The 72,089-nt window shown below is 34.0% G+C and overlaps 4 protein-coding genes, 1 non-coding gene and 1 pseudogene across 5 annotated transcripts; 1 reads left to right on the top strand and 5 right to left on the bottom strand.

The window, feature by feature from the left end:
• Positions 1 to 27,316: 27,316 nt before the first annotated feature.
• LOC107955671 (receptor-like protein kinase FERONIA) lies at positions 27,317 to 29,703 on the bottom strand (annotated as a pseudogene).
• LOC121203745 (probable receptor-like protein kinase At5g59700) lies at positions 27,401 to 27,895 on the bottom strand. The gene has a single exon (XM_041074197.1). The coding sequence runs from the start codon at positions 27,893 to 27,895 to the stop codon at positions 27,401 to 27,403; it is 495 nt and encodes a 164-aa protein (XP_040930131.1).
• Positions 29,704 to 47,375: 17,672 nt separating the features above from the next.
• LOC121204145 (small nucleolar RNA R71) lies at positions 47,376 to 47,482 on the top strand. Its single transcript, XR_005899073.1, has one exon. It is a non-coding gene; the product is annotated as a small nucleolar RNA R71 (small nucleolar RNA).
• Positions 47,483 to 50,923: 3,441 nt separating this feature from the next.
• Positions 50,924 to 53,612, bottom strand: LOC107956390 (receptor-like protein kinase FERONIA). Its single transcript, XM_041116945.1, has one exon. It carries the CDS (start codon positions 53,445 to 53,447, stop codon positions 51,549 to 51,551), a length of 1,899 nt encoding a protein of 632 aa, XP_040972879.1. The 5' UTR covers positions 53,448 to 53,612; the 3' UTR covers positions 50,924 to 51,548.
• LOC121203744 (receptor-like protein kinase FERONIA) lies at positions 51,012 to 51,509 on the bottom strand. Its single transcript, XM_041074196.1, has one exon. It carries the CDS (start codon positions 51,507 to 51,509, stop codon positions 51,012 to 51,014), a length of 498 nt encoding a protein of 165 aa, XP_040930130.1.
• Positions 53,613 to 55,959: 2,347 nt separating the features above from the next.
• Positions 55,960 to 56,259, bottom strand: LOC107956391 (receptor-like protein kinase FERONIA). The gene has a single exon (XM_041074195.1). The coding sequence runs from the start codon at positions 56,257 to 56,259 to the stop codon at positions 55,960 to 55,962; it is 300 nt and encodes a 99-aa protein (XP_040930129.1).
• Positions 56,260 to 72,089: the final 15,830 nt, after the last annotated feature.

The following is a 72,089-nucleotide window of genomic DNA, read 5'->3' as shown; positions in this document are numbered from 1 at the left end:
CTGTATCCAATAGCCAAATTACCCTCAACCAAATTTCATTTCATTATCAACTTAAGATTGTCATTTTGTAACTCCCGAATTCATTGAAGAAACAAGGGTTTAGTCCTCAAATCTGCTAATACAGAATCATCGTAATTTAAAGCTAAATTAACGTTCAACGCTCGAAGTGCAAACAATGATAGTTTTCAACTAAGTGCATCTACAACCACATTAGCCTTTTCCGAATGATAATCATTAACCAAATCATAATTTTTCAGTAGCTCTAACCAACATCACTGTCTTAGATTTAGTTCCTTCTGCGTCATTAAATACTGTAATTTTTTGTGATCAGTAAACACATGACATTTCTCACTTTATAAATAATGCCTCAATGTCTTCAAAGCGAAAACAATCGCGGCTAATTCAAGATCGTGAGTCGAATAATTTCTTTCATGTGGCTTTAACTATTGAGAAGCATAAACTACTATTTTCCTTGACTGCATGAGCACACAACCCAAACCATTAAAAGACGCATCACTATAAACAACATATTTTATCCTAAATTCAGGCTGAATCAAAACTGGAGCTTCTGTTAACATGCTTTTAAGCTGATCAAAACTATGTTGACACTTATCTGACCAAATTCGACATTTTTCTATAGTAACCTGGTCATAGGTGAAGCAATGATTGAGAAGTTTTTAACAAAACGATGGTAGTAACCTACTAAAACTAGAAAACTTCGCACTTTTAAAACATTTTTTTGATTTTTCCAACTCATTATAGTAGAAACTTTACTCGGATCGACTCAAATCCTATCAACTGATACAATATGACCCAAAAATCCAACCTCGCAAAGCCAAAATTCACATTTATTGGCCTTTACATACAATTGTTTTTCGCGCAAAGTCTGTAACACGATTCTTAGGTGTTGGGCAAGTTCATATTTTGTTTTAGAATAGAACAATATATTATCAATAAAAACAAACACAAATCCATCCAAATAAGGTTGAAAAACCCGATTCATTAAATCCATAAAAGCAGAAGGACCATTTTTTAATCCAAATGGCATTACCAGAAACTCATAGTGGCCGTAACGAGTTCGGAAAGTAGTGTTTGGCACATCATAATCTTTAACTTACAACTGATAATACCTAAATCTGATATCTATATTCAAAAACACTGTGGCACATTTGAATTGATCAAACAAATCGTTGATACATGGAAGGGGATACTTTTTATTTATTGTAACTTTATTCAACTATCTGTAGTCAATAAAAAATCTTAAGGAGTTGTCTTTCTTTTTCACAAACAACACAGGTGCACCCTATGGAGATACACTTGGTTGAATAAACCCTATGTCTAACAATTCTTGCAACTAAGCTTTCAACTTTTTTAACTCAGCTGGTGCCATACGATACAGTGATATCGATATCGGTGCAGTTCCAGGGACCAAACCAATAACAAACTCAACCTCACGGTCAGGTGGCATACCCGATAACTTTTCAAAAAATATATAAATAAACTCATTAACAACTGGTAGTTGATCTAACTTCAATTTTGAATCTCGAGTATCAAGTATATATGCTAGAGATGCCTCACTACCTTTACATATCAATCTCTGTGCAGAAATAGCTGAAATGATTCCAACGATACTATTCGGTCTGTCAGATTCAACTAAAATCATGTCTCTTGTAACACCCCTCACCCATACTCAACACCAAAATAGGGTTACAGAGCATTACCGGACTTACAACACATTTAAACATATACTTCACAAATAAATACATGTATTCACATACACTTCATTCACATTCAATCATTGCATCCCTGATATGAGCCTACGATGCCCTAAACATGCATAGGAAGTAGTTCGGGACTAAACTGATAACTTTAGAAACTTTTTGAATACTTAGAAATTTTTCTCAAAAACAAAAGAGACACACCCGTGTGGCCACACACGGCCAACAGATACGCCCGTGTCACAAGCCGTGTGGACATTCGAAATGGGAAGACATGGCCATGTCCCAACCCGTGTTCGACCCAGTGTAACTCTCCGACTTGGGTCACACGGCCAACACATACGCCCAAGTGATTAGCCCGTGTAGCCTAAAAATGGCCATACACACCCAAGTGCCAGGCCGTGTACTAGGCCATGCTAATCCTTTAGGGTATACTAACTTATGCCACACAGCCAAGTCACACGCCCGTGTGTAAGGCTGTGTGGAGCATACTGACTTGGTTTCTAATTCAACACCAGGGGACACGCGGCCTTGTACCCTGACCGTGTGTTGCACACGACTGAGACACATGCCCGTGTCTCTGCCCGTGTGGACAAAAATAGGCTATTTACCAAGCCATCTTGCGACCCAATCTTTTGCAAACCTACATCAAACCAATTGGCACCAAACGTAGCATATCATAGGCCTTCAAACAACTCCACTCAAGCATATTTCATACCATTTCCAACGTCAACCAATACAACACATTAATACCTGGCTGTGTGTCGCACACGGCTGAGACACACACCCGTGTCTATGCCTATGTGGACAAAAATAGGCTATTTACCAAGCTATCTTCCACCCAATCTTGTGCACACCTACATCAAACCAATTGGAACCAAACATAGCATATCATGGGCCTTCAAACAACTTCACTCAAGCATATTTCTTACCATTTCCAACATCAATCAATACAACATATAAATACCACAATATGTCATCTAAATTCATACCAAATTCAAATGTGCATTAATGCCTAGATTCACTAGCATACCAATATTCATAATTCAACCAATTGCTACCCATACTACTAACTATCCACAAGCATCACATGTCCAATATGCAAATCATCACACAAGCCATATACACATATATGTATACATAATTCAAATATACCAAAATAAGCCAACTTATATAGATATATACAAAACCAAACTTAGAACATTTACAAGCCAATTCAAATGGCTAAAAACATTAACAAAACATATGTCAAAATGACCAAAGTCCCTATACATGCCATATGACCAAAATACAAGCTCAAAAATATCAAATTAATAGTTGGATAGTGTGATGATGTCTCCGACAATCCTCGAACCCAAGCTAGCTTTGAATTCACTAGAAAACATGGAAAATTAAACAAAGTAAGTTATATAGCTTAGTAAGTTCATACGAAATAAACTCAATCTTAACAGAAATATAAAAATCCTCAACTTAAACATATCAACTTATAATACATGTAACCAACAAACCTTTCACATACTCAATCATAAGTTTATATACGAACTTCTCAATTTCTTCGATTTAAAGCTTATACGGTTCATGTACATACTTGTACTGTGACACCCCTAAAGTGACCCTAGTCGGAAAGCGGTTTCGGGACCGCTAAACCGAGTCACCAAATTATTTGAATATGATATTTATTGTCTAAAATATATGAATATGAATGTGTGAAAGTTTTAAGCTTCGATTTAGTCGACTGCATGTGAATTCAGCTAATAGGACTTATGTGTGACACTTTTGAAATGTGATAGGTTAATCTATAGGATCTATTAGTGCATGTAATAAAAGGGTGGACTTGCATGTCAATTTCCCCCTTAATTTAGTAGTGGCCGGCCATGACAAGGAAGGACGACAAAATGTTATGGGCAAAACATGTCATAAACATGTTATGTTAGTGATTTATGTTAGGAAAAAATAAAATAAGGAGTATGGGATACAAAATATATGCCTTTTATATTAATAAATTAAATGTTAAATGAATAAATAATATGAAATATGAACTTATATTAAAAGAAATGGGTGATAAAAACAAAGTTGGTTCATCTTTTTCTTCCTCCATTGCCGTACCTAAAGAAAGAAAAGAAGAAATTGAAGTTAAGGCATTTGGTCACCTTTAAGTGGATTAAGGTATGTTAATGCTCTATCATTGAAAATCTTTGTATATTTGGAGTGGCCATCAAGTATAGAAGCTAGCTCATGGCAAATGTTTTTTGTAAAGTTATGAAGATGACATTCGGTCATGGATGTTTGTATTTCTTTGATGTCGTTTTTGATGCTTTAGGGTATTGAGGGTTGATTATAGATGAGGTGAGTTTCTTGATTAAAATTTGATGGATGTTAAGCTAGTTAGGCAACCAAAGGTTCAATATTTTTTTTTGTTATGTGGTTATATGTGCATTTCGGCCATGGTCTTTGCTTGAATTTGAGATTTGTAATGTGATTTTCCTAAATTGTCTATGAATTTTTGGTTGTTGATTTCATGGTAATGGTATATTGAATCCATGAAAATTTAGTAAGGTTGCATTCGGCAACTTGCTTGGAATTATGAAATGATGTCCAAAATTTGTAATTAATGCTTAAATATTGAAATAGAGCGTACAATTAATAGAACCATGTAATAATTGAGGATTTTATGTGTTAAATTTTGGATGTTGGAGTTTTAGCTTTGAAATAGTTGTTAGATGAGTTATAAAGTACTAAAAAATGGAAAGAGAAAGAGCTTAAGGCATGGTTAGTATTCGGCCATGATGAGAAGTAAGAAAATGAATGTTGTGGTTGAGATGATTGAGGTGGTGATCTCGAAGCTAAATGTTATAAGGAATAAGTGTATTTCTTGCTAACCGAATTATAATATAATCGAATGTGGTTTTACACAATAGTGATGTGATAAGTTTAAATTTGGTTCATTAGCTCAAGAACTCAAGGAAACAAAGTCGGATCGTGGAAAAAGGGAAATTGGTCGAATAGTCGGAATTGACGTACATTAGCGATCGAGGTAAGTTTTAAGTATTAAAGCCTATAATGTGATTGAGTATGATATGTTAAGCACATATTAAAAGAATCATAACTCTATTGTAAATTTTTATGCATATAGACTAATGGCTATTATGAAGTATAGGTAAGTTATTGATATAATATGTTGCCAAATGGATATGATATTATGAAGTGCTAAAAGGATATGTCAGAAGAGTAAAATTGTGATAAACCTGCTTAGGACAGCAGCAGTAACATGAATTTAGAAAATCACCATAAATTGTTGGAGTTGAATTAGAAGCTGAATAAATTATGAAATTAAAGCTTAATGAGTCTAGTTTCTTATAAAAGAAACCGTGTAAGCAAAGGAATTTCCGATAATGAGATACTTAAAGTTGTGTGAGACAGCGCAGAATGACACTGTAATCCTCTGTTCTGTATTTAGAAAATCATTATAAATTGTACAAAAATGGTTATAAGATAAAATTTATATGCTTAGACTCCTTAATGAGTCTAGTTTCAAATGAAATCAAATAAAACACATTTTGAATTCTGTAAAATGAGAAATTTGATTCGTAGTGAAGAGTGGTCAGATTAGTCAAACAGTGAAATAGGGGAAACTTTAAGAAAAATCTGGTATTGATTGGCCAAACCTAAAATTCTGGAAATTTTATGGATGGAAGATATACGAGTCTATATTCAGGAAAAATTAACGGAAAGTGATTTGGAGTTTTTTAGCTCCATTTATAAATAATTTAGTGACTATTGCTCAGGAAAAACAGCTTGTGCTGAATTTGAGATTGTGTTGTAAACCTTGATAAACTTGTTTTAGTTGCTCATAAGCTATTGATTAAACCCATACGTGAATTCTAAATTGTGATATTGGAAAATGATAGATGTAGATTCAGCCAAGACAGTGTGTATACGTGAAAGTATATGTGGTATGTGAAGTATATTTGGATAATTGTGATGTGAATACATGAAAATCTATATTTTGATTTAGGATTCTATGTGATGGATGTGAACATGCATATATGAGATAAGGCCTAATGGCCGATGTGATGAATGTGAAAGTGTATATATGTGATAAGGCCTAATGGCCGATGTGATGAATGTGAAAGTGTATATATGTGATAAGGCCTGATGGCCGATGTGATGAATGTGAAAGTGTATATATGTGATAAGGCCTAATGGCCGATGTGATAAATGTGAAAGTGTATATATGTGATAAGGCCTAATAGCCGATGTGATGAATGTGAAAGTGTATATATGTGATAAGGCCTAATAGCCGATGTGATGAATGTGAAAGTGTATATATGTGATAAGGCCTAATGGCCGATGTGATGAATGTGAAAGTGTATATATGTGATAAGGCCTAATGGCCGATGTGATGAATGTGAAAGTGTATATATGTGACAGGGCCGAGTGGCCAATGTGATGGATGTGAAAGTGTATAAATGTGATAAGTCCCAAAGGGCATTTGTGTCAGTACTATATCCGGGTTAAAACCCCGCAGGCTTTATGCGAGAATATTATCACTGATTAATGTCCGTAAGCTTCGTGCTCGTACTATATCCGAGCTCTAAATACCCGATGACTATGTGTGGGGATTTTGTCCGGGTAAGACCCGATAACTTCGTGTGGAGATTATGTCCGGGTAAGACTTCGTAATAAGAATTGCTTATAAATATATTCAATGCGAAAGGTTAAACAGGTATGTACTCCAAGTTTATATGTGAGCTTGATTTGCACTAAATCATAAGGTAGTTATGTGATGCATACGAGAGCAATCTATGAGACTATTCCTATGATTATGTGACATCGGATCAGTGTGAGAGGTTATGTGAAATCATACGATATATCTATGTCACATGAGCTCACTTTTATGTGAAAGTTTATCTGCCTATTGTATATGATGAGATGTGCATATTCGGTAAAGGGATGGTATGCCCGAAGGAAGAGTGAAATAAAAAAAATACGAACAACTATGTTATAATTTGATTGTTATCTGTTGACACTGCTTAAAACTTACTAAGCATTAAATGCTTACTCCTTTCTTTGAATCTCTGTTTTATAGATTTTGGTTCGTCAGCTATCGGACTCGGAATTTTTGGAAGTCGAAGTCTCCCACACTATCAAAGCCCCCTTTTGGTACAATTTTGGTTGAACTTTGAAATGGCATGTATAGGACTACCCTTTTGTTGTTGGTCATGTACCCTTCGGTTTTGTGTAAATTTGGATAGCCATGCGAAAATGGCTTAAATATACTTTGATCATAGCATTATAATCGTTTTGTATGTTGTCCGTCGAGAGGTATGGAAATGTTGGTAACGGTTAGCCATGGGAAGGGTTATTCTTGATCACTTTTGGAATATGTATGACAAACTCTAGTTGATCCATGGAGGATCATGAAATAGGTAAAGTTTACCTTTAAAAAAAACAGATGCTGGCAGCAGCAGTGATGTGGATGTGAAAAATCACTAAAAATAGTAGGAATGGAATTAAATAGTGAATAAATTATGTAAGCGAACCTTGATGAATCTATTTTCATAGGAAAGTAACAAAACGATCATATGGACAGTATGTTAAGAGATATTCAGGTTCTCGTGAGACAGGGCCAGAACGGTTTCTGGATTCCCTTTTCCGACTTTGGAAATTCATTATAAATTAACCAGAGATAATTAGGAGTCATTCCATATATTTATAGATTCCTCTCTGAGTCTAGTTTCTATAGAAACAAACGGCATCAGTATTGAAACTCTGTGCAGGGAGATATCCAAATCGTAATGCATGAAAGTCAGTGTAGTCGCACCCTGTAACAGGGGAGAATTTAACGAATAAACTGTACTAATTGGCCCAACCAAAAATTCTAGAAAAAAATATTTAGATGGGCATATGAGTCTAGTTTCAGGGGAAAATTACGAAACTGATTTTCGAGTTGTGAAACTCAAGATATGATTTTTAAGGTGACAATGACGCAGTTAGCCAACTGCCTGGAAATTTTTAAAATGGACTGCGATAGTAAGCGAATTTAGTCTGTGAACCCCTCGTGTCCGACTCCGGCAACAGTCTCGGGTACGGGGTGTTACATGTACCATTTCATACCAATATCGTACACATCCTCATCTTTCATTTACCCGTTGAACCATTCAGAATACTATCGATACATGGGAAACTCACACACAAAGTGCCACATATCTAGCCGAAGCTATTGCCATCTCGTATCATATATACTGCTCACACTAGAGCTATCAACGGGCCTGCTCACACAAGCTATGGGTCAAGACGTAACTACACGGTGCTGCTCACACAAGCTGTCAAGTAACCGCAACACATGCCAGTATACTCAGCCATCGGTAGGACATACAAGACCAACACCCGGATCACATAATCACATTAATTCCCTAATGACATGTCACTAGTATCCAAATCTATTCCTAAGGTTCAATGAGGATTTCGAATGACGAATCATCACCGAATCATTATCGAACATATCCATAGTCTTGTAATTACAGTTTATGCAATATCAAAGCATCTAAAGTACATTTATAATGAAATTACATTTACAATAAATTTATCACATACGAACTTACCTTTAGTATAAAAACGACGAAACAGGTCGATTAGTCGATAACTTCATTTCTTTCCTCGATCTAGATCCGAGTTTCGCATTTCTTGATCTATATGTAATCAAAATTAACTTATTTAATCATCTCTCCATTCAATTTAGTCCAAAACACACTTTAAAGCACTTCTACACATTTTCCCTAATATTTCACAACATTTACAATTTAGTCCTTATTTCATAAAAACACAAATTCATGCAATTTAACCACAACCCATGCCAACCGAATTGCTATTACGCCCCTAGTAGCCTATATTTTTCATTTATTTCACATTTTAACCATAAAATTTGCACATTTTACAATTTAATCCCTAATTTGCATTTTCACTAAAATTCACTTTACAAAACTTATTTATCTATCAACAACCATTCATAATCTATCATCAAACATCAAAACACACATGTATTCATCAATGGAAAAACCCTAAACCTTTAACATTTTTGCAAATTAGTCCCTGGGATAGCTAGACCTAGTTGCAACGATCTCAAAAAACATAGAAATCATTTAAAACGGGACAAAAACGGACTTACAATTAACCAAGGAAGCTTGGCCAAATGTAAAGTTTCTCCCATGGCTATTTAGGTTGTGTTTTTTGGTTGTAAAAGATGAATGAAACAAAAATATTAATTTGTTTACTTTAATTTACCTTGAATAATCAATTTACACAATTAACCTTATTAATTAAACATACAAATCACTTAATAATGTCCAATATTGTCCACTTACACTAATCATGGTTTAATTACAACATAAGGACCTCTAGTTTATGATTCCTTACTATTAGATACTTTTAGCTAATAGAACTCCACTTTTACACGATAAAATTGACTCCTTTTTTTTTATCAAATTGACTAGTCAAACGATAAAATTTCTAAACGAAACTTTCACACAATCATTCAATCATGTTGTAAGCGTTAAAATAATAACAAAATAAATATTTTTACCTCAAAATAAATAATAACCACTGTTTCGATTTGACTAAAAACGGGTTGTTATAACTCTCCCCCTTAAGGATTTTCGTCCTGAAAAATCTTACCGAAAAAGAGGTTTGGGTACTATTTTCTCATAGCTTCTTCGGGCTCCCACATAACCTCTTCGACACGGTGTTGTTGCCAAAGTATTTTCACTAAAGCTACTCATTTATTTCTCAACTCTTTAACCTCTCGAGCTAGAATTCTGATAGGTTCTTCGTTGTATGACATATTGGGTTGAATTTCAATCTCTGTCAGAGAAATTACATGTGAAGGATCCGATCTATATCGACGCAAAATCGACACATGAAACACATTATGAATCCTTTCTAATCCTGATGGTAATGCTAGTCAATATGCCACTAGCCCTATTCTTTCAATGATCTCATACGGCCTGATGAAACGTAGACTCAGTTTGCCTTTGCGACCGAATCTAAGTATTTTCTTTCACAAAGATACTTTCAGAAACACTTTATCACTGATCTGAAATTCAATTTCTTTTCTTTTCAAATCTGCATACGATTTTTGTCGATTAGAAGCTGCTTTCAAACTGTCTCAAATTATTTTCACTTCATCTTTAGTCTCTCAGATCAAATCAACCCCGTGAATCTTTTTCTCACTAAGTTCAATCCAGTACAACGGAGTTTTGCATTTGTGACCATACAAAGCTTAATACGGTGCCATTTTTATACTCGATTGAAAGCTATTGTTATATGAAAATTCAACCAACGAAAAATATTCCTCCCAGTTGCCTTCGAACTCTAAAACACTCATCAAAGCATATCTTCGAGAACCTGAATTACTCTCTTAGACTGACCGTTGGTTTGTGGATGAAAAGCTGTACTGAAATTCAACCTCGTACCCAGAGCTTCTTGCAATTTCTTCTAAAATCGCTATGTAAACCTTGGATCTCTATCCGAAATAATTGAAATTGGCACCCCGTGCAATCTAACAATTTCAGAAATGTACAATTCAACCAGTTTATCAAGCAAATAATCAGTACATGCCGGAATGAAATGTGCAGACTTGGTCAGCCGATCAACAACAACCCAAATAACATTTTTCTTCTTCAGATATAAAGGTAATCTTGATACGAAATCCATCATAACTCTATCCCACTTCCACTCTGTTATCATCACAGGCTGTAACAATCTTGAAGGCACTTGATGCTCGACTTTTATTTGTTGACACACCAAACATCTCGACACAAATTCTGAAATGTCTCGTTTCATTCCTGACCACCAATAAAAAATTTTCAGATCATTATACATTTTAGTACTTCCCGGATGAACAGATAACCATCCACTGTGTGCTTCATGCAAAATTTTCTGAATGAGCTCGGAATTCTTTGGCACGCAGATTCTACCTCGTAACATTAAGCAATCATCAGATCCGATTTGATAGTTAGAATTACTAATTGACTCACATTGTTCTCTTTTTGCTTGCAATTCATTATCACACTTCTAAGCTTCACAAATTTGTTGAAGAAAAACTGGTTTAGCTTTCCACTCTACCAATATCGAACCATCCACAGATGAGCTTAGCTGAGGATTCATCGCTCTCAAAGGAAACAGAGAATTTCTGCTCGAAGCATCTACAACTATATTCACTTTCCCTAGATGATAGTCAATTACTAACTCGTAATCTTTCAATAGCTCGAGCCATCTTCGTTGTCGTAAATTCAAATCTTTCTGAGTTATTACATACTTTAAACTTTTGAGATCAGTAAAAATGTGGCATATTTCATCGTACAAATGATGTTGCCAAATTTTCAATACGAAAAAAATAGCAGCCAACTTTAAATCATGCCCTGGATAGTTCTTTTCATGCAGCTTCAACTGTCTCGAGGCATAAGCTATAACTTTTCCTTATTGCATCAAAACGCAACCCAAACCATTGAATGACACGTCACTATAAATCATAAACTCTTTACCCGATTCAGGTTAAACCAACACTGGTTTCTCAGTCAACAACGCTTTCAATCAATCGAAACTCTGTTGATATTTTCTGACTGCTCAAACTTCACATCTTTCTGTAGCAATTTGGTCATTGGTGTAGCAATCATCAAGAATCCTTTAACAAAATGTCAATCATAGCCAGCTAACCCCAGAAAACTTCTAACTTCGGATACATTCATCGGTGGTTTCCAGTCAACAACTGCTAAAATCTTATTCGGATCAACCCTTATACCTTCCACTAAAATAATGTGGCCTAAAAATCCAACTTTTCGGAGCCAAAATTCACATTTACTGAATTTAGCATACATTGCTTATCTCTCAAGGTTTGTAACACAATCCTCAAATGCTCAGCGTGCTCAGATTCATCTCATGAATAGATTAAAATGTCGTTAATGAACACAACAACAAATCTATCTAAATATGGTTTAAAGATCCGATTTATCAAATCCATAAAGACTATAGAGCATTAGTCAATCCAAAAGGCATAACAAGAAATTCATAATGTTCGTACCTCGTTCTCAATGCAGTTTTTGGCACATCTAAATCTTTCACTTGTAGCTGATAATAGCCAGATCTCAAATCAATCTTTGAAAACACTGTTGCCCCTTTCAACTGATCAAACAAATCATCTATTCTCGATAACGGATACTTGTTCTTTATCGTAAATTTATTGAGCTGACGGTAATCAATACACATTCTCATTGACCCGTCTTTCTTCTTTAGAATAATATTGGCGCACCCCAGTGTGAAAAATTAGGTCATGCAAAACCTCTATCTGTTAACTCTTTCAACTGAGATTTCAACTCTTTCAATTCTGTTGGAGCCATTTTGTATGGAGCTATCGATATTAGTGTAGTTTCTGGTACTAATTCAATAGCAAATTCAACCTCGCTGATCAGTGGTAACCCCAGTAATTCTTCTGGAAATACATTCGGATATTTATAAACTACAGGCACTGATTTAATCTTCGATTCAGACATTTTTGCATCTAACAAGTAAGCAAGATAAGCTTTGCACCCTTTTCTCACACATCTTTGAGTTGACAAAGACGAAATCACACAAGGCAATTCACTCAATTCATCTAATTCAATTCAAAGAATTTCACTGTTCTAACATTTCAATTCAATGATCTTTCGTCTACAATTCGCAATGGCATCATGTAGAGTTAACCAAACCATTCCCAGAATTACATCGAACTCATCAAATGGCAATAACATCAAATTAGCCTAAAAGCAGTAACCCCGAGTCATTTAAGGACAGTTTATTCAAACTTTATCAACTAGAACATACTTGCCTAAGGTGTTCGATACTTTAACCACAAACTCAGTAGACTCAATAGGCAAATTCTTACTAAACATTAAATTTATACAGATATACGTATGAATTGATTCAGGATCAATCAAAGCAATCACATTAGTGTCGTAAAGAGAATGTACCGGTAATAACATCGAGTGACGACGCATCTTCGTAAGTGCGACTAGCATAAGCTCTAGCAGGTGCTTCAGCCTCAGATCTTACTATAAAATCTCCCATTGCACCACGATTACCACTCGCATTTCCTGCATTTCTTAGCGGCCTCCCTGAGTAGCTGTGTTACTCGGTCTTGCATTTTGAACATTATCTTTCTCTATTAGTTCTAGGCAATCCCGAATGAAATGATCTTACGAACCACATTTGAAACAAGCACGATTATTCATTCTACATTCACCAAGATGTCATATTTCACATTATTGACACTCGGGTCTATAATTTCTCACACTGCCAACACTAGATACCAATGTAGCTTGAGCTTTAGGACTTGAGAATTGTTTTCCACGATCTCTACCCGAATGCCCGATTGAAACATTTGAATGAGTGAATGAATCTCTAAATTTCTTTGACAAAGATTGATATAGCTTATTCATCAACCTTTTTCTCGAGTCTCTAGCCTCTGGATCTACTTTTCTCTTTTCTTTGCTAAACTCCTCAGCTTTGCAAGCTCTATCAACTAGGACAACAAATTCTTTCAATTCTAGAATTCCGACTAGAAGTTTAATATCTTCATTCAACCCATCAACGAACCGCTTGCACATGATTTCTTCAGTGGAAACATGCTTCCGAGCATACTTGCTCAACCATACAAATTCCCTTTCATACTCAGTCACAGTCATATGACCCTATTTCAATTCTAAAATCTCTTTGTGCTTTTGATCGAGAAATCTCTGACTTATATATTTCTTCTGAAACTCAGTCTAAAAGAATTCTCAGGTAACTCTTTCTCTCAGTACCACAGACACTAAGATATTCCACCACTGATACGCTGTGTCTCTCAATAATGATATGGCACATTTTAAACATTCAGCTAGCGTATACGACAATTTATCAAATACCCGAATAGTTTTTTCAAGCCAAAATTCAACTTTCTCAAGATCATCATCAACAGTAGCTCTTGACTCTTCGGCTCCGTATTTTCTAATCTTATCAACTGGAGACCTATTCAGTCGTAGAAGTTTTACACCTTGAGGGGCTACAGGTTGGGTATTAGGTGGGGGTGGTTGTTGAGCAGCCAAATTTGTCTGAACATATTGTGTGAACCACTCGTTCAACATTTGGAAAAAGCTTCTTTAGCCTCTCCTCCGTGACTGCTCGAAACATTTCTAGATTCAAAAGCTACAGCTCGACTGGGATACATTTACTATACGAAAACATAGTTTAAATTGTCAGGAGTCATCACACTATCACAGGTTATATATGGCATGTATAGCTAGACTCTCACACATGCTACATTAAATCGACTAAACCTGGCTCTAATACCAATAAATGTAACACCCCTCACCCGTATTCAACGCTAGAATAGGGCTATGGAGCATTACTGGACTTACAACACATTTAAACATATACTTCATAATTAAATACATGTATTCATATACAATTCATTCACATTCAATCATTTCGTCCCTAATACGAGCCTACGAGGCCCTAAACATGCATAGGAAGTGGTTCAAGACAAAATCGATAACTTTGGAAACTTTTTGAATACTTGGAAATATATTGTGCGAACCACTCGCTCATCATTTGAAAAAAGGCTTCTTTATCCTCTCCCCCGTGACTACTCGAAACATTTCTAGATTCAGAAGGCGTTGTCCTTTGAGTAGGAGCGGGCGCATTACTCTCTACGTCATCAGCTATGACTCGATTAAGATCCATTTACTATACGAAAACACAATTTAGGTTGTCAGGAGTCATCACACTACCACATGTTATATATGGCATGTATAGCTAAACTCTCACACACGCTATGTTAGTCTGAGAATCGACTAAACCTGGCACTGATATCAATAAATATAACACCCCTCACCCGTATTCAATATCAAAATGGGGTTACAGAGCATTATCAAACTTACAACACATTTAAACATATACTTCACAAATAAATACATGTATTCATATACAATCCATTCACATTCAATCATTTAGTCCCGAATACGAGCCTACGAGGCCCTAAACATGCATAGAAAGTGCTTCGTGACTAAACCGATAACTTTGGAAACTTTTTGAATTCTTAGAAAATTTTCACAAAAACAGGGGACACACACCCGTGTGGCCAGGCTGTGTGTCTCACACAGCCAACAGACACGCCTGTGTCACATGCCGTGTAGACATTCAAAAAGGGAACACATGGCAGTGTCTCAGCCTGTGTCCGACCCTGTGTAACTCTCTAACTTGGGTCACACGGCCAACACACACGCCTGTGTGACTAGCCCGTGTGCCCTAAAAATGGCCGTACACGCCTGTGTGTCAGGCCGTGTACTAGGCCGTGCCAATCCTATAGGGTATACTAACTTATGCCACATGGCCAAGTTACACGCCCGTGTGTGAGGCCATATGGAGTATACTGACTTGGTTTCTAATTCAACACCAAGGGACACATGGCCGTGTAACCTGACCATGTGTCACACATGACTGAGACACACGCCCGTGTTTCTGCCCGTGTAGACAAAAATAGGCTATTTACCAAGCCATCTTGCCACCCAATCTTGTGCACACCTACATCAAACCAATTGGCACCAAACATAGCATATCATAGGCCTTCAAAGAACTTCACTCAAGTATATTTCTTACCATTTCTAACTCAACCAATACAACACATAAATACCATAATATGTCATCTAAATTCATACCAAATTCAAATGTGCATTAATTCCTAGATTCACTAGCGTACTAATATTCATAATTCAACCAATTGCTATCCATACTACTAACTATCCACAAGCATCACATGTCCAACATTCAAATCATCACACAAGCCATATACACATATATGTATACATAATTCAAACATACCAAAATAAGCCAACTTATATAGCAATATACAAAACCAAACTTAGAACATTTACAAGCAAATTCAAATGGCTAAAAACATTAACAAAACATATGTCAAAATGACCAAAGTCCCTATACATGCCATATGACCAAAATACAACTCAAAAGTACCAAATTGATAATTGGATAGTGTGATGATGTTTCCGACAATCCTCGAACCCAAGCTAGCTTTGAATTCACTATAAAACATGGAAAATTAAACAAAGTAAGTTCTATAGCTTAGTAAGCTCGTATGAAATAAACTCAATCTTAACAGAAATATACAAATCCTCAATTTAAACATATCAACTTATAATTCATGTAACCAACAAACCTTTCACATACTCAATCATAAGTTTATATATGAAGTTCTCGATTTCTTTGATTTAAAGCTTATACGGTTCATGTACATACTTGTACCATTTCATACCAATCTCATACACATCCTCATCTTTCATTTACCCATTGAACCATTCGGAATACTATCGGATACATGGGAAACTCGTACACAAAGTGCCACATATCTAGCCGAAGCCATTTCCATCTGGTATCACATATACTGCTCACACTAGAGCTATTAACAGGCCTACTTACACAAGCTGTCAAGTAACTGCAACACATACTGGTATACTCAATAATTGGTGGGACGTATAGGACCAGCACCCGGATCACATAATCACATTAATTCCCTAATGACATGTCACTAGTATCCAAATCTATTCCTAAGGTTCAATCAGGATTTCAAATGTCGAATCATCATCGAACCATTATCGAGCATATCTGTAGCCTTATAATTACATTTTATGCAATATCAAAGCATTTAAAGTACATTTATAATGAAATTTATCACAGGCGAACTTACTTCAGGTATAAAAATGACGAAACAGGTCGATTAGTCGATAACTTCATTTTTTTCCTCGATCTAGATCCGAGTTTCACTTTTCTTGATCTATATGTAATCAAAATTAACTTATTTAATCATCTCTCCATTCAATTTAGTCCAAAACACACTTTAAAGTACTTCTACACATTTTCCCCTAACATGTCACAACATTTACAATTTAGTCTTTATTTCATAAAAACACAAATTCATGCAATTTAACCACAACCCATGCCAGCCGAATTACTATTATGCCCCTAGAAGCCCATATTTTTCATTTATTTCACATTTTAACCACAAAATTTATGCATTTCACAATTTAATCCCTAATTTGCATTTTCAGTAAAAATCACTTTACAAAACTTATTTATCTATCAACAACCATTCATAATCTATCATCAAAAATCAAAAAACACATGTATTCATCAATGGAAAAACCCTAAACCTTTAAAAATTTTGCAAATTAGTCCCTGGGCTAGCTAGACCTAGTTGTAACGATCTCAAAAACATAGAAATCATTAAAAACGGGACAAAAACGGACTTACAATTAACCAAGGAAGCTTGGACAAATCTAAAGCTTCTCCCATGGCTATTTAGGTTGTGTTCTTTGGTTGTAAAAGATGAATGAAACAAAAATATTAATTTGTTTACTTTAATTTACCTTGAATAATCAATTTACACAATTAACCTTATTAATTAAACGTACAAATCACTTAATGCATGTCCAATATTGTCCACTCACACTACTCATGGTTTAATTACAAATAAGGACCTTTAATTTATGATTCCTTAGCTATTAGATACTTTTAGCTAATAGAAATACACTTTTACACTTTACGCGATTTAGTCCTTTTTTATCAAATTGGCTAATCAAACAATAAAATTTCTAAATGAAACTTTCACACAATCATTCAATCATGTTTTAGACATTGAAATAATAATAAAATAAATATTTTGACGTCAAATGTGGTTCCAAAACCACTATTCTGATTTGACTAAAAATGGGTTGTTACATCTCCTGTCTGGGATTTCAAATCAATTCGTTTCTGTTTACAGTTTACCATGGCATCATGTAGTGATAACCAATCCATACCCAGAATAATATCAAATTCCTGAAAGGGTAATAACATAAAATTAGCATGGAATTCACAACTTTAATTTTCAGTGGACATTTACAACAAACTAAGTTAAGTATCACACTCTGACCCAGTGGATTAGTAACTTGAATATCATATTCAGTTGGTTCAACAGGTAGTTTATTTTTGTCTAGTTATCGTTTACCAACATATTTCTTTTTGAACTCAATCTGAAAGAAATCTTAAGAAATTTCATCTTTCGATACCACAACTGTCAACGTAGTCCACCAACTATATACTTCTTCTTTTAACAGTGAAACGACACATCTAAGAAAATTATCAGGTGAGAAAGCCATTTCTCTAAAAATACGTAGAATATTCTGAAGCCAATACTCAGCTTTAACTGGATCATCCTCTGACCTGCCTAGAAATTCTTTATCACCACACTTCCTAAGCTTTTCAATTAGTATACGTTGACTAGATTCAGTCATAGGAGGATATGGAGGTACAACAGGAGGTGACAGTTGTTAAGCCGTAGTATTCATTTGCATAAATTCTTTAAATCATTGGTTCATAAACCCGAAGAACATGTTTTTAAGTTCATTTTCAGATACTTGTGGAATTGGAATATTACTACTCATCCCTTATTCTGTGGCTGATACATTACTATTAATCTCATCAGCATCAACACGATCAGATTCGGTCGACATCTTTACAATCTATAAGAAAAAAAAAGGTTAGATTGGATCAAACACATTACACTATCATAGATTTATATGGCATGTAATTCTAGACTTTACACACACTATGTTCAGTTCGAGAATCGACTAAATCGTAGCTCTGATACCAATAAATATAACACTCCTAACTCGTATATGTCGCTAGAATAGGGTTACGAAAATGTTATAGTAAGTTAACATAAATAAATAGGTAAAATCATGATCATTACAATATAATTTCTCAAATACCATAAAATAATTGAATTATAATAACAGCTTACATTTATGAGGCTTAAATCGAGCTAAAGAAATAATATTAAAACCCTTACGGACTAATTTGAAACAAGTTAGGAAATTTTAAGAAAATATGAAAAAATTTAGAAAAAAGGGAACACACAGCTTTGTGGCCAGGCCGTGTAACATAACCCAAATCATGTAAGATTCGAAGTTGAGACACATGGCTATGTCCTAGTTCGTGTCTTAAACCATGTAACTCTCTTACTTAGGTCACATGGCCATGTCATAGGCCGTGTGTCAAGCCGTGTAACTCACTGACTTGATACACACACCCATGTTGCAGGCAAGGTATAGCACACAGTTGTGTGGTAGTCCATGTCCCAGGCTGTGTGCTCCAAAATGAACTTTAAAACTCAAGTTTACCATTTCAAAATTTCTTAAACATTAAGCAATCCATTTACCAGCCATTGAACCTACCCAAAATGCCATTAAACATGCTCAAATCATGCTAAATCAACCATCTTAAGGGCCTAACCAATGTACCCTCAATGATACCACAAGTACACACATTTATACAACAATATAAATCATCAAAAATTCAACCATTCAAACATACAATCTTATCAATTTTTTTAAGCTAAATACCTAACCTTATAACTTGTCAAGTTAATATCAAACATGTATCATATTTATTCTTACCTAAGCTTACCAAAAACTTAACCACAACTCCATAAAATAAACTATATTCACCACTAACCCTAGCAACCATGTAGTTATCATCACATTACAAGACCACATCGATCAAAAGATGAACTAGTCATATGCTTTATATATATACATATCAAATGAGGTCATTGACATAACAACCTGTTACATGCCATACAATCCAAAATAAATGTTAAAAAACTATCGAAATTGGATGAATAGTATGACTTGAGTGCTGATCCAGTCTTTCGTCCCATAAAAATATATCTATAAGAAAATGCAAATCACACAAGTAAGCTTATTGAATCTTAGTAAGTTCGACAGACAGAAACAATAAATCTTATTAAAGTAAATATAACAATTTATTCAAATATAATTAAACAACTAATGTTTCATGTCATCCAAAATTACAAATCGGTGAATTATATAGTTCAATTCAAAGCTCAAATAATAATTTTTGAAAAATATACATGTCCACAATGGAGTTAATTCAAGATGTCAAGTACATGTCATGCCATTCAAAGTTATTAAGCAAGTTATAATATAACAATTTACGACCTGATGAATGACTTACAGATACGAGTACACAAGTAGTCTAACCAAATATGCCAAACGCTCATAAGAGCTAATCTAACCAATAACATGCCAAACGCTCATCAGAGCTAATCCAATCGATAACACGCCTTGGCACTAAGTGCTTAGCCTGTAAGCTATACATCCACCCCCATAACACGCTAGAACATGATAGTATAACATGAGGGTTTGCAACAAATGCTAAATCTCAATATACTCATGAAAAATATATAAAGCATGCTACATCAATCTCCATTCTAACCCCGTATAACTAGTTATCATTCAATTGAACTCTATCTTGTGTTCATCTAGCCCAAGTCTGAAATTCAATAACATTTTCCAAACAACTTTACATCATCACTAGAACAATTAATATCCACTATTTCATATCATATCATCATATAATTCATATAGATATTAAATTACAAATCGAACGAACTTACTTGGACTAAATTGTAATAGTTGTAGAAGTTCAAAGATTATTCCATAATTTTCCCTTTTCTACATAAATCGATATGGTCTTGATCTACAATGTAAAATTCCCCAATTATTAGCTTACAATTCATATTTCAATTTAGTCTACAATTTATAGCCTTTTATTTTTTTAAATTTACACAATTGCCCCTAACTTTTAAAATTTATGCAATTTAGTCCCTTAACCCGAAAATCATAAAATTAACCATTTCTAAAAACCCATCATACTAGCCAAATGTTCAAGGCTTCTAAATAGTCCACAAAACACCTCTTATTCACCAATTAACCACGTGATTTTAACATTTTAACAATTTAATCCTTTAATTAAAAACTAACTAAAGTCACATTACAAAACAACCAAATACCACAATCAAAGCTTCAAACACATAATTATCATAAAAAAACAACCAAGATTCATCAATGGAAACTTCTAAAATTTTTAACAGATTCAAAAACGAAGGTTTGGGTTTGTTGATCCTAGTTGTAATGATCTCAAAAACATAAAATTCATTAAAAACGAGGCACGAAAACTTAATCATGCAAAGGAGTGAGCTAGCCGAACCTCCAAACTTATTCTTTCAAGGTGTTTTCGGCAAAACCATGGAAAGACGAAGAAGATGGTATTTTCTTTTAATTATGTTTTGTTTAATTTTGACTTAATTACAAAATTACCATCCATTATACTTTAATTAATTAATTTTGTTCCTTTGTCATCCACTAACCTTAATAAGGTTTAATTACTTCATTGGCCCTCCCACATTTACTAGTTAAGCTATTAAATCATTTAAATACAATAATTACTAAGTTTTGTACCTTTTACAATTTAGTCTATTTTCTTTAATTAACTATCTAAACGTTAAAATTTCTTAACCAAATTTTAATACTACTCTAATGACTCTGTAAATATTCTATAAATATTCTATAAATAATATTTACAGGACGACTCAACGAAAATTTATGGACCCGAAACCATTGTTCTATCACCACTAAAAAATGGGCTATTACAACAGTAATCATAAAGCAGAACTCGTTCAACCCTAGTAACGAGTTCAATCCTAGTAGCTGACTCAACCTGCTAATGTCTCTCAACCCTGACCCATTTCATAGATCATTGAGAATAACATTAAGGACCCGAATCCTTCTTATTCTTGTTTTGATTCTTCTCATTCTCCCTTTACTCGTGCTCCACGATCTTAATCTCCTCAGTAATTTTTTCCTTCTCTACCAAAGTTTCGAATACTCACTCCCATTGAGGACCTACTAATACCTTAATATTGTACCTCAACCCTTCCTCAAACTAGATACTCTTATCATAGTCTGTCCCAACTAAATATCGAGAATATCTGCTTAACCTCATAAATTTAGCCTCACACTCGGCCACTAATCTCTTTCCTTGAGTTAACCCCATAAACTTGTGTCTATGGGCCTCAATATAACTTGCCCTACATATTTATTCTGGAAGGTGCTCCGAAAATAGGCCCAAGTTACTCGCTTAGGCTAGGTGTCTTCCACAATAATCAACTACCACTGATAAGCTATATCTAAAGCAAAAATACAGAAACCTTCAGTTTCTGCTCAAGGGTGCAGTCCAAATCATTTATTATTCTTTTTGTGGCCTCCAACCAGTACTTGGACATAGTCGAGGTGATCCCAACGACACCCCTAAACAGTTTTGTTTTCTTAGACTTAAGTCTTTCAGTTACCAGTCCTTGTCTCCCATATCCAATATAGTTCTTAGTGACCCTCTCTAGTACTCTCAACATAGCTTGGGGCAATGCATCATTCCCATCGGTTTGAGACCTAGACTTAGTCTCAGGGGTAGGAGTTCCATTTGTCTCATTTGTGTCCAAATTGGGCATACTGCCCATCGAAAATGGTTTAGGTCGAGCCCCCTAACAATGACCACACCCACAGGCATCACATCCAAGAGATCCACGTGCACTCATTATCTTATCTACAATTTTAGAGTTTTATGAATATATTTAGGTTTTAAAAACCTTAAATCTAAATTTTTATCAAAAGTGCTTATCAGAGTTAGAGAGTGTTTTAATTTTCTGCAGTCTATTGAAGCAAACAGTAGTACTCAAATAGTGAAAAGTATAAAATAATCTAGCTAAAGTTTTGAAAACATTGTCCATTAACTTTTGTGAACCTTAATTGTAAATCAAGAATAAATAAAATTGGTTAATTTATCAATAACATAAGTCTTCAGAAAATCATGTGAAATCACTTTGACGAAAACCTTGTTTTATTGATTTTATTTAAACAAATTTATTCTAGTAACCACTTGCATCGTATAGCATTGTATTTAATTTCAAAACCTTGCAGCGAAAAACACTTGAGAGTTCTTAGCTTATAAAAACATAGTATTTGATCAGTTATGCCATCTTGTTAAAAATATTGGTTATAAATAGTACGATTGCAAAATAACTATCAAACCAAAATTAAAGTCTCAACATAAATCAAAAGTCAAAAAGTAAGTAAAGTCCAAAATTTAAATCTAAAACATACTTAAAATCAAAATGTCTAAACCGAATTCTAGAATTGCTGCCAAATCCTAATTCTGAGGGCCATCTGAAAAGTGTTAAAACAAACGAGTGAACTAGAAGCCCGGTGTGTGACTTGGCCCACATATACAATTTTACTTATAATACACATATTAGAAAAAAATTTCATAATTTCAGAAGCATATATCATATCAGAAAAAATCCTACCCCCATTCGCTACACACCACCTCCGACCAACCAATCACACCAATTAGGACTACATGAGTCCATCCAATCCAATCAAACCAGTAAGTGGTGGTATGCCACTCATAAATATACAGCTGAGCTACTAAACAGATATTACGGTTTAACCACCAAAATTTGCAGTAATATTACCAAAATACACTTCCTTCATCACATATCAAAACCCACACCGGTGCACATGCATAATCAAACTAACATATATTCATTTCACATGTAATGCATTGGATGCATACCTAAACATACAGATCATATTATATCATATTGCTTATTCAAAATTAATCCTACTTATCATGTTTTCTAAGCATACTCGTACGTAACAAACCAAATTTACGCCTTTATAGGCCTATAAAAATACCCATGAATCAAATTTTAGAGTCTTTTAATCGACCGCAAATTGGGCCTTGAAATTGACCAAAAAGGGCCACACATCTGTGTGGCCCACACGGCCTACCTGTTCAGACTGTGTAATCATACACGCCTATGTACTCTACACAGTCTGGCACACGACCGACGACACGCCATATAGTGCACACGACCATGTAACGCAAAGCAGTTTTTGAAAACAACCTCTATTTTTAGGTTTTTTTGAGTTCTAGTCGAGTTCGTGGGTTAGTTTCACACACCTGATGATAATTTTGATCAACCACACAATAACACACTCTAAATCCTACATACGGAATTAAAACAGATCAATTAATGAACACGAATTGACCCAATACCAATCTCGAAGCTTGAATTCAATAACACAACTCAGCAAAATCAATTCCTAAATTGATATACCAACACTTACCCCATAAAAATAGTAGCCAACCACAACTAGAATAATCAATAGAAGTTCTTAACCCCAAAATTACAACCCTTCGCCATAATTTGAGAAAGGAGAACGAACAAAGCCTCTTACTAAAACAAAAGAAACAATAAACTTAGACAAGATCAATGCTATGACAACCGTCTAAACATTTAGCATAGGAAACCAAACCAAAAAATGGAAGAAATGAGTAAAAGCACATCGTTTCCAAAAGAAAATGAAACCAAAATTGTAGGGTAAGCAAAAAGGATGGAACGAAAACTAGAGAGGAAGGAAGATGGAAAATTTTAGACGGTGGAATGGAAAAGAAAGAGAGAGAGAGAGAGAGAGAGGGGGTGGAGGAAGTTGGATGACAAAAGAGGATGGGTGATTTTAGAGATTTTGATAAGTTTCAAAAAAATAATAAAAAAAATTTAAACAAGTCCTAACCCGATTTAATAAAATTTAAATTGAATTCCACCTTCAACAAATAGAAAATAACAAAAATATTTCATAGTTGCACACATTGAGATTTGAACACAAGACTTAAGGGTAAGCTAAAGCCTTACAACTAAGCAAGTTTAGCTAAAGCCTTACTACTAAACAAGTAAACTTATTCTATCATAACCTACATGGATATAAGAATTAAGTCAAATGATTAGGGATAAGGATTGAACCAAAAATTAACAAAATTTCGAAAGAAAGTACTCGAACCCAAAATAATCACAACACTCAACCACTAAACCAAATTAAATTATTTGACATAATTTAACATTCCAATCTTAAGAAAATTTGGGTCGTTACAGCTGAATTCGAGTTTAGTAATATTTGACTCAAATAGCTCACAAGCCTTATCAAGCTTTTCATATTTTTAAATTATTAAAATAAATTATTGACCTTAATATTTTTAACCTTAAGCTTAATTATTGAGTCGAGCTCGAGATCAAGTTCGAGTATAAAAATTGGTAAACAAGCTTAATCAAGCTCAAGTAGCTCGATTATATCTTGAGTCGAGCTCAAGCTTAAAAATATATGTCCGATCGAGCTTGAGCTTAATAGTATTCGTCTCGACTCGGCTCGATTACACCTCTAATTACATCTCTAGTCAATTCCCACCAAATTGCTATCCAATTACTACTCTATTCCATTCCAACGAACCAAATTTACCATTATAGTTACTCGTGCCCTCTTTTAGAACTTTTTTTTAATAACCCAACTCCAAATCTGATCCTCAAATGATTTGTCCAATCACATTTGATGTAATCCAAAAATTTTACCATATATTTTCGGCTTAATACCACTTTTGCCCTTGTACTATAACTAAATTATCACTTTGGTACTTGTACTTTTTTAATTAGTTTGGCCTATGTACTTTATTTTTGTTATCAATTTGGCCCATGTTCTTTCATTTTGTTAATCCCCATTACCTCAACCCAAATTTTTGTTTTTAAAAAATTAAACCAACCAATAACATGTTACCATGTGTTAAGAAAAAGAAAAACAATTCACTTAAAAATGTTTAAAAAATAAAAACGAAAAGAATTATTAAAAATAAAAAAGGGCTTAATACCACTTTTGGCCTCTATACTATAGCTAAATTATCACTTTTGGCACCTGAGCTATTTAACTATTACACGACTTGAATTGAGTTTCTGTGTGTATATTCTTGCTCAATTTATACAGCAACCAAAGAAGGCCCATTGGAAGCTGTATTGTGAGTAGTATGATATTTGAAGGGTAATCCTAAACAAGGAATTCTTTTGTGAGCAAATTCTAATCTCAATCTGTATGCTTATTGTGACTCAGATTAGGCAAGTTGTCCCTTGATGACGCTCCTTGACAGGTTATTTTATTTGTTTGGGCAAATCTCCTATTTTATGGAAAACCAAGAAACCTCAGATAGTTTCTCGCTCTTCTACTGAAGCAGAATATCAGTTAATGATTACTGGAACTTGTGAACTTAAATGGTTGAAGGGATTGTTGCTATTTCTTGGTGTCGGTCATTTTGGTTCCATGTGTTTGTATTGTGGCAGTCAATCCGCTTTACAAGTTACAACAAATCTTTTAAATCATAAGCGTACAAAACACATCGAAGTTGATTGCCATTTTATTCGTGAGGAGATACAAAACGAGAATAGAAACAACTCATGTGTGTTCTTCTCTCCAACTTGCTGATATTTTCACTAAAGCTTTGGGCATTGATCAATTTTAGTTTCTTTTTGGCAAGTTGGGCATTTCAAATCTTCATGCTCCAACTTGAGGGGGTGTTGAGGAAATATCGGACAACATAATCAGTGCAACAATTAAATGAACAATATTCTAGGATCTTTAGCTATATTAGTGCATGTGTTTTTGGTAATTTACTTTGTATAAGAAATATTAATTTGTACAAATATAGAAATTTATTTCTAGTAGAAGTCTTGGATTTGTATTTATATGTTTGAAGTCAATAAGAGTGGGGCTATCATTTTTATCATAATATCTCTGGTTTTTTTCATGTATCATGATAAGAGGCTATCACATATCATGTAATTGGTTGCCAATGCCACGTTAGGATAACTAATAATGTTAGTGTGAAAATACCAATATGTGTGACGAAATACAAATTCAAATAACAATTAGATCCATAAAAAATTAGGTACCAACTAGTTACTTTTAAACAAATTTAGTATGAAATGATTATATTGTTGAGCCCGCGACCAAGAGTGTCATTATAAAAGAGAAATTACACTCCACAAATTTTCTCTACAAGACTTGTCTCCAAATGTCAGACCATGAAAACTAATGGATGTTGGAAGTATAAATGATATAAATTCTCTTTTAATGAACATTAGAATCCTAAATTACATCAAACTTGTTACCTAATGTATATCTATCTTATAATAATAATAATAATAATAATATTATTATTATTATAACATTACTAAGATTATCTAATTTAATATTTTTAAAAATATAATTGTTTAAAATTTCTCGCCATCAAGAATTTTCTCTGCAAGACTTGCCTATGGATGTTGACTATGAAGACTAATCCGCATTAAAAGTGTAAATGATATAAAATTTTATTCTTAATAAATATTAGAGTTTTAAAATATATTAAAATTTTATTTTAATAGATATCTATTTTATAATAATTAAATATTTATAATATTCACAATATTATCTAATTTAATATTTTCAAAATAAATAAAGTTGTCTAATATTAAAAATAAACTTTTGGTAAGAAATAATTATATTGTTGAGCATGGTCAAGAGTGTTGTCGAAACCAATTCCACAAACACCACGAATTTTTTATGCAAGACTTGGAAAAGTCTTATACCAAAAACAACTCAACTTTTCTTCCTTTTTTCCTTTTAAAATAATAATTATATAATCCTATGAAATATATTAAGTTCACAAGTCAAGGTATTAACTCTAATCCTTGGAAGAAAGTTATGAAGCTCTATAAAAATAAGTTTAAATAAAGTTAAAAAAACAAAAAACTCAAGTGATAATTAAGTTAATATATCTTGATGCATAAATTGGTACTAAATTGATAATTAAGATTACAATGGGCCAAAAGAAAATCTATTCTAGCGGCCAACATTCATTGATTCACCGCTAGTAAACAACACATGATAATCAATGGTGGATGAGTCATTTGCATGATTCTCATCGTTTCCATTCATTTCACTTCCCTGCAGCTTCAATGCAAGCTCAAGTCCATACACCACTTCGCTCATTGTTGGCCTTTTAATCCCTTCTGAAGCCAAACAACTTATAGCCACTTCACCAAATTTTAACAGACTTGCAAGCTTGATCTTACCTTGTAGACGAGTATCAATTACCTGATCCAGAGTTCCGTTGTTGTAGCAATGTTGTGCCCACTCCGCTAAACTTATTTGCATATGATCCTCGGCAGCTCGATCTATTGGCGCTCTTGCACATAGTACTTCACACAACACCACACCGAAAGAGTAGACATCGGATTTCTCAGTTATTTTCTGAAGACGGTAGTATTCAGGATCCAAGTACCCGATGCTGCCCTTGACGGCGGTGCTAATATAAGTATTGGATAAGTCATTCATTTTAGACAATCCAAAATCAGATACTTTGGCTATCCATTTCTCATTTATCAAAATATTTGTGGTCTTCACATCTCGGTGAATGATGGTGTGATTAGGACCCCTGTGAAGATAATGCAGCCCTTGTGCAGCACCAATTCACATCTTGAGCCTTTGCTCCCATTGTAAAGGGAGGTTATTAGTGTTGTAGAGGTGATCTCTCAAGGTCCCATGAACCATGTAGTCATACACAAGGATCATTTCCTCCTTGTCTTCACAATATCCGATCAGAGAAACTAAATTTTGGTGTCTAAGTTTGGAAAGCATCTCGATTTCAGTCCTAAACTCAAGCACCCCTTGTTGTGAGCTTGGATTCAAACGTTTGATCGCAACTGGGGTTGAGCTGGCATTAGTAAATCCTTTGTAGACGTTGCCAAATCCTTCTCTTCCGATGATGAAACTTTTATTGAAGTTGTTGGTAGCTGTTTTGATCTCCCTTAGTGAGAAGCGGGGACAAATATCTGAAGGTGGAGTAGGGCTTCTGCTGTTGGCAAATTTATTGGAATGTATCCGGTAAATTAGAAAAAGTAAAAGAGAGACGGTAATAAAGCCTGAGATAGGAGCAACAACAGCAACAATTATTGTTCTCTTCTTTGTTATTTGCACAACCGGCGACTTCCTATTATGGATGTTACGTCCAGATGTAAGATCAAAGCTAGGTCCGGAGAGAGAAAAACCGTTGCTCAATTTGAAGATTTCAAGCCCATTCCAGATGGCATCAGAATAAAGAGTTCTCCAAGCTGGCGAAGGATGCAAAGCAATAGAGAGATTTCGCTGCTTTTGATTTCCTTGCTTTCCTATTGACACCACATAATCACGATATACTGGAATCTCATTAGCACCACTCCAGGATATAACATCTGCTTGAGTTTCTGCAGTTTTATTAGCCAAGAGGATCTCAAACACTCTATCACCTTGTGTTGTTATCTCTATTTGGAACTCACAAAAATGTAATCTTACGAAGTAATTGAACCCAGAATCAACAGGAAACTCCCATGTCAGCTGGTAGTTCTCATTCTGGGCCATGTTCATCCCCATGGTCCTGGCAGTTATATAAACCTCCCTTGGAGCAGAGTACGATGGTATACTGCTGAAAGTGAGATTAATACTTTCATTAACAGGAAGAGCACTTGGTTTGGCTATTGTCAAATATTCGTAATCACTTAACTAGCCCCGGAACACCCCATTGTCCTCTCCTGGTGAGATTTCGCTCCCCCCAACGTTGATTCGATACATCTTCTCAAGGGCAGTGTTGTTTCCTAGGGTGTACAAGCTTCCCTGGGCCTGGCCAACAAAAGGTACGCCGTCATCATTAATCTCTGGTGTATAATATAGATTGATCGGCATGGGAACAACTTCGATGCCATTGACGAAAGCATAAGAATCAGTGATATCAGGAGTAGGAACGAAGGTTAAGTTTAACCTTTGACCTTCATCAACATTTACACAAAATTCTTTGACAACTGTAACTTCACCTCGAGCATGAAGCAAAGCACTGAAATTGCTGAGCAGGGTAACAAGACCAGCTTTAACAGAGAAGAAAGCATTAATAGAAGGGCGTTCAAAGTCTGGATATGACATTGGATAGAAGTACAAGCTTTGAACGCCTATGGAGTAGGGGACAGTTTCAACTGATGAGGGCAGTGGACACCTATTTTTGACCAGCAGTGAGGGGAATAGAATAGGTGAACTGTGATTTAGAAAGACGAGCTGTGGAGTAGGGAACAGTTTCAACTGATGAGGGCAGTGGAGATACAGCTACAGTCGTTGATGATTTGTTCTTGTTGTTTTGTGGCTCTATGAGGCTGAATTTTCCATTGCCATCTCCAAGCCAAGAACGGCTATCGAGAGACGACGCCTTGGTGGAAGGAGAACCGCAGTCAATTGCGATATTTTCTATGGGGTAGTAAGGGGTAACAACGAAATCTGCTGTAACAGGAGCCACAAGGTATTGACTGAAGAAGAAGAAGAAGAAGAAGAAGAAGAAGAAGAAGAGACAGGGGAACGAGTTTTGAAGGGACAAAGTTGGTGTTTTGGTTGGAATCTCCATTACGAGGGAAAACAGAGAGGAAGAGAGAGAAGATGCATATGGAGAAAGGGATAAGAGATGAAGAAAGGTAGGAAATGAAGAGTGAAGAGAAGAAGGGGTGCAGGAAAGAGACAGTTACAGTAGATTTGAATTTTCAAATTCCCATTTTCGTAAATTGATTAGAGAAGTTAGTAGAGTTTAACATTTGTTTCTTATGTGTATTCAATAGAATGTCACTAAAAACCATTTGTTATTACATCACGCTCCTCTACTGCATATGGGTAACAGAGGACTTAGTCAAACAACAATTGACAGCACCTTTTTGGTGCTATTTTTCAGCTATCCAAATATTAAGATGCACTGATTTTTTTTTCTTTAGCATTAAATTTCTATTTGTTTTTGTTTTTGTTCTGAAATAAAGTGGGAAAAAAACAGAAGTGGAATTGAATTGGTTGAATAACCAAATAGAGGGGACTATTCTTACCAATTTTGGATTGCATGTTCTAATAATTTGGGTACGCATTAATGCCTTTACCTAAAATATAGTAAACTATAGTGTTTGTTTCGATTGAGCCCCTACAAATATGAAAAATAAAATGGATAGAAATATTTGAAATATATATTATTTTCATAAGATGTTTTGTATAAAATATTAAAAATTGGAAATATATATTTTTACTATTTAGTAGTGTTAATATTTCACCTTTCCTCTTTACAATTGAATATTAAAATTTGTCATTATACTTTATTTTAATTTATATTTACAATTATATCTTAAAAATATAGGTAAATTTACAACTCAACTTTTATGTGAATCCACTTTATCATTGAGTTTTAAATTTTATTAAATTTACCATCAACTTTTATTTTTTTTAATTAAAATTTACAATTTAATTTTGATGATTTTTAAAAAACAATTTTCAAATATTTTATTCTAGTAGTTAAAAATAAATTAATGGGTTAAGATCCACTCCATTATTTTTAATTCATTAATATTCAACAAAATGATTATTACCGGTCAAATAGTACCCATGTGAGATCCATCTATTAAATGTAAAAATTAACTTATGAACAGTGATTTAAAAATGACAAGGGAAAATTACTTTCTTTTTTTATAAATAGAATTTTTCTTATTAATACTTAACATTATATTAATTAATTCATTATTTTAATTATTAAAATAAAATATTAAAAATATTTTATTAATTTTTCTTCAAGTTATTTAAAATTAAAATTAAATAGTAAAATTTAATAAAAAGAATCTAAAATTAAATCAAGTAAAAGTGAACTGGTAAAATTCAACATAGAGCTAAAGTTGAGTGGTAAGTTTATCTTTACTTCAAAAGTACAATGACAAATATCAATAAAACTAAAATATGATCGACAAATTTCATTTTTATATAAAGTATAATGGAAAATTTACACATTAACCCAAAGAAAATAAAAATTATATTTCATTATGATACAGTCATAAATCAACTAAAAATCTGACTAAGACAAATGCACCTATCAATTAATAGTATAGTTATAGTGAGCAAAGATATTGTTCCTACGATGATTAAAAGTACTAGTAATTACCTGTCTTTCTATTATTTAACTGAAAAATTTAGTTGGTTGATTAAAATTAAAATTAACTAAATTAATTGCTCACGAACACAACAAAGAACAAATCATGAAAATAATCAAGTAAACAACCAAGAAGCGAAACAATACTCAGGAAAGAATCTATCAAGATTTCATCTGTCATTATAAATCTAAATTACGCAATTTCTTCACTTAGTATCTTGATATGTAGAAATCCCTAAATTATGCTAATATCTCTCTTCAAGACTAAGAGCAACTGACTATAAATTGATTAATTGAAATTTCTTTCTAATTAAAACCCCTATTATCGCATTAACTCGATCTATGGATCCCCTATTAGATTTGACTGTAATCTGGTAGATTTATGTCGTCCTATTTCTAAGATTGAATGCAATTCCACTCAATTACGCTAGATCTACTCTTAAACAAGGCTTATTCATTCTTTGATTTAAGCACATCAAACATGGATTAAGAGTCTAGAAATATTAAACCAAGAATTAAGCACACCTAATTGAGAACAAGATCCAAGTATTTATTGCGTAAAAATAGAAATCAAATAACAGAACCTATCTTAGAGTTCATCTCCCTATGTATTTGGAAAATTAGTTCATGATAGCAAATAAAAGTATCCTAAAGACAGAATAACCACAAGAAACAAAGAAACTCACAATAAACTTCAAAGAAACCAAAAGAGATCTTCAATCTTAATGGAAATTGATGGTCGTGAAACTAATTATAAATTCGACTAAGGCAAGCACACCTATCGAATAGTAGTATAGTTCCGGTGAGACCGGAAATATCGTATCCACAGGACTAAAAGTACTAGTAATTACTATCTTTTTATTATCTAGCCTAAGAATTAAAGTGTGTTTTTAAACTAAAACTAATTATCTAATTAACTAAGATTATGACGAAGATGAAAGTTTGGAAAATACTTTAGGAAAACCCGATGGAGAAAACAATACCCAAGGAAGAATCCACCTAGACTTCACTTATTACTTCTGAGTTAGACAATTTATTCACTTAACTTAATCTGTAGAAATCACTAATTTATGTTAATATCTCTCTCGAGACTAAGAACAACTGACTCTAGGTTGATTAATTGAAATCTCTTTCTAATTAAAACCCCTATTGTCGCATTAACTCGATCTATGGATTCCCTTATTAGATTTGACTCTAATCCGGCATATTTATGTCGTCCTATCTCTAGGATTGCATTCAACTCCGCTTAATTATGAATGATCTACTTTTAAACAGGGACTTTTGCTCCACTAAATAAGCACATCAAAACCTGAATTAATACCCTGGAATATTAAGACAAGAATTTAAAACTTACAATTAAGAATAAGAATAAGTCTTTATCATATAATTCAAATAGTAATAAGATTCGTCATAGGTTTCATCTCCCTTAGGTATTTAGGGAGTTTAGTTCATACTAATGGAAAACATCTCAAAGTATGGAAAACAACAAATCATAAAGAAAACCCCAAAGAACTTCTAGGAATTTGGATGGAAATCTTCAGTCTTGATGTAGATCTTGCTTCAAAGATGATTCTGATGGTTGTCCTTAGGTATTTTCTATTTCCAGCTCTGTGTGCCCTTTAATCCTCTTCTAGGGTGTTTATGTAGACTTTTGAATGCCCAAAATTAGCCTTTTCCGAGTAGAACTAGACTTGGGTTCGACAGAAACATGGCCGTGTGCCATGCCCGTGTGAAGTGCTCAGGCCGTGTGCAATTCTGACTTGGATTAATTTCGACACAGCCATGACACACGGGTGTGTGGTCTACCCGTGTGTCACACACAGACGTGTGGATCACCCGTGTGGAAGTGCCTAGGCCGTGTGAAACATTGATTTAGGCCCAATTTGTTTATTTTTGGGCTAATTCTCGCACTTTTAGCCTTCCTATGCTTGCCTAAGTATAAAACATGAATTTAAAGGATTAGGAGCATCGAGTTCGATAAAACCAAGGAAAAATCATCCATGAATATGCCAAGCATGGGGTAAAAATATGTATATATTACGGTTTATTATAAATCTACTTTAAAATTAGCTTAATGATGTTTTTCGAGTTGTTTTCTTAAGTATTCTATGATGGCTCTCTACTATCTTCTTATTTTTGTCACATATAGGTCTCAAAATGCCTGAAAAACCTACAAAAAATGTGTTTTTCCGCTAGCTTGGGGTGCGATTCATGATTTCCACATGGTCTAGCATGTGAACGTGTGTCTGATCCGTTTAGAATAGCCCAGCCCGTGTGGCTCTTGAAACTTACTTTGATTTTCGCTCTTTTTTCGCTCATTTTACTTCCAAGTGCTCCCCTAAGTATAGAAACATGAATTTAAAGGGTTAGGAACATAAAATTCACCATTTTAAATCGAATAATCATCCAAAATGAATTAAGAATGAGGCTAAAACATGTTACTTTTTGTTTTTATCAAATATCCCCACACTTAAGCGCTTACTTGTCCTTAAGCAAAATCCTCAATCCACAATCATATTAACCTCCCTCAATTTTTTGTTTTCACCAATCATGTTTTAGGACAACCCATAGATAATCATGCATCAGAAATTCAAACTAAAATGACACTAAAGAACACAAACAATCCAAGCAGAGATTCTTAACGCATAAAAACATTAGGCATCTCCCCTATCTCAATAATCACCAAAAATTCTAACTCAACAAGAATTGACATCCCACTAAAGATCACTCAAAGCACTCAAAGCGTTTAAGGTTCAAGTAATATGCACTCAATAGTTGAATGAGAAATGTTATTACCATATGTTTACTTGAAAATCAAATCTCCACCACTATAAAATGAGATGACACGTCAACCAATAGGTCTTTACACGGTTGTAATTGAGCTTAGGTTAAGGGTATAGAAGAAGTCAAAAAAGTTGGTTATAATCGGGATCGAGTTGATAAGTTACCAAACTAGAAAAACAATCAGTTGTTGAATTAAAAGAAACCACATAAACAAAAATACTTACAAATGGAAACGAGTTTTTCAACAGAATATGAAACTAAATATACAAACTCAATCAATTTTTTTCCATTTTTTTATGTTTCCTTTCCTTTTCTTTTATTTTTTTCGATTCTTTTTCTTTTTCTTTTTCAGCAATTCAAAAAAAAATGAAACATAGTTAGGTAATTAACCAAATTAAATCTCAACAAAAAGGGAGTCAATAAAAAGGATAATTTTACAACATACATATGGGTTAATAAAAATTGGTTAGAAAAAAACAAAGTGTTAAGATCAATGGGGTTCTCTAAGGGTTAATGCAATAGGTAAGCATTTTACAGGTTAAATGGGTTAAATCCTAAGTGCCTCTATCATCTCAGTTTATCAAATCAATAATGTGGTATCAACATGCATATCGAAGCAAGTTTTAGAATAACAAATCAGGTTGACATACTCACAACCAAAAATAAAATGAGCACGAAATAGAATATATGTTCTGTAGGCTTAAAAGCTCACAAAAAAATTATGGTTTTGATGTCAAACTTGCAAATTTAAAATTTCAACATAATTCTTCAGTTCAGAGAAACAACCTGAAATATTTATTTATGAAAAATAACTTATTATGCTTGATTCTCTCATGTCTTAAAGTATAAAACAATCAATGCACAAATATTCACAAATAAATCCCAAAATAGAATCAATAACAACTCTAAATTAAAAGAAATTACTTCAATGGTAGTTGTGAGAAAATTACTTTAAAACAAACAATAATTCAAGGATTTTATTGCATAAACATATAAACAACCTCACCACACTTAAGATGTTGTCCTTAATGTACAAATAGATATAAGCACAGAATAAGCACAATATCAAAAGAAAGGGAAAGAACTGAAACTGCCTTAAATTTGGATGAAATTGCCAGAATAGTGAAAATTAGAATCATGGGCAAATCTAAATGAAGTACAAGTTTCTGAGCAAACTAATAAGAGAACAGAAAAAAAGAAGAAGAAGAAGAAGAAGATAAATAGACTACAAACTTGAAAAAAAAAACAACCATCAAAATAATAAAAATAAAAGCAAGGTTCAAAATAAAAATAAGAAGTCTCACAAATAACATAAAAACAACTAAAAATAAAAAGAAAAGTACAAATGAAAGTAAAAATAAATAAATAAATAAGAAAATGAAATCAGGTCAGTGATCGGTGTCGTGAGAAGTGTTAGGATCATGAAGTGCATAATCAGGATGAGAAATATGGAGGTGAGGGCAGATCTAATGCAAATACTCCTCAATGCTATCGAACAGATCAAAGCATCGCTGCTCAAAGTGATCAAACTACTCGAAGAGATCCTCAAGTAAAACAACGGGAGCAACAGTAGGGTGACTTGGAGGTGGAGGGGAATGAGGTGGGTCCGCATGGCGAGGAGGATCATCATCTGGAAGCTCCTCATGCTCATTTTGAGGATCAGAATGAGACAATATATATCGACGAGGACCCACTATGCTGGCACTCGACCATCCTCATATGACTCATAATAGATAATCCCTATGGGATCATCTATCCAACCAGTGTAAAAGAGGATGTCTGCTCCAAAGTATCAAGAAGGCCAAAATACCTCGTTAGGCGAGTCACGTAAGTGTCCAAACAAATAGGACTCTTCCTACTACGATTAGACTGGTGGCAAAAAGATAGGGCGATGAAGTATGCAAGATCGATGAGGCATCGCATTGTTATGCTCCAAAGAAAATAAGTATCATATGTACCCACAACCCCGGTGCTCTCCCTCATCAAAAAAAATCTTACCTTCTCTTAAGAGAACCATACACGTGTCACAATCCTTTTTAATCTGCCCTGTAAATGGTTTACAAGTTTAAGGAAATGTATGCGAGAATCCATCTTTTTATTATATATTTAATTAATCACTTCATTCATTCTTGACCATTTTGTTAGAATTCAACTAGCTCAGTAACTAGGTAAACTTGGTGTACTATTCCTTTGGTAAAACCCCCCCATTCAAAAGCTCTCCATACTCTACCAACTTTCTTCTTTGTATCTCCATTCATCCAGATAAATATCCTTACCTGATGCTCAATATTGACTATGTGCTCGATGTACTCACCAATAGTATCTTGTGGGCGAATAGGATCGTGCCAATCAAAGTTCTTTTCGATTTACCCGCCAAACATAGGACTTGCCAGGCTGGGTATTACTTTAAACATGGTAAAAATAGTAAGGAAGTCTTGTACGAATAGCATTTTGACTTTCTATTCAAAAATAGATAAATTAACCTTTTATATATTTCGAAATGTGTAAATTAGTTCATTCATTAAATTTTATCTATTAAATGATGGCGTAGACATGTTAAAATTATTTTTTTATGATAAACTATAAAGATGGTCACTCAATTATACTTTTTGTTATATTTTGGTTACCTAACTATTTTTTTTTATCTAGTCATTAAACTTTTCAAAATTAAATATTTTTATCACTCTGAGCTGATGTGGGCTTTTTTATTGGTCTAGTAAAAAAATTAGCCCTCTAATGTTTATAAATTCTATCAATTTGATCTTAAATATAAAAAAACAACAAATTTTGTCCTCAATATTTGTAAAATTTGTCATTTTAGTTCTAATTCTAAAAAAAATCAATAAATTGGGCATCAATATTTATAAAATCTATCAATTTAGTCCTAACTCTAAAATTAAAAATATATATATATATTAAAAAATTTATTTTTAACCATTTATAATCCATCAACTAACCTATGTGCGATATTAAAATAAGAAAAAGAGTACTCTCTTTTAAGTCATTTGCAACAATTTCTTTTACTATAATTTAGGTTTCACACTGGACCAAACCAATTGATTTGGAACCTATTTGGAATAATTGTTTGCATTACTACTCGAACAAATAACATTATTAATCCCTTTATTTTCTTTTGGATCTTAAATTTTTTTTTGTTTTATTCCAACTTTTTAGAGCTCTTTTGCAAGTGACTTGAAAGAGTGTACTTTTTTTCTTATTTTAATATCTCGCATAGGTTAATCGTTGGGTTATACAGGGCTAAAAATAATTTTTTTAATTTTTAGTTAGGACTAAATTGACATATTTTGTAAACACTGAGGCTAAATTTTTTGAATTTTAAGAATTATAACTAAAATGAAAAAAATTGTAAATATCGAGGGCTAAATTTGTTAAATTTTTTATATTTAAGATCAAATTGATAGAATTGTAAACATTAAAGGGATAAATTTGTTTTTAGACCAATAAAAAAACCTACGTCAGCTCGGAGTGACTAAGATATTTAATTTCAAAAAATTAGTGACTAAAAAAAGTTAATAGTTCTATAACACCCCAAAAACCGGCTTAGAAGTTTAGATCGAATTTCGGAGATTACATTGGCCACTAAAAGTGGCGGAAACAAAAAAATTAATTCAAACCGGGAAAAGCTTTTTGTTTGCTTCATCTTTAGGAAAACAAATAATACTTAGCTATGTTTTGAGAAAATGTTTGATTGGCGTAAAAAGCATTAAAAAATAAACCAAATTTCTAAAGATCAGTCCAAATAACACTTTACAAAAGTCCAAAATAAAATTTATACCACAATTCATATAAAATATTTACAGTCCAAAACAATTCAATAATTTAAGAATTGATGACAAACTTTACTAGATTAATTCTCTTATCAATCTGAGACCTCCGCTATACCAAGTCCAACTTCAAACCATGGGATTTACTTGGAAGTAAGAAACTAAAGGGATGAGCTATGCGAGCTCAGTGTGAGTTCGAAACGTAAACAAATGGCAAAAGATAAAGTATCACAACAATATTCCCGAACAGGATATGTACACAAGTCATAAAGGGAAAACTCAACCAGTAATCCAATCAACAAGGTGCTTCTAAAGCATACCAACACATGTATTAACTAAAACACATCATTTTAAAGTTACCATATCACCAACATCTCAATGCCCATATAATCAGACATTTATTCAAATATATATTCAAATGCATAGAGAATGTAACGAGTCAAAAATCCCACCCAACCAACCAAAACACCTCTCCGACCACCCTGTACACCGCATAAGGGCTATAGTAGGTCCGTCCACCCTGCAGACAACATAAAACCATAATAGGTTCATCCACCCTACACACCACAACGTGGAACTAAGCCACTCGAGTAAATGTATACAACTAAGCTAGTATATGTATAGTATAATAAGTATTGTAGTTAAAACTGCCAAATCGGTCTTCCTTCTCTTCATAACCAAATCCCCAAAATTTTCATGCTAATGTAGTAATCCACACAGTACGCAGACAAACATACAGAAACAGGCATTCATGTTTCCAGTTGAACAGATCTAGATTTTATTACACTTGCATTTCAATACTCAGTTATGATAGTAATAATAAACTCGAATTTATTCATCACACAACGAACAATTAACTTAAAGCCCATAAATGCACCTATATACACGAATCCAAACCAAATCGAGTCTCAAACACATTTATCGAGGCCTAACCGAGGATCGGATTACACAGAAACATAAAATAGACAATTTATAACTCAAAATAAAAATTTTATGAAACAGGGTCACACGACCGTGTGGAAAGGTCTAGGCCGTGTGGAGGTCTACACGCCCGTGTGGAGGAGACACATACCCATGTGACCGAGTTACATGGCTGTGTGAGTAGCCCATATAACTCACTATCCAAAAGTGCCAACAATAAGGAGCAGAGAAGAAATGGCCTTGTGGAGATCTCACACGCCTGTGTGGTTAAGGTACACAGCCATGTAAAAATCGACAAAATCCCCAAACAGTAGCCACACGGCTGTGTGGCACTGAAAAATGTCCAAGATCTCTAATTCCTAAATTCACACGGCCATGTGGACCGCCCGTGTGTGGCACACGCCCATGTAGCCACCCGTGTGATCTCGAAACCACACCAAAACTGCCTGAAAATTGTGCTTTTGACACCGGAACTATCCCCAACCTTTGGTAATTCAAAAATATACCAAAATTTGCAAGTTAACGTGCTAATAATCAACGATTCAATACCTAAAATCTATAGTTTCAGAAACACACAAGATATTGTCAAATTTCATAGAATCCAACAGCAATTCGATATTGAAGTTAAACCGTTTCAGAAAACACACCTGATTTCGCGATCTAAAGCAAAAATCAACTACTACCCCTCAACAAAATCGTTTCACTTCAACATCCAATTAAACAAGCAAAGCAAGCACAAACACCCTTGACCACCGGATAGTAACAAAAAAGAAAAAGATGCAGAAACAGAAGAGGCAAAGAAAAATAACAAAAAAAAACTAAAATTGGGAAAAAATAGAGGAAGAATGTGAGATAACTCCCTTTTTCCAGTTAAAAAATATAAACAAAAGTAAAACTAATTAAGTATTTAAACTTAAAAAAATCCAAAATAAAATTAACGCCTCTAAACACATATGAGGACTTGAACCCAGGACCCAAAGGTAAACTAACACACACTACCACCAAACTAGCAGGCTCATTCTAACACTAAAACACGACAATAAACTCAATTGCTCGACCTGCTCACCGACCCTAACTACAAACCTCAAAATTCTAGCCTCAAATTCCAGGGTGTTACAAGTTGGGTGACCAAAATAAAATGAGAGGCATAATTAGGTGATGATGTCCACGACACTAACTAACCTATCAACTAATAGTATATCTACGGTGATCAAAGATATCATTCTCACGCGGACTAAAAGTACTAATTACTGTTTTTCTATTATTTAACTGAATAATTCGAGTGATTGATTAAAAACTAAAATTAACAAAATTAATTAACTAATGATCACGACAAAGAACAAAACAGGAAAACAATCGATTAACAACCAAGAAGCAAAACAATACCCAGGAAAGAATTCACCTAGATTTCATCTGTCATTATCAATCCAAATTTCGCAATTTATTTACTTAGTATCTTGATCCGTATAATCCCTAAATTATGATAATATCTCTTTCGAGAGTAAGAGAAACTGCCTTTAGGTTGATTAATTGAAATTTATTTCTAATTAAAACTCCTATTGTCGCATTAACTCGATTTATGGATTCCCCTATTAGATTTTACTCTAATTCGGTAGATTTATGTCGTCCTATTTCTAGGGTTGCATGCAACTCTACTAAATTACACAATATCTACTTTTATATAGGGTCTATTCCTCCTCTAATTTAAGCACATCAAATATGGATTAATAATTTAGAAATATTAAACCAAGAATTAAACACACATAATTGATAACAAGATCTAAATATTTATTACGTAAAATAAAAATCAAACGAAAAAAATCCATCACACGGTTCATCTTCTTTAGGTATTTAGAAAATTAGTTCATGCTTGAAAATAATAATATCTAAGATACAGTATAACCACAAGAAACAAATAAACTCATGATGGTTTCCTAAGAAATCAACTGGAAGTCTTCAATTTTAACGGAAATTTACTTCAGAATCAACTTTAATGGTGTTTTTCGAGTTGTTTTCTTGAGTATTCTATGAATGTTCCCTCCTATCTTATATATGTCTTAGAATGCCCGAAAAACCTAAAAAAAATGATTTTCTGCAGGTTAGAGTGTCAATTCGTGAAATCAACACAGCCTACCACAAGGCCGTGTGGCTCCTATACCTTACTCCTATTTTTTGGTTTTCGCTCGTTTTTTGGTCCTTTTGCTCTCAAATATTCTCCTAAGTATAAAAGCATGAATTTAAGGGATTGGGAGCATAAAATTCACCATTAACATCGAATAATCACCTAAAATAACATTAAGAATGAGAAACATGTTATTTGTAGCACTTATCAGGTGACCAGTTTTATAGTTTACCCATAAAAAATTATTTTCAACAAGTTCACATCATCATTTAACAAATAAAATTTAATGGATGAGCTAGTTTGCACATTCATAATGTATAAAAACTAATTTACCCCTTTTTTTTTAATAGCTGAACTGAAGTACAATCCACACCTAAATACAAGGATTTTCCCAATATTTTTAGCAACCATACATCGCATTAGTTCTTGAGGTGTTCAAATATAACTATATTACAATAAAACTCGGGTACAAGGCCCAAGTCCAGGCAAAAAAGAGCCTAAAGATAACCAAGGGTTCCCTCGGCATAAAAAGATAACAAAAATGGAAGCAAAGGTGGAAGAAAACAACTGGATAAGTCCTTGTAAGAGTCTCGCTCGGGTCACAAAGTTTCTCGTAGGATTTATCCCAGTTACTGGAATAAGAATTTTTTTTTTTTTTACAAAAGAAAGTGGAGTGATAATTTTTAACTAAATATATATTAATTTAACTATTATTTTTTATAGATATATATTCATACACTTTTCTCACAACTAATAAGTTTTGAATTTTAGGATTTAAGTTTCAGTTCTACTAATCATTTATATTGTCAATTTATCCATCAAAATATGTTAACTTAATAAAAAAATACTTTGAATTATTAGACACAATTGATTTTGAATTATTTATTTAGGTTCATTTTTAAATTGAATTTTTTCGTTAATTTATATATTTTTAAAGATTTTATAAAAAAATTATTTATACTTGTCACGTATCATAATTAGAGATTATCACATATCATCATATAATTGGTTGTCAATGCTACATTAGTATGGATTAACAGTGTTAATATAAATATACAAAAGTGTGTAATGGACAAATTTAGATAACAACTAAATCTAAAAAAAAATACCTATTAATTATTTTTGAACAAATTTAGATACCAAATGAATATATTGTTGAGCCTACAACTAGAGTGTCATTATAAAATTAATTTCCAATCCACAAATTTGCTCTATAAGACTTGTTTGTCTCCAAACCTCAACCATGAAAATTAATGGACATTAGAAGTATAAAGAATATAAATTTCTATTTCTAATGCACATTAAAATTTTAAAGTACATTAAATTTGTATCTAATGTATATCTAATTTATAAAATAAAAAATTTATAACATTACTAATATAATCTAATTTAATATTTTAAAAATTATAAATCTATAAAATTTCCGGCCATCAGGATTTTTCTCTACAGGACTTGTTTATGAGTGTTGACTACTATGAGGACTGATGGACATTAAAAGTGTAATTGATGTATAGTTTTATTTTTAATAAATATTAAAATTCTAAAACATATTAAAATATCTATTCTATAATATTCATAAAATTATTTAATATTATTTTTTTACACAATACTTAAAACTATTCATAACATTCAACTTATAAATAATAAAAAAATACATTTCAACACACTTAAAGTCACATTATCCTATATTAAAACTAACTTTTGGTAAGAAATGATGAGCACACAAGGAAAGAGTTTCATTGTCCAAAAACAATTCCTCCACGAATTTTCTCTGCAACATTTGTCTACGGATTGACCATGAAGACTTGGAAAAGTCTTAAACAAAAAACAACTCAAAGAAAAACTTTTTTTTAGAATGGCAAAAATAACTTGTTGCATGTTGAAATTCCACAACGGATATTTGGGAAACATATTTTTTTCTTTTACTTGGAGCTCTTACCTCTAAATCTCTATTGTTGGACTTGAAAAAATAAAGTTATAATAGCAATTCTACAAAATCACTTAAACAATGAACCAAACAAATTAATTATTGCAACGTGTAAAATGGTAACCGAATGAAATGGTGATTTCGTTGAACCAAACATCAGGACTTTAAATTTCGTTATTATGGGAATCACCATGTTGCAATTCCATGGTTTTGAATTCATTAGTCATACACAAGTCTTAGCATTGGAGTGTTGGAAGTGGTTGATGATCGTAAAGATGTTGGAGAAAATGATGAAGGACGAGAGAGACGAGTTAATTCAATTAGGTGAACCTAGTTCTATTAATATAGTTGTTTTCATGTCCATGGGAATTTTCTAAATGAAGTTTTGTACTGTTGTAAACTAACTTCTAGTAGCAAAAGAGTTATGGTATTGTCATTTTTAAATAAAAAATAAAAAAAATTTGTACACCTCACGAATTTTCTCTACAAAACTCATTTATAGATCTAACGCTCTAAAATTTGAGTTTTTGTTATTAAGTTGTGTCGATGTGTTTGCTTCTATGGTTGTGTGTTTTGTTTGCTCACTTGAGATTTAAGTTGCATAAATTTTGGAATTTGTTAATTCTTTATTTGAACCCTTAACTTAGGATTCCTTGTTTAAGTTTAATCTTATGCCTTTGTGTATTAAGAATGAGCATGTTGGTTCATTGGGTAAGCATTTGTTTATTTTTTAGTCTTGTGTTCGTATCTTAAAGTTTAAACCATCAATGTACAAGTATCTATAAATTTAATCTAAAATATATCAATGAAAATCAAAAGTTAATAAGAGTTCATTCTAAAAGTAATATGAGCAAATTACTTAAACACAACGCATAAGTCAGCGATTTTCAAATAATCATATAAATAACCTCCCCACATTTAAGATGTACATTGTCCTCAATGTGCAAACAAATATAAATCATAATAGAGACAAAATATCATAACACAGGGAGATGATTGAAACTGCCCTGAATGGTGGATGAATTTCCCATACTAGTGAAAAGCGGAATTGTCGATAAATGTAGGGGTAGTGCAAAATCCTGAGCAACTGATAAGAAAATAAACACAATGCTGAAGAAGATTAAAGGGTTACTCGTAAAGAGACAACTATAATCATTAAAATAAAGTTTAAAATATAAAGACAAAATGATATAAAAAGAAAAATAAAAATAAAATAAAATATAAAAATAAAAATAAAAATAACTTGCCTCAATGGTCCTCATCATCAGACTGATCAGTCGGTAGCACTGGAGGAGTGATATGAAGATACTGACAGATTTTCTGTAAAGTCACATCAATACTGTCAAACCTTTGAGTACAGTATTGACGAAAACTAGCAAACTCCTCGGAGGATACTCCTAGAGAGCTAACAGCAGAGGGAGCATGTCGGTGACTCGATGGTGGAGGCTGTAGTGGGTCCTCGTGATAGGGAGGAACATAAAGGAGGGGGGAATGGCGCTGGGGGTGGAGTGGTTTGAGGGTCGTGGGCTCAAGGTAGGGCAAGAGGGAGAGGAAAGGAAAAGAAAAGATTGGAGAGGGAAAAGTGTGGTAAGTGTGGCCTTGGGAAGGAAAAGAGAGGGATAAAAGATGGGGTCGATGGCTGGAGGAGGAGTGAGTGACTGCTGGTTGGGGAAAATTGGAGAAGATAAAAAATAAAATTTTAAGGTTTGGGGACTTTTATGGGTGACACGGTCGTGTAACAGTCCGTGTTAGGCCACACGGTCATGTCACACGCCCGTGTGGCTCAAATTCCAGCCCATGTTCATCGAGGAAAATAATAACCCATTCGTCACATGGCCTTGGACGCCCGTGTGTCCAGGCCTTTTGCTTCATTGTTCGCTTCTCCTACGCCCGTGTGGTATCCCACACGCTTGTGTGTCTGAACACACGGCCATGTGCCTTACCCGTGAAGCTCTCTGACTTATTAAAATTTTTAAAATTTAGCTCCAGTTTTCACACGGCCTATGACATGCCGTGTCGCACACCCGTATGGCCTCTTTTAGCACATATCTATCGATTTTGGGTGATTTAAGCCCTGTTTCCACATGGCTTAGGACACGCTCGTGTGTCCAAGCCGTGTGGGTCACACGGCCATGTCACCAGGCCATGTAACTCACTGTTTAACCTCTGTTAAAGCACACGGCCTGGGACACGCCTGTGTGTCCAGGCCGTGTGGGTCAAAGACCTGTATTTAAACATGAAAAATAGATAAAAAAATAAATTAGTTAGTGGTGTTAGTGCTCAGGTTGACTCCCGATAAGTGCTTATTTAGAGTCTAAGCTCGACTTAGCTCTTATTCACATGGTCACGGTGGATCACGGAGTCAAAACTCCTCTTTCTCATTGTCAATTCCTTTATTTAAATAAGGTTTTATTCGAGTATTGTTTACCTTAAAAGTGCCGAATTGTGAATAGGTTACCTCGATTGTACTGTATGGAAAGACTTTAAGTACTGTAAAAAGAGTTGCTCCATTTGCATTGAGCTCTGTAGTGATAATTCGAGAGTTGGTTTCATCTAATAACACTTGGTCACCTACTTTGAATTGGTTCGTCTCGTTAAACTTGACATGGTGTTGCTTCTGCTCCTCCTTGCCATAAGTCCACCATTCATCTAGTTTATCTATCTGTAGCATTTGTCGTTCATGGATGGTTCCATTGTTCGTGCATGAACTAGATTGTGGCTCATTTATGTTTCTCAAAAGTTTTTCCTTCAAAGAGGGTTGAACCACCTGATTAGTCTTATTAACCGGATTTATAAGGTTATCTTCATTACTTGATATTTCAATCGAATCACAAGCCTGAAGAGTAACCGATTCATCACCTAGGCGAAACGTTAATTCACCTGTACCAACATTTATGATAGTTCTGATAGTTGCTAAAAAGGGTCGCCCTAAGATTAAAAGAACGTCACCATCATTTTCCATGTCTAAAACAACAAAGTCCACTAGGACTATGAATTTATCAATCTTAACGAGTACGTCTCCTAGGAAACCTAATAGTTTTATCTGCCAATTGTATACTTATCCTAGTTTGTTTGGGCTTCCCAAGACCTAGTTGCTTAAACATTTTATAGGGCATGACGTTAATACTTTCCCTTAAGTCGGCCAAAGCATTATTAACAGCTAAACTACCAATTAAAAAGGAATAGTAAAACTCTCTGGATCCTTTAATTTACTGGGTAGTTTATTCTGTAAAATTACCGAGCAAACTACATTTAATTCCACATGCGATGAATCATCTAACTTCTATTTGTTTGCTAGAAGCTCCTTTAAAAATTTCACTGAATTAGACATCTACGAAAGAGCTTCAATAAATGGTAAGTTAATATGTAACTTTTTTAATATGTTAATAAATTTACCGAATTGTTCATCTACGCGGTCTTTCTTTATCACTTTAGGGTATAGCACGCGAGGTGTGTATTCTCTGCTTACTGGTTTTTGTTTAATCTAGCTTTCATCCACCTTATCTTGGCTTATCATAGTTTCTTACCTTGGTTCTGGTTTGGACTCAACTAACCCTTCTTCATATTGAACCATAATCACATGGAGCTGCTCTCTTGGGTTAGTTTTGGTGTTGCTAGGCAAGCTACCTTATGGTCTTTCTAAGATCAGCTTAGCAAGTTGACCTATTTGAGTCTCGAGACCTTGACTTGACGCTTGCTAATTTTTAAGCGCTATTTTGGTGTTTTGGAAACGTGTTTCTGACACTGAGATGAATTTCGTTAGCATCTTCTCAAGGTTCGGTTTCTTTTCCTGCTGGTAAGGTAGTTGAAAGCCTGGAGGGGGTTGTGGTCTTTAATTGCCTTGACCACCCCAATAGAAGTTGGGATGGTTCCTCCAACCTGCATTCTAAGTATTACTATAGGGGCTATTCTGAGGTCTAGAATTATTACCCATATAGTTGGCTTATTCATTCGTAGTGCTAAGGTCGTAGGCCAGGCATTCTATATTATTCAATCCTCCTCCACTTGCGTTACACTGCATCACTGGATGTACCTGTGTAGAGACACATAAACTATCAATCTTTTTATTTTAAAGCTCTACCTGGTTTGATAACATAGTGACCGTGTCGAGGTTGAAAACACCGACTGCTTTATTAGGCTTTGTCCTCATGACTTGCGAGTGATAGTTATTCAGTGGCATCTCTTCAATAAATTCATAAGCCTCTTCGGGTGTTTTGTTATTTAGGGTTCCACCGGTGGCTGTATCGATCAGTTGTCTAGTTGAAGGGTTTAGACCATTGTAGAAAGTCTAAACCTATAACCATAAAGGTAACCCATGGTGAGGGCACCTTCTCAATAAGTCTTTATACCACTCTCACGCATCGTAAAGAGTTTCTAAATCCATTTGCACAAAAGAAGAGATATCATTCCTCAACTTTTCCTTTTTAACCGGCAGAAAATACTTTAATAAAAACTTTTCGATCATTTGTTCCCAAGTAGTGATGGAACCTCGTGGTAATGAGTTCAACCACTGTTTAGCTTTATTTCTTAATGAAAAGGGAAATAACTGAAGGTGAATGGCGTCGTTAGAAACGCCATTTATCTTGAAAGTATCACAGAACTCTAAGAAGTTGGCCAAATGAGTATTTGGGTCTTCATCCTGCAAACCATAAAACTAAACAAACTGTTGAATCATTTGTATAGTGTTAGGTTTCAGTTCAAAATTATTTGCAACAATTACAGGTCTAACAATACTCGATTCAGTCCCCGCTAAATTAGGCTTAGCATAGTCGTACATAGTACGAGGAGCAGGATTCTAATTTACGAGATTCGCTGCAACCACAGGAGGTAGCGGATTATTATGATTTTCAGCCATCTCCTCGGTAGTGCTAGTATCATCCTCGTGCTCTTCCTCTATATACTGTAGACTTTGCCTTATTTCTCTACTATTTCTACGAGCCGTGCTTTCAATTTCATTAAAATAGAGGTCCTGATGGGTTTCTTCTAGTCATAAACTATAAAAACCAGCCATAAGCAAATAAGAGAAAAATTAGTAAAATTAAAAGTAAAAAATAAATTGCAATAAAAAATAAAAAATGACTAAAGTAATAAAAATTAAGCGTTTCTAATATTCTAGTCCCCAGCAACGGCGCCAAAAACTTGATGATCTTTTTATGAACCACTAAACTAGACTACGATAATGACTAAGGCAAGTGCACCTATCGAATGGTAGTAAAGTCACGGTGAGTCCAGAGTATCGTATCCACAAGGACTAAAAGTACTAGTATTAACTTTCTTTCTATTATTTAACCTAAATTATAAGTGATTTGTTTTAATCTAAAATTAACTAACTAATTAACTAAAGAACGCGACAGAGAGTGAAGAAAATAATCGAATAAACCAATAATAAAGACAATACCCAAGGGACAATCCACCTAGACTTCACTTATTATTCCGATTCTAAATCTAACGATTTATTCACTTGTCTTGATCCGTAGAAATCCCTAAATTATGTTAATATCTCTTTCGAGACTAAAAACAACTGACTCTAGGTTGATTAATTGAAATCTCTTTCTAATTAAAACCTCTATTGTCGCATTAACTCGATCTATGGATTCCCTTATTAGATTTGCTCTAATCCAGCAGATTTATGTCGCCCTATTTCTAGGGTTGCATGCAACTCCACTTAATTATGTGAGATCTACTCTTAAACAGGGACTTTTGCTCCACTGAATAAGCACATCATCTTGAATTAATATTTTGAAAATATTAAAACAAGAATTAAGAAAACATAATTAAGAACAAGAATAAGTATTTATCATTAAATTCAGATTATTAAACAATAAGATCCATCTCAGGTTTCATCCTCCATAGGTATTTAGGGAGTTTAGTTCATATCGTAGTAGAAAAACATCTCAAAAATAGGAAAATAACAAAACATAAAGAAACCCAAAAACTTTGAGAGAAATTGAAGGGAGATCTTCTGTCTTGAAGGAGATCTTGCTTCCAAGCTGAATCTGTTGGTGTTCTTCGAGTAATTCTTGTGTTCTACTCTGCGTGTCCCCTTTAGGTCTTCCTCTGGTATGTATTTATAGACTTTAGACAGCCCAGAAACATTAAAAATTGGCTTTTTTCGTGTATTTGGGAAACCTGGAGCGATATCGACACGGGCTGCCACATGGGCGTGTGGCCAGCCCGTGTGGCTCACACGGGCGTGTGCTCCACCCGTGTGGAATCTGTCTTAGCCGTGTGGGTCCTTCAATCAGCCCGTTTTCTACTCCTTTTGTTCTCCTATGCTCTCCTGAGTATAAAACATGAAATTAAAAGATTAAGAGCATCTAATTCATTCAATTATATGATAAATCATCCAAAAGTGTGCTAAGTATGGGATTAGAAAGTGTTACTTTTATGGTTTATTAGTGGACTGTGTAACTCTCTGACTTTGGATTTGTGGTCACATGGGCAAACCATACAGGCGTGTGCGAGACCGTGTGTAAAAAATGAGGTGCAAGGGTCACACGAGTGAGACACACAGGCATGTGTCCAGGCTGTGTAACTCACTAACTTTGGAATTGAGTCACACGGGCATGTGTCTAGGCTGTGTAACTCACTAACTTTATATTTAAGATACACGGACGTGTGTCAGGCCGTGTGGAGCCACATGGGTGTGTGAGCCGAGAAACTGAATTCTGTTAGAGTTGTAATTGATGTGCGAGGCGAAAATAAGTTATTCGCAGGATAAGTATGAATTGAACTAAATTATATGAGCTAGTTATCATGAATACTAGTTAATTCTGGATATCGGTATGGGCTAGACATTAATGATATCGACACCCTGTTATATTAGAATTGCATGATTGTATCTAAAACTGAATTATATATACATGTCTGTTATATGTTTTACAAGTGCATGGGGCAGAAGTTATGGATTGAAGGAAGTGTTTATATTGATTTGATGGTCAAAATCACCCATAATTATGTCTAATCTGGCAGTGAGATTGTAAACACTGCAACGTGTCATACCGACACTATGAGGTGTGTAGGGATGGGTGGGTATTATATATCTATTGGTGTGTAGGGTGGATGCAGATGGTGTGTAGCGGTTGGAATAGGGAATTGCATCTTTATTTGTGCATGTATGACATTTGTATCTGCTATCGTATTTGTGTTATACGTACGTCTGTGACTGATCTGCTACGTATTAGGACTGTTTTGTGTCCAAATATGTTTTCGGTTATTAAATTGACTGATGAGTCTGAATTGTTATCTGAACACTCAATAACATCTGAGCTCTTACACATAGGCTAGTATGTTTATGTTAGATTCTACGCTACAACACACTAACTATTTGAATGAATTTCAGGGAACATCACAGGATTAAGCGGCTGATAGGCGTAGGACATGGTCATCTATCAGACTTATTATATATGTATATGCTTGTGTGAATTTATGTCTTTAATTTTTATTTAAGCTTTGAAGACTTAACTATGTTTTCAGAAAACAAATTATTTTATGGCTTAATTATGGATTGAAAAATTCGTGTTAAGTATGACTATGTTCTGGTAAGTTAATGTGACATTCTAGACTTGGCCTTCCCGTCTAAACTGGGTTTAGGGTGTTACAACAGGACCATGAAAATTTGGAAAAGTCTTACACCAAAAACAACTTGATTTTTCCACTTTCTTTTTCCATTAAAAAAGATTAATTATAAAATCTTGTGAAATATATTATTTATGTTGCAACACAAGATTTTAACTTTTATGTCCAAACCTTGAAAGAAATTTATGAAGTTTTTTATAATAAATTCTTGAAATAAAGTCTTTCACAAAAGTGGTAATTTTAACTAAAAAGATTTTACATGCATGATACAACTTGTAGCTAATTTAACACATTGAATATGAAACCGTTGTTCATGAAGAGCTGGAATTAATATTACAATTAATGAGCAAATAATTAAAGCATCTAATCTAGCGACCAACTCTCATTGATCCACTACCACTAGTAAACAATACATGATAATCTATGGAAGATGAGTCATTTGCATGATTCTCATCGTTTCCATTTATTTCAATTCCCTGCAGCTTCAATGCAAGTTCAAGTCCATACACCACTTCACTCATTGTGGGCCTCTTCATCCCTTCCGAAGATAAACAACTTATAGCTACTTCTCGAAATTTTAACAGACTTGGAAGCTTGATCTTACCTTGTAAAAAGGGATCAATTATCTGATCAAAGCTTCCATTGTTGTAGCAATGTTGTGCCCACTCTGCTAAACTTATTTGCATATGATCCTCAGCAGTTCGATCTATTGGTGCTCTTGCACATAGCACCTCAAACAACACCACACCAAAAGAGTACACATCAGATTTCTCGGTTAGTTTCTGAAGACGATAGTATTGAGGATCCAAGTACCCGAAACTGCCTTTGACAGCAGTGCTAATATGAGTGTTGGTTACGTCATTCATTTTAGACAATCCGAAATCAGATACTTTGGCCACCCATTTCTAACTTACCAAAATATTTGTTGTCTTCACATCTCGGTGGATGATGGTGTGGTTGGGACCTCGGTGGAGATAATGCAGCCCATGTGCAGCACCAATACACATCTTGAGCCTCTGCTCCCATTGTAAAGGGGGACTACTAGTGTTGTAGAGGTGATCTCTCAAGGTCCCATGAGCCATGTAGTCATATACAAGGATCATTTCCTTATTATCTTGGCAATATCCGATTAAAGAAACTAAATTTTGGTGCCTAAGTTTCGAAAGCATCTCAATTTCAGTCCTAAACTCAAGCACCCCTTGTTGTGAACCTGGATTCAAGCGTTTGATTGCAACAGGGGTGGAGCCAGCATTAGCGAATCCTTTGTAGACTTCACCGAATCCGCCTCTTCCAATGATGAGATTCTTATCGAAGTTGTTAGTAGCAGTTTTGATCTCCCTCAGTGAGAAGTGGCGACAAATATCAGATGGTAGAGAAGGGCAGCTGTTGTTGGCAAATTTATTGGAACGTATTCGGAAAATCACGAAAAGTAAAAGAGAGATAGTAACAAAGCCGGTAACTGGAGCAGCAACAACGACAACAACATTTATCGTCCTCTTCTTTCCTAAGTGCAAAACGAGCGTTGGATCGGGGTTAGGTCCGCTAAGATCACCGCTCCTGCTCAATTTGAAAATTTCAACTCCATTCAGGATTGCATCTGAATACATAGTTCTCCATGCCGGGTCAGGATGTAGCTGAATTGCAAGATTTTGTTTCTTTTGATTTCCTTTATTCCTTATTGCCACTGCGTAATCTCTATATATTGGAACTCCATTTCCACCACTCCAGGCTATAACGTCTGCTTGAGTTTCTGCTGTGTTGTTGGCTATGAAGATCTCAAAAACTCTGTCACCTTCTTTCGTTACCTCTATTTGGAACTCACAAAAATGCAATCTCACAAAGTAATTAAAGTCAGAATCAACAGGGAACTCCCAAGTGAGATTATAATTCTTATTCATAGTCTTGTTAGTTCCCATTGTTCTAGCAACTTTATAGATGGATCCCGGAGCAGAGAACGATGGCACGGCGCTGAAGCTGAGATTAACACTCGTGTTAACTAGAAGAGCACTAGGTCCCGCAACTGTCAAGTAATCGTCGTCCCCTGACCAGGCTCGATACATGCCAGTGTCTTCTGCAGGTGGGATTTGTTTTCCACCAACAGTGATCCGATGCATCATCTCAAGGGCAGTGTTGTTTCCCCAGCTATACAACCTACCCGTAGGGTGGCCAAGGAGGGGAACACCTTCATCACTGGCAGGTCTGTAGTATAGGTTGGTGGGCATAGACACAATTTCAATCCCGTTTACAAAAGCATACGCATCTGAGATAGCCGAACTCGGAGAGAATGTTATATTTAGGGTCTCTCCATCTTCAACGTTAGCGCAGAATTCTTTAACCAGAGTTTCCTTGCCTTGAGCATGAAGTAAAGCACTGAAGTTTCTGAGAAGTGTAAACCGACCTGCTTTAACAGTGAAGAAAGCCTTAGACAGATTAAAGCCTGGGTATGAATGTAGATGAAAGTGCAAGCGAATGAACTTCGGGCCAGCAGTAAGGGGGATCATGTAGGTGAACTCCGAGTAGGAAAGGCGGCTTGTGATGTAGGGTTCATACCCAGTAGAGGCACTTAAAAACAGAGATTGATTGTTTCGTGAATGTAGGACGGGGAATCTAGAATTGTTTTCTGCACTCCAAAGGCGGCCATCTGAAGCTAAGGAGTGAGAGAAAGAGCCACAATTAATGGTGATGTTTTCAATGGGGATATAAGAAGGGACTACTTCCCCTACTGTAACTGCAATCAAGACTCTAAGATTTAAAAGTGTGATAAGTAATCTTTGCAAACTAAGTGTTTCATTGTTTGTCTTCATCTTCACGATAAAGAGAAAGACGAAAAGATTATGGAAAGAACCAACCAGGACGTTTTGTAGGCAAAAAAAAAAACCAGAAATATGAGAATATGGAACTCCAAATTAGTGAGAATAAGGAAAATGTTTGAATCAATCAGAGACTTTAAAAAGAGAGAGACAAGTTAATTCAAGTAGGTGAACTTAGTTGTAGTATATCATACTATAATTTATTGTTGTTTTCATATTGGTGGGAATTTTCTAAATAAAATTTTGTATTATTATAAATTAACTTCAAATGAAAAAAAAATCTATGGTGTAGTCATTTTTAAATAAAAAAATAAAAACTTTCCATACACCCCACGAATTTTCTCTGCAAGACTCATCAATGGACATCGACCATTTGAAAGACTTGGGAAAGTCTTAGAAAGTTTAATTGTAAAATGCTGTGGAATATATTATTTAAGTAACTATGCCTATGACGATTATAACAAGAGACTGTCACATGTTATTATGTAATTAGTTGTCAATATTATATTAGTATAAAGTAATAGTGTTAGTGTGAAAGTATTAAGGTGTGTGATGAAAAATAAGTTCAAGTAACAATTAAGTCCAACAAAATTTAGGTACCAACTAGTTACTTTTAAATAAATTAAGTACAAATTATTATATTATTGAACTCACAACCAAAGTGCCATTATAAAAAAAATTTCCGACTTGTCTTCAACCATAGATCATGAAAACTAATGGGCATTAGAAATATAAATAATATAGAATTCCATTTTTGAAGTACACTAAAATCCTAAAATTCATTAAACTTGTTATTTAATATATATCTACTCTATAAAATAAAAAATTTGTAACATTACTAATATTATCTAATTTAATATTTTAAAAAATATAATCACATAAAATTTCCAACCATGAAGATTTTTCTCTACAAGACTTGTCTATGGGCGTTGGATATGAAGACTAATTAACATTAAATATATAAATGATATAAAATTTTATTCTTAATAAATATTAGAGTTATAAAATATATTGATTTTTTATTTTAATGAAATATATATTTTCTAATAAAAAATATTTATAATATTAAAAAATAAGTGATAAAAAATATTATATTGTCGAGCACACAACCAAGAATTTCATTATCCAAAAACAATTCCACAAACTCCATGGATTTTCTCTCCATGAAGACTTGTCTACCGACGTCGACCATGAAGACTTGGTGAAGTCTTATAAAAAAACCTATTAAATAATTGTTCATAGAAAGTTGGAATTAAAATTACAATTGGTAAAATAAAAATAAAAATTCTAGCGTCCAACTTTCATTGATTCACCACTAGTAAACAATACATGATAATCAATGGTGGATGATGTTGGACAAAACACGTTAGTAAACAAATATTTATATAAATTAAATTAAATTAAATAATTTATATTTAAAATATCATATACGAAAAATCAATAAATAAGATTATGAAAACTAGAAATCGAATAAAAGAATCGAGTTTTACTAAATGTTGATGCCTGTTTTATACAGTTTCTTCAAGATAGATTTTGTCGTTCCTATGGTACTTGGAGAAACGTTGGTCGACTGTTTCCCAGAATACAACAACAAGATGATCGAAGCAGTAACACTTCTGCAGTGATCAACGAACAAACCTTACCTTCTTCTATCACTGAAACGTTGGAAAATATGGAGAGGAAAAAGAGAAGAATTTTCTAGAGCAAAATAAATTCGTTGTGAGTGTCTCCTAAAAAAATATTTAAGCTTTTATAAGGCATGGGATTTTGGAAGGCATTTCGAATTGTCCACGTTATACGTGTGCACCCTAACCTCTATAGGTTTGGATCTACACCACCTCCTGCATGCAAGGCAAGATTTTAAACTTAGTCATTTAATAATCCTTTAAGTGGGTTCTCATATATATACATATCTCACACTTGGTATTTAACCAATGTGGGATCTAAGTTTTTCTTTTCCTCCACAAATATTCACAAATAGCTTACTTTGAGTATTAATTTCTCATTCATCATTCAACTATTTTAAGCATATGATATATCGTTATAAAAGTCTCATGGAGCAAAATATAAAACCATAATTTTATGATTTAACTCTTCACCTTTACCAATCGAGAATATACCTTAAAGTTTCCAAAAATTATAATTTTTCCAACAGATAAGTTATTTGCATGATTCTCAGCGTTTTTATTTATTTCACTTCCTTGCAGCTTCAATGCAAGCTCAAGTCCATACACCACTTCACTCATTGTCAGCCTTTTCATCTCTTCTGAAGCCAAACAACTTATATCAAGTTCACCAAATTTTAACAAACTTGCAAGCTTGATCTTAACATGTAGATGAGTATCAATTACCTGATCAAAAGTTCCATTGTTGTAGCAATGTTGTGCCCACTCTGCTAAACTTATTGCATATGATTCTCGACAATTCGATCTATCGATGCTCTTGCACATAGTACTTCGCACAATACCACACCGAGAGAATAGACATCGAATTGTTTAGTTATTTTCTAAAGACGGCAATATTTAAGATCCAAAAACCAGATGTTGCCCTTGACGGCGATACTAATCTGAGTGTTGGGTAAGTCATTCAGTTTAGACAATCCAAAATCAGATACTCTGGCTATCCATTTAGCATTTATCAAAATATTTGTGGTCTTCACATCTCGGTGAATGATGGTGTGATTAGGACCCCTATGGAGATAATGCAACCTTTGTGCAGCACCAATACACATCTTGAGCCATTGCTCCCATTGTAAAAGGGGGTTTCTAGTGTTGAAGAGGTGATCTCTCAAAGTCCCATGAACCATGTAGTCATACACAAAGATCATTTTCTTCTTGTATTCACAATATCCGATCAGAGAAACTAAATTTTGGTGTCCTAAACTCAAACACCCCTTGTTTTGAGCTTGGATTCAAAAGTTTGATCGCAATTGGGGTAGAGCTGGCATTAGCGAATCCTTTGTAGATGTCGTCGAATCCTCCTCTTCTGATGATAAAATTTTTATCAAAGTTCTTGGTAGCTATTTTAATCTCCCTTAGTGAGAAGTGGGGACAAATATCTGAAGGTGAAGCCGGGCTATTGCTGTTGGAAAATTTATTGGAATGTATCTGGTAAATTAGAAGAAGTAAAAGAGAGACGGTAATAAAGCCCGAGATAGGAGAAACAACAACAACAATTATTATTGTTCTCTTCTTTGTTATTTGTACAACCGATGACTTCTTAGGATGGATGTTAGGTCTAGATCTAAGATCAAAGCTAGGTCCAAAGAGAGGAAAATCGTTGCTCAATTTGAAGATTTCATGCCCATTCAAAATTGCATCAGAATAAAGAGTTCTCTAAGGCGGCAAAAGATGCAAAGCAATAGAGAGATTTTGCTGCTTTTGATTTCCTTTCATTCCTATTGACACTACATAATCCCGATATATAGGAATCCTATTACCACCACCCTAGGATATAACTTCTGCTGTAGTTTATGCAGTTGAATTATCCAATAAGATCTCAAACACTCTATCACCTTCTTTGGTTATCTCTATTTGGAACTTACAAAAATGTAACTTACAAAGTAATTAAACCTAGAATCAACAGAAAACTCCCATGTCAGCTAGTAGTTCTCATTCTGGGTCTTGTTCGTCCCCATGGTCCTGATAGTTACATAAAACTCCCTTGGAGCAGAGTCCGAGGGTATGTCACTGTTGAACCTGAGTTTCACTTTGGTATCAACAAGAAGAGCACTTGGTTGGCTATTGTCAAATAGGCGTCATCTGTTAACCAGCTCCAGAACATCTCAATGTCGTCTCCTGGTAAGATTTCCCTCACACCAACATTGATTTGATACATCTTGTTGAACTTTGGCCTTCAATGCAATAGGAAATCAGTAGTAGACCAGCATCAAAGCAGAACCAGTGAAGCAGCAACATTTTGTTTATTTTGTTCATTTGTAACTTCCTCAGTTGCTTTGTAATTTGACTTTAAAGTTAGTAGAATTTGTTGATGATTTCAATTTGATGTAATGGCTAATATGTCAGCCTCTTTTGTGTGTAATTTAAGTTAAGTTTTAGTCATGTATTAGTGGAAGTAGTTACATATTAGGTAACTGCCTTGTAATTTATATTTTTCAATCAATAAAATTTGACGCAAGTTTAGAATTTTAGTTTTCTTCTTGTTCAAACTTTTTTTGCATTCATTTTTCTTTGTTTTTCTTCTTGGCTTTCTATTAATAACACCAAAAAAGGGTAATCAGAGCCTGTCATCTTTGAGGGCCTCTATTGTTAGTAGCTTTTGTGAAGAAAACCTGAAAAGAGAAAAACTGAAGCTATCGATTTTTGCTGCTACAATATGAGCTTCACACCACCACCACCACTTGTGTTTGCTGATGAGAACTACCACATTTGGGTAGTGAAGATGAAAACTTACCTACAAGCACATGACCTATGAAATGTGGTAGAGAATGACACTGAACCAACTTCATTGAGGGCCAATCTCACCATTGCCCAAATCAGACAGCACAGTGAAGAGTGTGCCAAGAAGTACAAAGCAATGGCATGCTTGCAAAATGGTGTATCTGATGTGATTTTCACTCAGATAATGGCTCGTGACACACCAAAACAAGCATGGAAGAAGCTAAAGGAAGAGTTTATGGGGTCAGACAAGACAAGGCAGTAGTAACTGATCAACCTGATGAGAGTCTTTGAGAATTTGAAGATGAAAGAGTCAGAGACCATCAAGTAGTACTCTGGTAGGATAATGGCCACAGTCAACAACATTAGGCTCCTTGAAGATGATTTCAGTGAGAGTAGAGTTGTTGAAAAGATCATCACCACTCTCCTAAAAAGTTTGAGTCAAAGATTTTCTTATTGGAGGACTCGAGGGACTTATCAACCATCTTATTGTCTGATTTGGTAAATTATCTATATGTACACGAGCAAAAGAGGGGCAACAGGCTAGAGGAGCATCCAGAATGAGCTTTCCAAGTAAGATCCAAAGAAAGCTCAAGTTCGAGCTACAAAAAAAAAAGAAACCATGGCTTGACAAAAGGCAGAAACCAAATAGGGATGCAGGAAAGAAGAAATTTCCACCATGCATTCACTACAAAAGGTCCACACACTTAGAGAAGTACTGCTGGTACAGGCCAGTTATCTAGTGCAGAAGCTGCAAAAGTTTGGTCATATTGAGAAGGTGTGCAAGATCAAAGGAAAGGCACAAACTTAGTAACAAAATCAAGCTCAGGCTGCTGAGGATGCTCAGGCTGCTGAGGATGCTCAGGCTTAAGAGGAGCATGTTTTCACTGTAACCTGTTATGCAACTTCAGCCAAAGTGAGAAGGAATTGGTTAGTAGATAGTGGCTGCACTCACCATATGACATCTAATGAAGGGTTGTTCAAGAATCTTGATAGAAGTTTCTCTTCCAAAGTCAGGATTGGAAATAGAAACCTTATTGATGCCAGAGGCAGAGGAGATGTAGTGATCAGCACACACTTAGGTAACAAAGTAATCTCAGATGTTCTTTTTGTGCCTGACATAGACCAAAACTTGCTTAATGTTGGCCAGCTGATTGAGAAGGGTTATTCACTTGTTTTTAAGAATAAATCTTGTGTTATTGAGGATTCATTTGGTCAAGAATTAGTTACTGTGGCTATGACTGATACATGTTTCATGTTGGATGTAAATTAGTTAGAAAAGAAAGCCTACACTAGTCTTGCTGATAAAGCTAGTTTATGCCATAAAAGATTAGGCCATGCTAACTGCAGATCACTTGATTTATTGCACAAATTAAACTTGGTTGAAAACATGTCCAAAGTTGAATTCAGTGACAATGTTTGTGAAATTTTCCAGCTTAGGAAGCAAGCAAGATTGCCTTTTCCAGTTAATAAGGTATGGAGAGCTTGAGACAAGCTCGAATTAGTCCACACTAACATATGTGGACCAATGAATACTTCTTCTTTAAATAACAGTAAATATTTTATGCTGTTCATAGATGATTTTTCTAGATTTTGTTGGATCTACTTTTTGAAGCAAAAGTCTGAAGTATTTGAGGCATTCAACAAATTCAAAGCCTTAGCTGAGAATCAGTCAGGTTGCAAGATTAAGGCCTTAAGACCAGATAATGAGACTGAGTACTTATCAAAAAAGTTTCAGAAGTTGTGTGAGCAAGCTGGAATTAACCATCAGCTAACAACCATTTACACTCCTCAGCAGAATGGAGTGTGTGAAAGAAAGAATAGAACAGTACTCGACATGGCTAGATGCTTACTGTTTGAAAGCAAATTGCCAAGCAAATTTTAGGCTGAGGCAGTAAACACTTCAGTGTATCTACTCAATAGGCTGTCTACTACTGTTGTCAAAGATAAAACTTCTTTTAAAGCTTGGTATGAACTCAAGCCAACAATTTCACACCTAAAGGTGTTAGGTTGTGTCTACTATGTTCTCATTCCAACTGAAAAGAGAACCAAACTTGAAAGAACATCTATGTCAGGGATCTTTGTTGGTTACAGTAGCACTAAGAAAGGCTATAGGGTGTTTGATCCTTCAAAAAAAAAGATCACTGTGAGCAGGGATGTAAAATTTGATGAAGGAAGAGTATGGAATTGGATTGAAATAGATGCAAGTCTAAGTGAATAAGATCAGCAAGACATCAGTCTGGAACTAGATGAGGAAGGGTCAATTGGTGATGATTTTGATGATGAACCTGTGAGAGGCACAAGAACCATTGTTGACATTTATCAAATGTGTGATATTGAAATAGTTGAGCCTTCAAATTTTGATGAAGCTGTCAGAGAAAAGTATTGGAAAAGGCCCATAAAAGTAGAAATGTAGATGATTCACAAAAATGACACTTGGGATTGGTTGACAGACCAGACCAGAAGAGGGTTATTGATGTGAAATGGATGTTTAGAGTCAAGTACAATACCGATGGCTCTTTAAACAAACACAAGGCAAGACTTGTAGTGAAGGGACACAGCCAGCAGTATGGCATTGATTTCATGGAAACATTTGCTCCAGTTGCAAGGCTAGGCACAATAAAGTTTCTATTTGCCTTGGCTGCTCAGAAGCAATAGAGAGACACCAGCTGGATGTCAAGTCAGCCTTTCTAAATGGCTTCCTCAAAGAAGAAATTTTCATTGAACAACCAGATGGGTTCAAAGTTCCTAATGAAGAGAACAAGGTCTACAAGCTAAAAAAGGCGTTGTATGGTCTAAAGTAGGCATCAAGGGACTGGTATGACAGGGTTGATGCATACCTGTCTAGGCTCGGGTTCGAGAAAACTGTGAGTGAACCTACACTTTATGTAAAGAAATCAGAGAATGAAACTTTACTGATTGTGTCACTCTATGTGGATGACCTGTTGGTAATTGGAAGCAAAGGGAAGATGATCGATGAGTTCAAAATGCAAATGCAGAATGTTTTTTAGATGACTGACTTGGGGGAAATGACATATTTTCTTAGCAGGAAGTAATTCAAACTGACCAAGCTATCTTCATAAGTCAACAGGATTTTGCACTGAAAATCTTAAACAAGTTTTGTATGTCCAATTGCAAAACTGTCAGCACACCAATGGCTCAAGGTGAAAAACAATAGCAGTTATGAAAGGGTTGATAAGAAGGAGTATCGGAGCCTGGTAAGTTGTTTGCTATGATATTATGTTTGGTGTTAGCCTCCTGTCCAGATTCATGCATTGCTATGATATTGTCCATTTTAAAACAGCTAAAAGAGTCCTCAGATATGTAAAAGGGATTCTGAATTATGGAATGAAGTTTGAGAAGGCAAAAGAGCTCAAATTGATTGGTTATTCTGACAGTGATTGGGCAGGTTCTATTGATGATATGAAGAGCACTTCTGGCTACTTCTTTACTCTTAGCTCAGGGGTCTTTTGTTGGATTTCAAAGAAGCAACAAACTGTTGCTCAATCAATAGCAGAAGCAGAGTACATTGCAACTACTATAGCTGTTAATCAAGCCATTTGGCTTAGGAAGTTGCTATGTGATTTGAATGAAGAACAGATTGAAGCTACTGAAATCAGAACTGATAATCAGTCTATAGTTGCCATAGCCAAAAATCATGTTTTTCATGGCAAAACTAAACATTTTAAGATTAATTTCATTTTGTTCGAGAGGCTGAACAATTAAGGGAAGTGAACCTAATTCATTATAGCTCAGAGAATCAGTTTGCTGATATCTTAACCAAGTCTCTTTGTGCTACAAGATTTAATGTCTTAAGGAGAAAGATTGGTGTTTGTTGCATACAGTCCAAGGAAAAGTGTTGAACTTTAGCCTGCAATACAATAGGAAATCAGTAGCAGACTAGCATTGAAGCTGAACCAGTGGAGCAGCAGCATTGTAATACCCCTAACCTGAATTCGTCGCCAGAATAGGGTTACGGAGTATTATTGAAGTTTTTAGAATAATTATAGATATTTCATATTAATTACTATTCATTTCCCGATATTAATCACAACGTCCCTAGAATGGATCCTCGAGGCCCAAAATAAATGTTAGGATCGAGTCGGGACTAAATTGGGAATGTTGGATATTTTTCGTGAAATTTAAAAAATTTTCTTATGTACAGGGGTCACACGCCTGTGTAAGTAGGTCATGTGGCTCACACGGCCAAGTACATAGGTCACACGGCTATGTGGCTCACACGGCCAAGTGACACAGCCAAGACACACGCTCGTGTTCTAGGCCATGTGGCACACACGGCTGAGACACACGCCCATGTCTCTACTCGTGTGCTAAATCTGAGCATTCTATTTTTAAAATTTAAGATGCAGGGGATACACGGCTAGACCACATACCCATGTGCTAGACCATACACACGCCCGTGTGTCTACCCATATGGATGAAAATAGGCCATTCTAAGGCCACTTTTCTCGCCCTTTACACAATTCAACCTGCATGCAATACTTTCATATACAATAATACTTCAATCAAGCAACCAATACAAATTATAACTCAATTTTTGGACTTATGTATTATCACACAACTCATTTGCACCAATTTACCACACATTAAATTTTTATAAAATGCTACTAATTACTTGCTTTTAAATATACACATGTAAATATTTGTATATACTACTCATAGTCCCATTACAAATATATTTTCTTTCAATTCGATCCTATACATGCCATATAAACCATAGGATATTTAACAAAATCTATAGGATTTATCTAGATAGTGTGGCTTGATATGTTGATCTGATCCTCCGAACTCTCGTCAATCTACACATAACATTAAACACACACACAAAAAAAGCTTAAGAAAGCTTAGTAAGTTCATCGGCTTTAAAATAAATCTTACCCAAAACATTAAACAGAGCATTTCATTAGTATTTCCTGCCAATCACAATCTCAAATGATGAATTTACTTAATTAAGCTCAATATCACAACTAATTGAATTCTATCACTTTAATTCATATAACACTTACCATTTCTTATCAAATTAGAGAACGTCTTACGGATTTGAGTACATCATTTGCTTAATGCTATAGTCCAACTATGGTCTTACATATATATTACCATGGCCTTGCCATAGTCTTGCACATATCACAATGCCATAGCCCCGCTATGGTCTTTCACTTTATTACGAAGCCATAGCCCAACTATGGTTTTACATGTACACACATATACTACCATGGTCCAACCATGGTCTTTCGTTCACAATGCCATAACCCAATTATGGTCTTTTTACTGAAATGTCATAGCGCTATGGTCTTACATTCCACACTTTGTCATGGTCTTATTCTTTCAATTCATCACTAATCACAAAACGATTGTACTCAATCCTGCGTTCTACTAAATTTGAACTTTTGTTTTGATTTTCCTTTTATCACAATAATCATGATTCCATAAAAAAATGATATGAAATAATACATTATATAATCTCTAAATTTAACAATCAATCATAAAATTCAACCATATGAACTTATCGGGGCTAATTTGTAGAATTTGTAAAGATTCAGGGACTAGTCGGATAATTTTTCTTTTCCTCGATTTTCTTTATACTCTTGATTTGTAACAAGAATATGAAAAACCAGTTTAGGAAGACTCTTTAATGATGTTTTTAGCTGAAGAAAAATGAAAAAATGTCTAGAGATTCAATTTAGTCCACCTTTATCTATTTAATTTTATTTCTTTTCCAATTTTGCCCCTTGTTCACACTAGTTTTGTTGTTTTCCTCTTCACACATGCCATCCAACTATTCCATGGGTGTCTAATTACCCTTTTGATCCTCCCTTACTTACCATTTAAGCTATTTAATCCCTATTTCTTTAATTGACAAATTTTCACCTTTTTCAATTCAGTCCTTTTTAATTAATTAACTATCAAAACGTTAAAATTTCCTAACGAAACTTTAATACTAACTCAATGACACTCCATAAATATTTCTAAAAAATATTTATGGCTCGATTTATGAATTCGAAGTCTCGATACCTCTTTTTCGACCCAATTTATCTAATAAATTCTTTTAATTCAAAAAATTCACTAATTCAAAATTATTTCTAAATTCACATTTGACTCATAAATATTAATTTACTAAATTTTTAAAATTTACCCATCGGATTTAGTGATCTCAAATCACTTTTTTCGACACCACTGAAAATTAGGTTGTTACAAGCATTTTGTTTATTTTGTTCATTTGTAACTTCCTTAGTTGCTTTGTAATTTGACTTTAAAGTTAGTAGGATTTGTTGATGATTTGAATTTGATGTAATGGTTGATATGTCAGCCTCTTTTGTATGTAATTTAAGCTAAGTTTAGTCATGTATTAGTGGGAGCAGTTACATATTAGGTAACTGTCTTGTAATTTATATTTTTCAATCAATGAAATTTGATACAAGTTTAGAATTTTAGTTTTCTTCTTGTTCAAACTTTCTTTGTATTCATTTTTCTTTGTTTTTCTTCTTAGCTTTATGCTAATAACGCCAACACATCTTCTCAAGGGCAGCATTGTTTCCTGGGGTGTACAATCTTCACTAGGCCTGGCCTAAAAAAGGTACCCCTTCATCACTCTCTGGTGTATAATGTAGATTGGTTGGCATGGAAACAACTTTGATACCATTCATGAAAGCATAAGAATTAGTGATTTCAGGAGTAGGAGTGAAGGTTAAGTAGAATCTTTGACCTTGATCAACGTTTACACAAAATTCTTTGACAACTGTAACTTCACCTCGAGCATGAAACAAAGCACTGGAATTCTGGAGAAGGATAAAAGTACCAGCTTGAACAGAGAAGATAGCTTTCTTAGAAGGGTCGTCAAAGCCTGTATATGAAATTGGATAGAAGTGCAAGCAAATGAATTTTGGACCAGGAGAGAGGGGAGTAGAATAGGTGAACTTCTTTAGATATAGTGTTAACCACTGATGATTTGTTTTGTTGCTCTATGAAGCTGAATTTTCCATTGCCATCTCCTATCCAATAACAACTATTGAAAGACTCTCTATTCCCGGAAGAACCACAACCAATTGCATAGTTTTCTGTGGAGTTGTAAGGCTTAACCAGGGATTTAAATAGTGGTCCGATATCAGAATAGCGGCCGTTATATAGCGGTAGCGGCGCCGTCCGAAACCGCTATTGTTGAAAATAGCGATGTGAAGCGGAGTCACACTGATAGTGGTGGATCGCGGCCGCAATTTAATGGGTAACGGCCAATTGCGGCAATAACGGGCCGCTATTCCCGTTATTTTCCGTTACATTAAATAAATAAAGAAATTCATCTCCTCTAAACAAAAATCAACAGAAACAGAATAAAACAAAAGGGAATATATTCCCCTACATGCAAAATGAAAGAGTTTTCAATCAAAAAAAGTAAAAAGAAGTCCAAATAAACAGAAAAAAGCAATCAAAACTCAAAAGCAATAGAAAATATGAAATTCTATTTCTCATTTTTCAGTTTAGAGTTTAGACCGTAAACTCCAAAGTCCAAAGACCAAATGGCAAACAAAATACAACACCGGATCGGAGGAATTTATCAAACAAAATCCAAGTAAGTACCTAAAAACTGAAATTGTGTCTTGATTCTTGCTTGCATGTCTTGAATTTGCATTCTGCAGTGCAAATGCCAAATATGTTCTTTAAAGTTTAGACTTTAGGGATTTAAGAACAGAGGGGTTTCGCTATTTAAATCCTTGGTTGGGGTTTAAAGCATGTAAGCGAGTGAAAGCACGTTTAAAGCGTGGCCACTCACCTTAGCCCAAAGAGCCATCTCCACAACATCTATACCAACAACTTTGAGGAGACGAGTCGACGACTAAATGCTTCTTTACAGACGTTTAAAATGCATAATAAAATGCGGTTCCGACAAAAATATTGAAGAAAGAACATAGAAAAATCAATAACTATAACATCCCGTTGCAAAAAGAAATTTAAGAAAAGAATATAAGAATTGGGTTTTTTTAAAACCAAAAGAAAAGGACCATAAAAGGGGAAAAAGAGCTACCCATGAGTGTTTGAATAAGAAATAGGGTTTGACGGTTTGTTTACAAGGGAAAGATCTCAACTATTTTGAGTTTTGACTATATCTTTATTTATAATTTCAAGTTTCTTCAAACTCTATTATTTGATTAATATATTGGTTGATGTCATGAATTTTTTTAAAAATAAAATTAATGAGACTTTACATTATATTTTTGTTTCAAAGTTTTTATCTTCAGCCATAACCTTATCCATTCAGTTCAGTTCAACTATGTTATTTTTTAAAATTTATTTTATTTTTCATTGAAATTGAGTTTAATTATCCATGAATTGCAATGTTAATTTGTTATATATATATAGGATTTTTTTATTTTTTTTGAAGAATATATTTAGGATTTTAATGATCAGAAAATTTACCATTATACTTTAATTAGGAATCTAGGGATACTTTTAATTAATTAGGTGTATCAATTAATACATAGAGGGTTCGGCTAATCGAGGTGTAGTTAACTTAATTCGAGAAGAAGAGAAAAAGAACGTGATAATCTATATATTCTGATTAATTTAATAATAATTTCTTTAATACATGTATGTTCCATATACGTATACTTAAATCATATCCAACGTGGCAAAGGTACATTTCAAATTAGATGAGAAGGAATACGAACAGCTTTTTTGAATAATTCTTTTTTATCATATTGATTGTTAAGAGAATATTTAGAACTATCTATAGTTCTTCTCGACTTTTAAATACAAGAATAATGCATTTCAGCACATTTAAACTTATATATTTCTGCACTGACAATAATATTCATACCAATTAAGCTTAGACTCAATCGACTTTATATGTTATTTTTTAATTAATATTGTAATTATAATTTATAATGATAATTTTTATTATTTATTATTATTATTTTAAAATTTCATAACTTTCATTACTCAGGGTTTGTTTAGGGTTACACACAAAATTAACGAAAAATTATAACCTCTGTTGCTTGGGGTTTGCTTAAGGTTATTACACAAAAAATTAATGAAAAATTTATAGCCTCCATCACTTATGGCTTGTATTATAGAAGGTAAAAAATCAAGAAAAATTAATTCATTGTGTTTTTTTTTTATCAAATCCGATAAATGACTTCAATTCAACATTAGATAAATCTCTATTGATTTTAGTTTGCATAATATGAAAAACTTGAATTTTTAAATTTGATCCAATTTGAATTTAAATTTTATTAAGATGGAACAAAACAAACTGTTTATAACAAAAACTTTGGAACCAAGTAACAATGGGTTATGGTGTATTGTTGTTTTCAAAATAAATAAATAAATTATGTATGGATTATGCAATAAATTTAAATTTTCCATGTTAATGATGTTTACTTTTTTTTTGTATTATATTGTTGATAATATAAGTAATGAGTTGCTTATATTTCTAAATATAATTTTATGTTTCTTATACAAAAATAAAAATAAAACATGCCACCACGTGAAGGGTTCCCGACTAAAGGATTGGAGGGTGCACCAAGTAATGATATAGATTGGCACTTTGGAACTCCAATGCCAAATGCGAAAGGAAATATCATATGTAAACTTTGTGGTAAAGTTGTGAAAGGAGGAATAACAAGATTTAAAGAGCACATTGCTCATAAAATCGTCAATGTTGCACCATGCCCTAATGTTAGTGGTATGTGATACTTTACTATTATTTTTAAATGTTATTGTAAATTTATCAATAAAGATTATATATAATTGATAATAATATAAAGTGTGAATTATTTTTATTTTATTGACAGGTGTCATTAGAGAAAGTATGATGAATATACTGAAAAAAAGCAACACAAAGAAAATTGTAATGACCCAAAATTCACGTGCATCAGAAAAGTACATTAACGGGCCTCCGTCTTAGTAAATCGAGTTCGAAATAATTACTAGAAATATTTATGAGTTTAACGATGTGTTTAATTAGGTTTAAATTAGGTGAATTTAGCTTAATTTAGAGTAATTAGTAAAAATGACTAAATTGAATAAGGAGTAAAAGTTTAATTATAAATTAGTAGGAAATAATAAGGACCAAATAGGGAATTAAGCCTATTTGGGAAGATGAGGCGGCAAAAGGAGTAAAAATCTAAGATTTCTACTTGGTTATATAGTATAATTTTGACAAATGGATGGTAAAAAAAATAAATAAATAAATTATTATTATTATATATTATTAATAACTAAAGTGAATAAAAGAAACAGAATAAAGAAAAGAAACAAAAAGAATAGAGAAAAGAGAACAGAAAGTATTCGAGCAGGGGAAGGAAAGAAGAAAAAAAAGAGAGAAAAGGGGAAATAGGGTTTTTGAAGCTTAGAGTTTAATTAGTAAGTTCAATCATGTCCTTTTCTCTTAATTTTGATGTTCTAAAAGTATTAAAACAAGGTTTTGATAGAATTAAGTTAGTAGTTTAGAAGTTTTTAAGTTTTTAAACAAAGTTCATGATGAACAAAATGATGAAATAGGGGTTTAATTGAATGAAATTAAGTTAGAATAGAGATTGAAATGTAAAGTAAACGATAAGTTATGTGTTTTAGGGACTAAATTGAGAAAAATTTGAAATTAGGAAAATATGTTGAAAATTTAATAGCTAAACTTGAGTTTAAATGAAATTTGAATAGAAATAAAGTGTGAATTGGTGTTGTAAATTTGGTTATTAAAATTTTTCACAAAACAGTCTTAGGCAGTGGTAGTGTTCTGATTTTGAAAATTCACAAAAAAAATTGTATAAATAGAACTAGAGAATTAGAAAAAATATGTAATTAAATCTTATTGAGTCTAGTTTCTTATAGAAGAAACGGTTTAAGCAACGGAATTATAGATCATGATATATTATAAGTTTGGTGAGACAAGATCAGAATGAACTCGGGTTCTCCTGTTTTAACTTTGAAAACTTATTAAAAATTGTACAAAACTAATTATTGGTTGGAATTTATATGTTTAAAATCCTTATTGAATCTATTTTCAATATAATTAAACAGTAACATCGTTCGAATCTTGTACAAGGAGATAATTAATTTTTAGTGAAGAATGGTCGGAATTGTTTGACAGCAGAACAGGGGAAACTTTAAAGAATAAACTGTACTTATTGACTAAACCAAAAATTCTAAAAATTTTATGGTAAGAATATATGTGAGTCTAGTTTCAGGGAAAATTAGTGGATCTTAATTTGGAGTTTCCGAACTCAAGATATAAATGATTTAGTAACAATGACTCAAGTAGACAGCTTTGAATGAACATATAAGTAAATAGTGGAATTATATGTATAAAAATGGTTAAATTTGCATGTTTAGGCTCATGGATTAAATTGAATTTTGTTATATTGATGATTATAAACTATTATTATTTTCATAGTTAACAAAGAACCCAAGACATCGGTGCACAAAGGAAAGGAGAAAGCTATCGAGGATTAAAACAAGAAATTTACGGTTTGTATTACTATAATTCAAATTACTTTTTATTAAATGTTTTATATCAATTCTATATTTAATAAGTGAATTATAAGGTAAGTATTGATATTTGAGTTGAATGAGAATTGAATTGAATGCTGAATGTGTATGTATAATTGAATTGTAAATTGATTTGAATGTGAAAATTTTAATTGAAAAGTAATCTTGGAATGGAAATGAAAGTGAATTGAGAATTGAAATACCCTATTAACTAGTCGGGCTAAGTCGGATATAATTGGCATGCCATAGGATCTGGAAGTGTACCGGAATTTGCCGGCTTTACTGATCAGGCACTTTATGTGTCGTATTTCAGGCACCTCGTGTGTCGTATCAGGCACCTCGTGTGTCGTTTTAGGCACTTTATGTGTCGTATACTAATCAGGTACTATTTACCGTTTTAGGCACAATGTGTCGTACTGGTGTGTTGGGTTGGAATCCGTGTATCCGTCAAAGTCCGGATTTGTTAATAGGGTGAATATCTAAAATGAGAAATCTAAAATAAATTGATTGATTATATTATTGAAATATTGAAAGAAACGAAAAAGTTGAATAGTGGATTGAAATTGAGATTGAAAATGAAAGGCATGAACTTAATGTTCATGTATTGATTGAAATTGTTACATGTAATATGTGATGAAAACTGAAGAATAGCTAAAAATTGTATCGTTATTATTAATTAATGAAAGTTTAAGAATGAATTGATATTTTTGAAATTAGATAGTTACATGTTTGGTAATTATTGCTATTATAATTTGAATTATGGTAATACCACTGAGTATGGAATACTCAGCGTGCGGTTGTTTCCGTGCGCAGGTTAATAGGAGTTTAGTACCCCGGTCCAGCATCTGAACGATTCCGACTCCAACAAATTTTGGGTGACGTTTTCTTTCTTAATTGAAAGTGGCATGTACTAGGTGTTCTATAAGTTATATAGATATGCTTGCAATGTTGGTTATAAGAATGGTATACCATATTTTGTTATTAGTTTGATAAAATGGTAAATATTATATTATATAATTTGGTATTAAGTTGGAATGAAAAATAAGTGAAGTTATTAGTTAATTTGGATTAATATTATGAATGTTTAGTTATTAAATGACTATGTTAATGAATTGTTATTATTTAGATAAATTTAGGTTTAAATTGTTTTTGATTGTGCCATTGGTTTTGGATTAGTTTGGTTTTTGGTTTGAATTTGCAGGGGGTTTTATGTAAAAATTAAGAAGAAATACTGTCGAAATTTTTGTAAAAAAAAAATCTCTGAATACTCGAACAAGTCCCGTTCCATTCCACTTTAATACTTGTGTTGGGATTTGAAAGTCTATTATAGGGACATAATTCTTCAATTATACTATGAATGTTATAATAATTGTAAAATATCCATAAGTTGTCTGATATATCTGGTAATGCCTCGTAGCCCTGTTCCGGCGACGGTTTGGGGTTAGAGGGTGTTACACTTGTTGGTATCAGAGCTATCAGGTTTAGCTGATTCTCGGGCTATACCGAGCTCGAAATTGAGTCTAGAAGTACATGCCACTTTTGAGTCAAAATTGAGTCGGGATTTTTGGATTCTGATCTATTTATTTGTTTTTTTTATAGATTAAAGATGTCGGATGAAAGAATAAATGATACTGATGAAGAAATGCATACTGGAGAAGAAGAATCTTACGGGTTAGATGAAACTGAATCGGTAACACCTAGTATTAACCCGATGAGAAACCAACCTCCTAGAGCAGAAAGAAGAAATGATAGAGATGATTCTGATACAAATAGAAAAATTGCCGATGCACTACAAAGAATAGTGGAAATTGTTCCTGCTATGACTTCAGTTCCAATTCAAAGACGGGCCCCGATAAAGGAATTGAGAAAGTATGGTGCCAATGAATTTATGGGTCTGAAAAGAGTTGATCCATCTGTAGCTAAAAATTGGATGGAGTCGACTAAAAGAATTTTACGACAATTAGATTGTACCCCTCGAGAGTGTTTGATTTGTGCTGTATCGTTGTTACAAGAAGAAGCTTCCTTATGGTGGGAATCAGTGGTTCAACATTTACCAGAGAATCAGATAACTTGGGATCTATTTCAGAAAGAGTTTCAAAAGAAATATATCGGAGAAATGTACATCGAAGACAAGAAACAAGAGTTTTTGACGTTACAACAGGTTGACATGTCAGTAATAGACTATGAGAGGGAATTCTCGAGACTAAGTAGATATGCCTCAGAGTTTATTCCAACTGAAGCTGATAGCTGTAAGAGATTTTTACGGGGTCTACGAGATGAGATCAAATTACAGTTGGTATCTCAACGTATTACTGAAATGGTAGATTTGATTGAGCGAGCTAAAATGGTAGAACAAGTGTTGGGCTTTAATAAAAAGACTCAAAGTGTTCGACCAGCTGGGAAGCGTACGGGAACTACCAGTTGGAACCCTCAGCCGAAAAGACCAAAAGAATCTCAGGGTGGTTGGAGATTCAGTTTTAGATCAGATAGAGGTGGAAGAAGCCAGGGAAAACAAACGACAGTATCTACTGGTAGTATACGAGGTCCAACTCGAGATGTGGACATTCAAGAATGTGGACATTGTGGAAAGAGACATTTGGGTGAATGTTGGAAAGTGACCGGAGGTTGTTTCCGTTGTGGGTCGACGGAGCATTTTGTTAAAGACTGTCCGAAGAATAAAAATGATACTCCTGTCACATCACAGAAATCAGTATCTACTGCTCGAGGTAGAAGTCTAGGT

This window comes from Gossypium hirsutum, chromosome A07 (genome assembly GCF_007990345.1).
Source record: "Gossypium hirsutum isolate 1008001.06 chromosome A07, Gossypium_hirsutum_v2.1, whole genome shotgun sequence".
NCBI classification, from domain to species: Eukaryota; Viridiplantae; Streptophyta; class Magnoliopsida; order Malvales; family Malvaceae; genus Gossypium; species Gossypium hirsutum.
This window is presented reverse-complemented; position numbering and strand designations above follow the sequence as displayed.

Excerpts from the sequence above, each read along its gene's own strand:
- LOC107956391 (XM_041074195.1), bottom strand. The coding sequence starts at position 56,259 with ATGGTTCATGGGACTTTGAGAGATCACCTCTTCAACACTAGAAACCCC.
- LOC107956390 (XM_041116945.1), bottom strand. The coding sequence starts at position 53,447 with ATGAAGACAAACAATGAAACACTTAGTTTGCAAAGATTACTTATCACA.
- LOC121203744 (XM_041074196.1), bottom strand. The coding sequence starts at position 51,509 with ATGAATGACGTAACCAACACTCATATTAGCACTGCTGTCAAAGGCAGT.
- LOC121203745 (XM_041074197.1), bottom strand. The coding sequence starts at position 27,895 with ATGAATGACTTATCCAATACTTATATTAGCACCGCCGTCAAGGGCAGC.